Raw genomic sequence first — 67550 nt, forward strand, 5'->3', positions numbered from 1 at the left:
AGGTTATAACCTAGGGCCCTTATAGCGATTAAGTGGCCGCGGGCAGAACATGCAGGTAGCGTTGCTGTCGTGGCGTCGGTCTACTGGGTTGGATCAGAGACCGCGGTTTGAAGAGGTCCCCGGTAACCCTTCTTATTTCTCAGTGAATATTGTCAATGACAAAAAAATGAATGAATAGGTGAACAAATTTATTCACCAAAATGAATTTTATTTTGATCCCTCAGTTGAGAATTTTCAAAATTCATGTTGAATTTCATTCATTGAAAATCAAAATTTTAAACTCTGTTTCACGGTGTGGTTTCGGAGTCAGTTTGGCTTTCTCTTCCTCAGAATCATTACCTGTTCTATGGCTTAGTTAGTTGAAGCGCCGGCCTAGCCAAGATGTTCTGATTCCAGCTGCCCAGGATAAAATCGCACCGTCGCAATATTCTAAAAGTTTAAACCATTTTTATGATTTCAACTAAACTGATACTTGCAAACAAGCTGTATTGAGTACCATCTAGAAATATTATGAATAAACCAATGTTCAATTGTATTTCTTTCAGTTCTTGTTGGAAAAACGCGTTCCGCTCAACTTAAAGACTCACTGTATATGCTCCTGGGAACAATGCGTCATAGATAAGCAACTGTCGAGAGGAAACGAACCCTCTTGCTGGAACTTGAAAATGCGCAAAAGCCGATCGCATGGGGAAGTACCACGCTGCAATCCGGAGTGTTAAAATTATGCATACGAAATCAATCTACATGTTGTTATTAGCTATTATTCCTACGAGAGATTGATTCGCCAAAACCTGCTATCACTGAACGGATGAATTTCAATCAGACAGAATAGACGGGGATTAACCTGATTGCAATGAACGCGTGAGTTCCATTTTCATTAAGTTCTAAACGTCATTAATTTATCGTTTAACTGAAGATTCACCTAGCAGCGCGCCAGCGTGTGACTAATATACTGAATGCGTTCCAACCGGTATGTATGAAACATGTTGGGAATTACCACGCCGTGTGGTTTAATGACTTAATAGTTCTTGACGAACCGAACCGGAAATCATGAAATGTGTGAAAGTAACTGCGGGTTGGAAATAAGCCGACCGATAGGAGAACGAACCACTTATGAAGTGCTTGGTCTTGACCATTCGAACCATGTTTTGATTCTGTGATTTTATCTTTATGGCATGTATGAGCTTTCAAATACTCTTCGTAATTAAAGATTCATCATATGACGTACGCCATGGTTCCCAAATCATAAATTAACGATTTTCATAAGTCCAACGAAGACTTCCTATTGGCTTCCCTTAGCTTAGTAGAGCTTGCGCAAGCCTAGCGTTGGTTGCATTGTTGGACCTAATAAATCCATCATACTGACAATCAATCACGCTACAGCATACTGTTCGAATTAATTAACTTTACCATTACTGTGCTGTGTAGTAAAGGCTTCAATCACAAGGCTCATTGCATTCATTGGGGGCTCTTACTGGTAGCATCTGCGTGCTCGATTAGCGTTAACCACCAAGTCATACCGTTGTAAATTGTAATTAATTTGACACCTCTTCGGAATCGTTAACACTGGTAAATTAGCGAAACCATCAACCATAAACGCATATTTTTATTGGTCCCAAATGTTTATGACGTTGTTGTGCAATTAGTTTCATTTTTGTACATTGGTAATATTCGATAACCAGGTGACCTGAAAGGCAACACATCCCATAAGTGTTGGGTGACATCCACTGATTGATCATCATCAATGGGAAATTTATCACTTTGAGGGAGGTCCTAATGGTATTGTGAAGTATACAATAACTGTCCTAGACCATTGTATAAGGTTCGTGATATAACGATTGCGTAATTTTGATTAGAATTATGCTTCGATCCATCGAAAGATATCTCAATATTCAAATGTCCAAAACTCCCGAGAAGCCAGCAGGGATTCCGGTACGTATACCTGAAAGAATTCCACCAGGATTCTCTGAATATATTTCGACAGAACTGTTTGAAAGTATGCTATGATGAATCTGTGAAGTAATTCCAGCAGAAATCCATGAAGGAAGGATGGCTAGAATTTCTGAAAGAATCTTTTCAGGATTTTCTTAAGTAATCCCGGCAGAAATCTCTGAAGTTCCGCCACAATTACCTAATCTCGGTAGATTTTTTTTTCATATTTTTTGCGGGAGGAATCTCTTAAGCAATTACAGCAGGAATCGCGGAAGGAATCTTTGAAGGAATTCCAGCACGAATCCCTGAAGGTATGCAGAAAATAATAACTAAAAGAATCCCTTCAGGATTTTCCGAAGCAATCCGAGCAACAATTCCTGAAGAGAACCCAAGAGAAGTCCCTAAAGTAATTCCGGAAGCAATATCTGAAGGAATTCCGGGAGGATTCCTGGGAAGATTCTCAAGAGTAATGCCTGAAGAAATCCCCGAAAGAGTTCCTGAAGGTTTTCTCGAGAAAACCTCATCTCATCTAATCTCATCTCACTTCTTCACCCTACTCTGTACCCTCTAACTTATTGTCTTCTCTGCCCTCTATTCTACGCTTTATAATAACCCTCCACCCTACCATCTGCCCTACCTTTTTCCCCATCCTCTGTCGTCATAACCTCTGGCTTATCCTTTACCCTACCTTCTATCGTACCCTCTACTCCATCCCTACCTAAACAATACTCTCAATACTGTGCTTAATCGTACCGCCTACCCTATTCTCTACCCTAACACTTCCCCTACCCTCAACCCTACTCATCAACCTACCCTTTTCCCTACCCTTTTCCCTACCCTCTTCCCTACTCTCTTCCCTACTCTCTTTCCTCCCCTTTTCCCTACCCTCAACCCTACTCACCATCCTAGCCTTTTCCCTACCGTCTACCCGACCCTCTACCCTAACCTCCTACCGCACCCCCTCTACCGTATCCTTCACCCAAACCCTCTACCCGACCGTCTATACCTCCATTTAGCCTACCATCTACCCTAGCCCGCTACCTCATACTTCACTCTTTTACTCATCATGCCCGATCGATAGATACCCATATTGCTTGGTATTATAGCTCAAACTACCATTCCGTGACCGCCATTTCAGATATTGGCCGCCACCTTGGATTTCATAATGGCGTCAAATATCGATTTTATCTTATACTCATCGAACCCGATCAATAGATACCCATAATGCATGGTATAATAGCTCAAACTACCATTCCATGGCCGCCATCATGGATATGGTCCATGGTGTCGTTATTGAGTACTCATGAAGTCTGATCGATAGATACCCATATTACATAGTATCCTTGCAGCATTGCCGTTAAATAGCATACATTCTGGAGTTTTGGCCGCCATCTTGGAACCTAAGTCGCCATCTTGAATTAAAATACCTTTTCAACCACCTATACATCCTAAGGAATGTGTATGACAAACTTGATTGAAATGTCTTGACGCATTCCAGAGCTATGCCGGAACACACAGGGGATAGACAAAATGATCGGGACAGGAAAAATTTTCACTTTTCCAAAAATGTTCAACTAGCTGTAACTTTTCGAAAAGTGCATCAAATATTCTCAAATTATCAAGATTCTAAAAATAGGTATAATTATCCGATAGCCAACTTTGAGCTGTTATATCTCCGGATTCAATGAACCGAATGCAATGAAATTTTGACCATTTAAGACTTATATAATGAGCTCTGAAAAACGTTCGACACAACTTCAAATTATTAACAAGAGAAAAAGTTATAGCGATTTTATTTATTTTATGATTTTTAGTAAATTGGTCTATTTTTAATATTCATCCCAATTCTTTTTCTATTAATTGAAGGCTATGTTGTTACTTTCCTTCAAAACATATTTATATTAAAGACAATTAGAGGGAATTTAAATTAACTATAATTAGCATCTTGAATTTTGATACGATGTTGAAGTTTTGGAAAATTTGGTGTTTTATTAGGAAAATAAACTAATCGTAATAGTTTTCATCCGTTTAAAGAATTTTGAGTTGTGTCAAAAGTTTTTCAAAGTTCATTATATAAGTCTTAAATAGTTGAAATTTCATTGCATTTGGTTCATTGAATCCGGAGATATAAGAGCTCAAAGTTGGCTATCGGATAATTATACCTATTTTAGGAATCTTTATAACTTCGTGCAGAATAGCCCGATGTTTTCCAAATTTTGTCCACTGATACATATCTAGTTGATCAACTTACAGTAAAAAATTGAGAATATTTGAGACACGTTTCGAGATGTTACAGCTAGTTGAACATTTTTTAAAAAGTAAAAATTTTGCCTGTCCCGATCATTTTGTCCATCCCCTGTACATACATATATACATACAGCTGTGTTCATAAAAATAGCAGTGAAAGCCGCTTTCCATACAAAATGGCCACTTTTGACATGCTGTAAATTTGTTCTCCTATGAGCAATTGAGCTGAAAATTTGACAGCGAACTACAAATATGGTGAATATTGTTATAGCAAAATCCAGGAATTTTCGAAGCTCGTGGAAAAAAGTTAAACACTATGTGAAATTGATCAAAATAATAGCAGTGCAAGTTTTATTTTTTTAGGCAAACATTTTGAGAATTTTTAAAATTATACGTCAACTTATAGTAAAGGCGGAAAATATTCGAATAGCGTACGAACATATTTCTTGCTTCTTCAAGGTAAAGCTACATTACAATTTTTTACACTGCTATTATTCTGAACAATTTCACATAGTGTTTAACTTTTTTCCACAAGCTTCGAAAATTCCTCAATCAACTCAATAGCTCAATAGCTCATAGGAGAACAAAGTTACAGCATGTCAAAGTTGGCTATTTTGTATGGAAAACGTCTTTCACTGCTATTTTTATGAACACAGTTGTACATACATACATACATACATATAAATATACACATAGACAATCATACAAACATATAATCATACAATCATGCATACATTTACTTTTGTATGTATTGATTAACAACTCTGCCGAAGACATGAACTATAAATTATTAACCATTGTCAAAATCCCAAAGATATAAATTTCTTTCGTTCTGGAAATGAAGCTCATAAATCGTGATAATATGTAACCTTCGCAGCATCGTTTGCGCCACATAGTGAACCAGTCACAAACTATATTGTCCCTTATGAACACGGTATGGATGTGGAGAACATCTTCTCTGAAGAAAGTATTATAAAATTTTTCCTGATTCTGGAGATATTCACGTCAAAGGGACTGTCCTATTTATAGGACGCTTGGCGTTCGGGGAACCTGTCCTATAAATAGAACGCTGGGCGGATATGGGTTAAGAGTGTACGTTGGTTATGAACAGGCCCGAAACGTCTTTATGCGATATTATACAGTCCCGTAAAAATGAATTGAAGAAAATAAATTTCCTGAATTCCTTATGGCGCAATTCTTTCTCAGCTGATTTATTATAACGTAATAAGTTATCAACTGAGAGCTTTTTCTGACCATTTTATATTTCTATATTGCGTACCAGGCATAAAGATACTCTATGCCAAGCTCTACGCACAATCCAGAAGTTGAACCATCAGTATGATCTTGCTGAACACACAAGCGTTTACCGCTTTGCTCTCGAAATCCCTCCATGATTGATCCTGCATTCCAGGATTTTGAAGGAATCCTAGCAGTAATTACTGAATATATTCCAAAAGAAATTCCTAAATGAAATCCTTGAAGAAATCTTCTGAGGAATCATAGCAGGAATTCCTAAAAGAACAACAAAAGGACTCCCTTGAGGAATCCCAGGAGGAAATCTTGGAGTAGTTTTCGGGGGAATCCCACAGGAATTGCTGGAACAAAGTTTTCAGAAATACTCTTGTAATTCCTCTAGGAATGCCTGCCGGAACTTTTCTAGAATATCTGATGTTTTCAAGGATTCCTCCAGAAATTGCTCCGTTGCTTCCTTTAGGGATTCCTTCAAGGATTCTTTTAGGAATTGTTCTCGGAATACCTCCAGGAATTCTTGCTGGGATTCTTTCAGGAACTTCTACCACGATTTCTCCATGCATTTTTGCTGAAATTTCACACGCAATTCCAGATTGTATTCCTGCAGTTATTGCCCTTAGGAGTCTTCCAGAAGTTGCTTAAATAATTCCAGCAATACTTTTTTAGAGAATTCCCAGCACGAATTCTTGAAGAAATTCCACTTAGTGCGTTATACCAGTAAGGAAAAAGAAGCAAAAGGTGGTAGAGCAAAAGTACTAGACTTCGCCACTGCTCTAGTCTTCGCCCCCTCCATGCAAATTCCATTTTTAGGGGGGTAAATTTTAGTGTATTTACCCTATATTTCATCACAAAGAGCATCTTTGTAGGAGACACGAAAACCCCTGGAAAAAGTTGGGGTCGGCCACAAAAAAAAAATTGGAGGGTAGGTAGTACCTGGTACTCCTTGAGGTGAATCACACATCTCAGAGCCCAGCAGGGATTACAGTCCCGGGGCCTGACGAACCCCGCCGCTTAGCCGCGTAGTCGCCGGAGAATAGCCCCAATTCAAGGTGTCAAGCGACCCTTGCTTAAGAATGAGTGATCGAGGGGGTGAAAATGATGCTCGATCATTAACGGAGCCTGTGGGGTACCTGGGCACCCCGCCACAGTATTTCGTCCCTTACCATGTTAATGCAGGGCTATGGCGTGGTGGACCTCCTTTCCCGAGCTACTTGTGGCACAAGTTGTGGGATTGAACATCAAAAATTCTAATAATAAAAATCAAAACCAAGGAGGAAGTGGTAGTGGCGAGGCTAACCCCTTCGCAAGGAGTGGGTTGGGGAGGTCACCGTTAAGGAGAAGCGAAGAGGTAGGTGCGGGGAGCTGCGCACGCAGCTCCAGCGTGGGAGCTCCTATCCCGGGTAGAGGAAAAGAGCTCAATAATAGCATATTTTGATATTGAGATCAAAATGTGATTTTGGTTTGATTGATATAAGAGATAAAAGATCTAAAAATAATATCTAAAATTTACTCCTGGAACATCATTATCAGATCATATTTAGATTTTGTAAGATCTAACCAATAACAGCAAGCTATTCATTTGATCTTGAAATATCAAATTTTGATATTGTTCAGATGTTCCAGGAACATTTTCCAGATATTATTATCAGATCTTTTATCTCTTATATCAATCAAAGCAATATCACGTTTTGATCATCAGTACTTCACCTCTACCCGGGATCCATTACCCAGCAAGCCAGCCGGTGGAGATACCAGACGGAGCGTGGTTGATGAGTGCCATCAACCAATCGAGGTGGCTGAGCAGCAGCTTGGCAAGATCATCAACTTTGCCTCCACGAAGTCCAACATAAGAAAGGACCTGAAAGTGGCCCTGGGGCAACTACGTGAGTCGATGGACGGTCCCAAGCAGGATCAAGCGAGACTCGTGAAGACTGCAGCAGCGGCGGAACCGGGAAAAGTAAAGGTTACGAAGTCTACCCAGACGGAGGCCTTCGCTTTCGCAGGAAGTCCAAAAGGTGTGGCGAATGCGACTGCTCGTGATAAGCTCTCGCAGAAGCGGATGAGGCAGCCATCAGGAGCTGTCTGGCGGTGCCCGTATAGCTAAGCGAATACTTACCACGAAGGTCGGCAGTAATGCCGGCAAGTCGAACCCCATCCAGGTGTTTCGGAAAGCTGGGAAGGGTGGGCCTGAAAAGGCTGACCCGTCCCGGTAGGATGGAAACAAGGGGTTGCGACCGTTGGTAGGCCCTCAGCAACCACAGAGTAGGGTGAACCAAAGGGCGAAGCTCGAGCGGAAGAAGAAGAAGAAGAAGGAGACAAAGCCGCAAGTCGAGGAAAACAAGGACGTCTAAGGCTGTGACCATAGTGGGTAAGGTGAGATGCGATCGGATGCGATAAGTTATGAGATGAGAAGAGGGATGTTTGATAGGCCATAGTGCATGAGGTTTTCAATGAGGGTGCGCATTAGTATGGGACAAACATCAAATTCTCGCTCCAGTCGACTTTTTTGATTCCATTTAGGCCCCATATGAACTGTACAAAATTTCAGCGCAATCGGTGAAACTATAATTTAGCGCAAGCGGTTCAAAGTTTTCATAGGATTTACTATGGGAAAAGTTACACTTTCAGATAAAAAATCCCAGAGGTCGCCCCTTGTCCCCTTAATTCAAATCGATCAATGCTTCTTGTAGAAAAACCATTTATGAAACTTTCCTTCGAAGACCGCAAAACGATTGGATGCTTGTGGAAAAAGTTATAGATTTATTACCGATTAGTGATCGAACGAACGGCTTTTTGTTTTGTTTTATTAGCAGCACTGTAGCTGCTGCCTTGGCTGCTGCTGTTTCTGGGGGTGGTGATGCCTCCCGCCACCCCATGCAACAACGGCAGCAGCAGTGCTGCTGATAAAACAAAACAAAAAGCCGTTCGTTGGATTACTAATCGGTAATAAATCAATAGCTTTTTCCACAAGCATCCAATCGTTTTGCGGTCTTCGAAGGAAAGTTTCATAAATGATTTTTCTACAAGAAGCATTGATCGATTTGAATTAAGGGGACAAGGGGCGACCTCTGGGATTTTTTATCTGAAAGTGTAACTTTTCCCATAGTAAATCCTATGAAAACTTTGAACCGCTTGCGCTAAATTATAGTTTCACCGATTGCGCTGAAATTTTGTACAGTTCATTTGGGGCCTATATGGGATCTAAAAAGTCGACTGGAGCGAGGATTTATTTTTTTTCCATACAAGCGTGTCCCACACTAGTGCGCATGTTGTTTTCACATCCTTTTTCGCCTATTTCGGGCGCATCAACGACTCGCGTGATTTGATCAGTCGCTTGTATGTTGAAGCGCTTCTTTGGATGTGGGTAGTGAAATGATCGTTTCATCTATAAGAACGGAAAGATAAAATGCACCCTCTTTTTGTTTTGCGCGGGCCGTTTTTTTTTGCTATAACTTAGTCAGTTTTGATCCTGTTGCAATAGCAAAACCGACCAGTTAAAAAAAAATCTGGTGTAACTGTACAAGATTGAGATTATTGAATTAATTATTTGAGAAAAGAATGTATAAAATGTAATTACATCCGCGTGAGCAATATCTTTATGTATACACATATTTTTACTTTCCAGACTGGGCTATCTAAGTGTTGATTTCAATTTAAATCAATGTGAGACTGTTATACTTATTTTCGGCATTAAAACAATACTTGATTGTGCTGACCTCGGAAAAAAGAAACAAAAAATCGGTAAGTATGCATTATTTAAGGGTATAGGTTTTTTATATTACAAAATTTCGGCGATATCTACGAGAAAAGATGTCTCTAATAAGTACACTATTTTCATCCTATATTAGGTAAAAGAGTATCAATCGAAACCGATCTTTTCGTTAAGGGAGCTAGTTTTGCCTGACAAAGAAAAAACAGAACCTTTCTATCAGAATCCTTTTTGCAATTAAGTTGAATACCATAAAACCTTAAACTTTCTAACTTGCACATGAATAACATGCACTGAACAAACGACCATATGAAACATTGATCACTTGATTTAAATCCCGAACAGAGAAAATAAAATGTTTTCTTATACACATAAAATAACATAAGTATGCTGTAAAAACTTGAACGATTTGATGGAATACTATTTTATATGCAATTAAATATGTTATTTTACATGGCGATCGATAGACAGTATGATACATTTTTATTACGTCTGGTCCATCAAAATGCTAGCCATGTGAAAAAGCATTGAGTTATGTTTAAAAACAACAACATATTAACGCATTTTATATTACCTACTAGCATTCCCAACACATTAAATCCGCATTGGTTTACATACACAACGGGCTCAATCATAAAATCCATACCCGACAAGCGTTCTCTTGCGTTCACATGCGTCGAAGCAGCTCCATTGCATCTCCGCACTCATCGCAACTCATCTACTATGTACGGTTCATGCGTTCTGCATATAGTTTCCACAGAGTGTGCTTCTACGCTTATCCGATCTCTTATCTCTTTGCATCGCATCTCACCCACTATGTGCTCAACGTAACCAAGAAGGCGTAGAAGAACAGGTGCCAAACGCGCGAAAGGCGATGTGCTCGTCATCAAGACCGAACATTCTTAATAAATACTCAGACGTCATGAGGATGATGCGAAGCGACGCCCAACTCGTGGATCTGGGAGCCGTCGTGCGCAGTATTAGACGTACTCGTACGGGTGAAAAGATCCTAGAGCTCAAAAGCGATAAGCAACGCAAGAGCGCCGCCTACAATAGTTTGGCGGAAGAGGTCCTTGACGAAGGGGCCGAGATGAGGGCTCTTACAGCAGAGGCGACTCTAAAGGTGACGAATCTGGATGAGGTCACTGAAGCGGAAGAGCTCGTCACGGCACCGAGGCAGCAGTGCGAGGTACTGGTGGCCATCGCAGCCGTTCGGCTACGGAAGGGCCCGGCAGGGACACAGTTAGCCTTAGTACAGCTACCTGTGGCGGATGCTAACAAGTCCGTTGAAATAGAGAAGCTCAAGTGGGCTGGTCAATGTGCAAACTGACCTCGCACGAGCCTCCAGAGGTTTGCTTCAGGGGTCTGGAACTGGGACACAAGTCGTGGGACTGCAATGGCCCTGACAGGAGTGACCTGTGTAGGTAGGTGATGCAGTGGCGAAGGCCACAAGGCTGCACGAGTCCACCCACGTGTTTCATTTGTTCCGGGAAATCCGCGAACAGCAAGCACTCAACGGGAGGTCCAAGATGCCCGACCTTCAGACGAGCCGTAGCTGACAAATCAAAGTGCAGGTAACGCAGGTGAATCTGAACCACTGTGACGCAGCTCTGTAAACCTGCTCACGTGCGTCTAGTAGGCGACGGATGCAGTGAGCACGTACTGATGAAGAGCGATGGGTGGCGTTCGCGGCTGCCAAAATCATGCTTAATGGCAAGCGAAACACCGCCACCCGTAAACTAGTCGATAAAGATAGACCAATAGGCATGCTCGACGGGGCGGGGAACAGACTGTATAGGCATACCCAGGGTGTAAATGGTCTTTCGAGTAACCAGTTTGGCTTTCGGAAACGGAGAAACCGCAGATGCTATCTTGTCGGTTACAAAGATCGCCGAGATAACGCTCCAGCGTAAGAGGAGACACAGAGGTGGATCGGAAGTGCTTTCACTAACCTCAGGAGTCCCACAAGGATCCATCCTGGGTCAGGTGTTATGGAGTGTCATGTACGACGAGGTGTTGAGGTCTTCCCTCCTTCGTTGGCTGTTGGAGGTAGTCCCCAGCCCCACACCACCTGGACTTCCCACTCTGGTGTCTGTTGAGCAAATCATTCTCCTAATACTCAAGATCCCAGTACAAAGGATCAAGTATTTGTCCAAAAAGAAACCAATGCTCAAGCCTCTTGTTTAACTCGATCGAATTTTCATTAGTTTCAAGCAGATGTTGTTCATTGAGTTCTTTCCTTGACAAATATTAGACCCTGTATACTTATAACCTTAGAGAAGAAACAAAAGTACATCTCGGTGACGATCCCTGGTCGTCAATTCTTCGATCTACAATGTATTCATTAGGTTACTCCAGTTTGCCTTCATATTACGCTTAAAGGCGGTGCTTTTAAAATAGTTATCCATTTAAGTTAATTGTTTTTACTATTTTCAAATCAATTAACCTAACCTACAAATCGAACATTCGATTAGTTTGATCGCAATTTCTGAAACACATCAATCATTCAAGAAGGTTTCGTTTTTTATTATTATTTTATTTAACTCCCCCAAAGCAATCTAACCCCTTGACCGGCTGCCGCTAGCACTACTGATGTACCCCAGAACCGGCTCCAAAACTCCCTAGTTCCGGTTTTACTCGCGTACGCGCACCCACGCTTCACGCACCATGTTCGCAGTTTGTCCAGCTGAGCTGACCGGGTCAGCTAGCAGCAGCTAGCTCCCCGTTTAAACCCATTGATGGATTTCCTTTATCCTATTTTCCCTTTTGCATGCGCTAAAGCTGTCGGCGCCGAATCGACCGGCAGCGGGCGAACGATGCCTTCGGAAACGCGATCGCGATCCTCGCCGGGGGCTGGTCCGCGCGTTCGTGTTCTGCGCGGGCCGGGCCGAACCAAAGCGCGCGCGCTCGGCAACGTTCGCGTCCATGGTCACGGAAGCTATCAATAAAGCTCGCCCATCGGCGGTAGCGATCAGTCAGTCGATGCACCGAAGGCGTACCGATCGGACGGTTTGCTTGAAGTTCTTTAGCGATTTGAGTGGCGCGAAGTACCTCAGTACGGCAACAACAAGTGTGACGACGATCGCGGTCCGGTGTGTGATCTTTGCGCGTCTGGGAAGAAAATTGAAAAATTGGCATTTGCCTTTTAAATCGTGTTTGAATAGGTGAGAAATGAATCTCTCGAGTGACGACGATGGCTTTTTGATGGTTAGGTTTGGGGCATGTAGAAAAAAAATGATCGATGACGGATCGACGCGGATCGATGGGGCGTGATCGCGATCGATACACGTTGTTCGTGTTCTTTCTTCGATTGCGGTTGCATGGCATGTTCAAACAAAAAAAAAACGGTGAAACAAAAATGTTGTTTGGAGAAAAACTGTGTCCAGCCAGTCAGTGTGGTGTTTGGAAAATGTTTCTTGGGGCGTATGCCGTGCCGTGGCCGGTTTGTGCTATTCGATTCAGGCAGACGAGGCGGGGACGTTTGTGCGGATTTCAAGAACAACGATCGTTTTCAAAGTCTTTTTCTGTGGCGTGGAGAAACGTGGCTCAGAAATTCCAACGGAAATCGCGTTTCGTTATGGGCGGTGTGAGAGTGATCAAAGTGTTCGATTTGATGGCAAGGACTCGATTGTAGAGGAAATGATTCCTACTGATCGAGAAACCCAAAACAGTTCTTCGAATGGGATGTGTTTACTGAATGGATCCGCTTTTAATCTGTGGAAATATCACTTAAAGTTCAAGTTAGTACTATCAACGCTAATTACATGTTTTCGAAAGCCGTTTGCCGGTATTGCTTTGTTTTCGCTGTAATCACAGGATCATCATCAATATTATTTATTAGTAAATCATCAGATAAGATCAAAGGCTGATCGATCCTCCCCTGCCATTTGAATGTTTTTTATTACCTTTCACAGCGTTTGAAGCTACAGTCTTTCCGTAGAAATAGCATGTTCCATGAAAACGTAGATGCAAATATGTAGATAGACAGTAAGAAGATTCAGAAGAATTTTAATGCATTCACCGAATTCAGAAGAGAAAGTTGAGCGATGATGCGTCGACGACTTTGGTGGTGAGATTGTTAATGGAGATAATGAATTGCTACGTTTCAACCGCAGGAATGTGTGCATGTCATTAATATGTGTGGAGAACTATGAAAGTTGTTTTTTAAGAACGGCGGCGGTGCGGTAGGTTCGTCTGAAATATTATGTAGACATGGGCACAACTTTTACCTAATTGGTGAACTGGTTTTTTGAAGGATTACCGATCAGTCGACAGATGTGGTTCGAGCTTCGAAATAAATGACACCTGAATGAAAGGTCCTTGTTTTGAATTTCTGCGTAATTTTTAACCAGTTTTTTGTTGCCACATTAAAAATCCTTTAATGACACGGTCCAACCACTTTTTTGCTCAGCTCTAAATTTGACCTTTTTTATTGCTTCCGAATAGAAACTCATAAATCGGTAGTTTTGACCCTCCCCTTCGTTCGCCTTTACTTGGATTTACCAAAAGACCCTATTGGCGTCAATAGCGTATCTGCTACAAGATTCCACAAAAGCGGTGACAAGACCCCCCTTGGGGGCATCGGGGCAACCACAAACACTCAATTTTTTAATCGCTGCACGATGCAATGCCGAGAAGATATGCTGATTTTTGGGCATTTGGTAAATCCAATTGGAAATTATTGGAGATAAACCTTGCAGGCACGATGTCAAAAGCACCCTCGATATCTACGAAAACACCCAACCAAGATGGTTTCTGAGTGAATGCTTACTCGATATAATAAATAACTTTGCGTAAAAGGGTCACAGTGGATTTATCAAAGGTTAGGCATGTTGGCTCACATGAAGAGGCACGTTGACCAGATGAACATCGTGGATGTGATGACCGACAATGCGTTCTAAGCATTTTAAAAGAAAAGAGGTCTGTTGAAGACAAAGCAATCGAGGTCAAGAAGCGCACCATCGCAATAGTCGGTAGCGGTAGTCGATACCCTCCATTTTCATAAATTGTTCATTCCTATTCCAGTTGTCATTAAAGCAAGTTCATTTTATTCGTTTCACTCCTGAGTTTCATTGGCTGTTCGTTTGGCTACCAGACTGCAACTCTACAGATTATGGGCGATACACGAAGAGAAGCTGCATCCCACGGGATTCCACAATTCAATGGACAAGGATTCGATATCTGGGAGTTCAGAGTTCAAACGTATCTGGTGGCGTCGAATATCTGGGATGCAATTGCTGTGGAAGCTCCAGCGGATCCGGCTCAAGCAGTGAAATATGCGGAATTAGATCGCAAAGCCAAGGCTCTGTTGGGAGTTTGCGGACGAATACATTGGATGCGTGAGAGGAAAGGAATCGGCAAGGGCGATGTGGAAAAGCCTAGAAGACGCTTTCATGAAGAAGTCGGCGGGAAGGCAAACGCTCATCCGGAAGCAGATTGCAAGACTTCAGTTGAGAGACGGCGAATCGGTTCGAAGTCATCTGTTGCGGTTTGAAGATTTGGTGCGTCAACTCCGTATGGCTGGATCGAAACTCGAAGAAAGTGATGTGTGTTCGGCACTCATGCTCACGTTGCCGGAATCATATGACCCTCTGGTTACGGCATTGGAAAACCTAGCTGGAACTGACCTGACATACGAGATGATGAAAACCCGACTGTTGAGTGAAGAATCGAAGCGTATGGAAAGATACCAGGTGAACGAGGAGAAACCGGCGGCGTTTGTTGGAAACCAGAACGAAATGAAGTTCAGGGGTAAGTATTACCTATGCGGGAAGAAAGGCCATCTTCAAAAGGATTGCTGGAAGCAGGATGGTCGGCAAGATAGGAGTACGAATGCGGCAAGTGATTCCAGTTCCAAAGCGGTCGTGTTTATGGCTAACAGCGGCGTTGCCAAGGAAAAGCGAACAGAGAGAATCGAATTCAAGCTGGACACCGGCTCAAGCGAACACCTGGTGAGCTCGAAGAGGCATTTGACGGCACTGAGAAGCTTGGTGAAGCCTGTTGATATCAACGTTGCCAAGAAAGGCGTATCAAGCTGGAGTCATCGACGGGATTAGTAACCAGTCTACGGCAAAACCTCATATTGGTAAGCAAGCTAACCAAGGCAGGCATAGAAGTATCGTTCGGCAAACAGGTAGCAACGTTGAAGAAGAACGGACAGGTAATCGCAACGGCCTACCGCCCTGTGTGACTTGTACGAGCTGGAGATCGAGAAACTCCCGTTGCTTCTGGTTGCTAAAGCGTCTGCGAGCCTACGGAGACAAGAAAGACTAGTAATTCCTATTTTCTTCAATCAAGAGTGGGAGAAGCTCGAGCTTGATAAACCTGAGGACGGAGAAGAGGATGTTTATGTCGGAGAACTCGTTGAACCATACCCTAGGGACTTTGAAGAAGGTGATGATTCTGCGAAAATACCAGTAAGTCGTCAGCAGAAGAAGGCCGTCCCTACTGATGATGATGATGATGATGCAGTAGAAGCTCCTATTAAAGTGTATGGAGTAAAGGAGGTCAGTGAAACTGGAAATTGTAAGCCCTGGGCCGGTACGCATTTTGAACCGAGCAAGAAAGCTGCGGATGCTGGAAACGAATCTTTTGCGAAAAGCCATAATTGTGTCTGGTTGAAACGGAAAGGAAAATGGATGTATTTGAATGCCGAGAGCGAGATAAGCCCTACTCCAAGAAAAGAAAATGAAGGCAAGGATCGATGGATTCCACGATTGAGAGGGGGTGTTGAAGACAAAGCAATCGAGATCAAGAAGCGCACCATCGATTGTAGTCGGTGATACCCTCCATTTTAATAAATTGTTCATTCCTATAATTCCAGTTGTCATTAAAGCAAGTTCATTTTATTCGTTTCACTCCTGAGTTTCATTGGCTGTTCGTTGGGCTACCAGACTGCAACTCTACAAGGTCAAACTGATTGGTTTGAAACTCTTTGCTTCTTCCTACGACGCACGACACACTTTCGGAATAAACTTCATAGCAATATCCCGCCCATATAGCCGAGGCGGTAAACGCTCGGGTATTCAGCATGACCATGCTGAGGGTGACGGGTTCGATTCCCGGTCGGTCCAGGATCTTTTCTTAAAGGAAATTTCCTTGACTTCCTTGGGCATAGAGTATCTTCGTGCCTGCCACACGATATACGCATGCAAAATGGTCATTGGCAGAGGAAGCTCTCAGTTAATAACTGTGTAAGTGCTCATAGAACACTAAGCTGAGAAGCAGGCTTTGTCCCAATGAGGACGTTACGCCAAGAAGAGAGAGAGAGAGTAATATCCCGCCAAGATTTCGAAATATCTCCTGTAGCAAAACTGCAAACAAGTAGTTTTTTTTTCAAAACATGTTTGAAATGCACAAATCCCTTCTGAAGCAAAATAGGATATATTCCATCTGTCCCAAGAGATTTGAAAGGAGCAAAGCTTTTTAGTGCCCCTCAATATATAAGCATAATTACAATACTCCGAGCTGAAGCCTGAGAATCATAACTACAAGAAAAGACATCAGTTTCATCCGAAGATGTAATATCTACACAAGTATTCCAGTACTTCCTCATCAGAGGAAGTGAAATCGCCATTTGGCAAACGAAGTTCGCTCACCCGGAAAACTTAAGATTTCACAAGGATTTTGTTCTACCGACTGACTTTACTCAAACTGGAAGCAGGCGAAATATAGTACTAATGGTTACTTAGGGCTGTAGCGATGTTTAGATTAAGATTCTCCATATGACACATGCCAATTGTTCAACTCGTGACCAACTCTGCTAGAGCAAAGCGTTATGTCTAACACTTCCTCTCTGGCAGATACCATGAAGGTTAGGCGTTCATCTATGATAAGTGATCCATGATCTGTACTACTTAAGCACTCCATCAAACTGGAGCCTCTCAAGTTAATGTCTGAGCTGCCTCTGATGATATGGTGAGCGACAATAAGACAATAAGCGAAAGACCTTTTGGGGTGCAGCATGCGATGACTTGTTTAAAATCATCCGTAGACGTATTTCCTTTTGAGATTCCCAACAGATACGTCAATTGTAACAGTACATATCGACAATGATTTTTCATAAGGGCCTAACTGACTTGATCAATTTCTCTTCATCGACTCTCTCTTTCGCTAATAACTTGATCAAAACAAACAAAACCATCATTCTTTTTGGTTATATGGCAACATGTAGTCGTTTTCTTCGCATTTCAACCATAAAATCTTTGGAAAACTCAATACACATTCTGTGATAACACAAAGAGAGGATCGATGAAGAGAACTCGAAAATGTCAGTTAGGCCCAAATGAAAAATCAGTGTCGATATATCTGGCAGTTAATTTAGACATGAATGTAGCGACAATTGCGTTGTTGACAAGCACACATGTTCAAGGTATGGCACGCAACTTGTCCATCTCATTTTTACTGAAAGTAGCAAACACTGGATTCACAAGGTTTCCTAGGTAGAAATTTCCCTTGCGAAAGTAAAGTTCTTGGATTAAAGCCACTTGGACTGTACCGTTTTGCATAAGTCTGCAAAGATTGATCGCAACAAATATCAGCAGCAATAAAACCAGATCGGTATTATTTGGAAAACGCCAAAGGCGAGGATACACAGAATACACTGTGTGAATCGTATAATGCGAAGGCAAATAGAAGAAAATATAAACTAATCAACAACATCTTTATAATCCCGCTCTTTATTTAGCCTCACGTTTGAGACTAAAGAAGAGCAGCTGGTTGTCCCGGAGAAACACAAGGTCCACTGCACCACTGCTCCGGTTAGCGCAATAAGGGCAAAATACTGTGGAGGACACTCTGGTACTCCACAAGCGTTAGTACTCCGTTAGCGGTTAGGTTTTTATTAGACTCCCCTAGCAATTCATTCCTAGGCACGGTAAGCATAAAGTCGCATCACACCATGAATTAGGGATTACCTGTTTAGTTGTTTGTTTGTTTATTTATTAACGACCCTTTAATCAGAAATGATCATTCGGGTCGGAATCTTAATCTAAATACAAAAAAAAAAAATACAAATTTCATTGCTGTTTTCTCCGTTTCTCTCTATCAATACTCCTGCGTAACCATTTAATCCATGCGTCCATGTTATCATCGCGGTCGGGCTCGGGATCATCTTCGTCGTCTTCATTCAATTCAATACTCATATCAAAATCTGGGCTGCGTTCTCTCTGCGACTGTTCAACCTTGCGAAAGAATTTTTCGTTGCTATCCGGCTTCTTTCTCGGTGGCGATGGCGATTCCGTTGTTGGTTTGTTCGTAACCACCACACGCTCGGGCGGCTGTACACTGTGTTGCTGTTGTTTGTTTCTCCTTCTTTTCCCGCCGGTAGTAGCGACGTCTACCGATAGCTTGTTGGTCGGTTTATTTTCCACCACGCTGGAGTAGCTCGAACGGACGTTCGGCTTGTTCGCTTCGTTCGCTTGTTTGAGTGTCGAGCTACTATCGCCCGCGGGTTTGTTGGCTGTCGATTGATTGTCAGGCTTGATTTTGTCTGCTTTTTTATTTTGTACACATGTACTGCCAGGATGCAGTGGCTGGGTACAGTGCTTGCATGAAGCAGGTTGATTACGGTAGGTAATCAAGGTTTCTTGTCCTTGGATCGTAACGAACGATCTGATATGACAGCGAAGTGTCATAACCGCTACACGTACCCCAGATGAAACATTTTGGTAGGGGAATGATGGACCCCAACTCAACTCCTTCACTTCGTGTACATCACCGAAGTGACGTAGATAAACAGCTATATCTTCGTTGCTTACACACTCGGAGAGGTCATGAACTTTGACCTCCGTACAACCGCGGTCAATCGTCAATCGCACTGGATATTTGCAGCCTTCCACTTCGAGCTCGTGTCGTCCGTTGTGTTCTCGCACTATTTTTTCGGCCATCGCAAGATCGGCACATTTAACATGCGCGCATTTCAAAGAATGATTAATCTGCAAGCGTTTCACTTGGCTGGGCAGTAGACCAAGGGTTTGATTAACGAACCCGTGGATTTGCTCAAAACTTGGCCGTCGCGGAAAGTTCGCTAGGTCTACTTTGAACGTGTTCTCTCGTGAATTGAGAGCCATCACAGCGAACTGATGGAACAGCTTCTCGCAATCAAAACACGTCCAACCGATACGAAGACGGATCGCAAACTGAACCTGTTTAGTGGACTTTTAACCGGAACAGGCGGCCCGTAGTGTTATTCTCAGCCTATTGATCTCTACCGACGACACTACACAGCTATCTTGGCTGATCGAGAAAAGAAGTTAATATTGATGATCAATTTCATACGGACTCGAATAGCCGAAGAAGTTCTCCAGGCTTCGAGAATTACTCCAGGAGACCCACCAGGAATACCTCGGTAACTCTCGCAGCAGTTTACTGGAAATTCGTGCAGGAGTTTCACAAGAATACCTGCATGAGTTCCTCGGGAATTTCTTCAGGAGTTCATCGGGAATACCTCGAGGAGTACATCAGCAATTCCTCATGTAGTTCCTCGTGGATTCCACCAAGAGTTTCTGGGAAGTTCTCCAAATGTTCTTAGGGGATTCCTCCAGAATTGCTGGATAAATTTCCATGAAACTCCTGAAGGAACTCCCGAGGAATTCATTTAAATGAATTCCCAAGCAACTACTAGAGGAATTCCCGAGACACTCCTGAAGAAATTCCCGGAAAGCTCTTGTAGGAACTTCCGTAAAACTTTTTGAGGAAATTGATATAAACTCTTTCTGAAATTTCGAGCAACTCTTGCATGTTTTCCCGGAGAACTCGGAGAGATTTCCAAGAAATCCCTGGAGGTATTCATGAAGAACAATAATTCCTGAGATTTTTTTGTGAAATTTTCAAGGAACCCCTGATTGCACTCCCGAGAAACTCCTGAAGGTATTCCAGTGGATCTACTGGAGAATTCTCAAGAAGCTCCTGAAACAATTCCGGAGGACTCCTGGAGCAATTCGCGGAGAAATCAAAAGGAGCTCCCAAGGAAATATTGTTTGAATTTCAGAGGAACTCCTGGAGGGGCTCCCGAGAAACTTTCGGAGGAATTCAAAAAAAAAAACTCTTAAAGGGACTCCTGAAAGCATTCCACCGGAGCCCCTGGGGGAATTTACGAGGAACGCTCAGGGAAGTTCTCGAGAAACTCCAGGTCGAATTCCCGTGCAACTCCTTCAAAAAATCAGAGTATTCCTGGAAAAATTCACAAGAAGCTTCTGGGGGATTCCAGCCAAAATAACATTTTATTGACTAAATAGTCTTGTTGAGGTATTTAGATCCGTCATTAAACCTACTACCTATTTTTGTTGAGTCTATTTGACTAGAAAATGTAGCTCCCGAGGAACTCCTAGACGAATGCCCAAGACACGTCTGGTTAAAATCTCGAGAAACTCCTGAAAGAATTCCCGAGGAACTTCTGGAAGTATTCTCAAGCAACTTCTGGAGGAATTCCCGAGAAACTTCTGGTGAATTTCTCAGGGAGCTCTTGGGGAAGTTTTTGAGGGTTTGCTGTAAAAGTTCCCGAGGGAGGAACTCTTGGAGAACTCCGGGAGGAATTTCTGAGGAAATCCTAGATAAATTTCTAAGAGTCTCTTAGAGAATTTCTTCAGGACTCCTCGACGAATTCCCGAGGCGCTACCAGCGGCGTCATGGTCGCGATTTTTTCCGCAGTCAAGTTCGCAGATTGTGAACAATCTTCGGTACCTAATTACGTAATTTATGTTAAGTCCTTCACTGTTAGATCGATGTAAAACGCTCAATATAATTTACACAAAAGGTAATTGACACGAAAAAAAAATACATGGTAATGAATTGGGTACCGGACTAAACACATAAAATTTAATGGGTTTCTTTGGTAATCCAGGTCTTGAAATTAGTCTATGACACTACTACTACTAGGTAAACTCTCGAGGAACTCCTGAAAGAATTCCTGAGGATCTTCTGGAAGAGTTTTCAAGGAACTTCTGGAGAAATTCTCAAGGAACTCCCGGAGGAACACCAAGAGAATAAGGATCTCTTGGAGATTTTTTTAAATAATTTTTTAAAGAAATTCCCAAGAAACGCTTGGTGAAATTTCACCTGGAAGAATTTCCGGGGAACTCCTACAGGAATTCCCGACGAACATCTGGAGGCACTCCTGGAAGAACTGGGTAGATGGCGGAACTACTACTGGGTAGATTCACTAGAAACTCCTGAAGGAACTTTCGAGGATCTTCTGAAGGAATTCTCAAAGAACTACTGGAGGTATTCGTGAGGAACTATTGGCGAAACTTTCGAGGAACAATTTGGAAAATTCCTGGCGGAATTCCTGAGTAACTTCAGAAGGAATTTCCGAGGAACTCTTGGTGGAACTCCCGAGCTACTCATAATAATACGCCAGAAACTCATAGAAGAATACGCCAGGAACTCCTGAAAAAAAATCCCGAGAAACTCCTGGATGGATTCTCGTGCAACTCCTGGGGAAAATCGCGAGGAATTTTTGGAAGAATTTCCGAGGAACTCATGGACGAAATACCGAGAGACTCCTGAGTAGGGATGCCAGATGAGTTTTTGAAAAATATGTATCGCTATTTCCAAAAATCTGTATCCCATACAAAATTTGGATGATAAATCTGTATCCCATACAAACATAAAATAGCTCCTCTAGCTCAAAAATCTGTATTTCATATAAAACGAAATCTGTTCTTCTTCTTCTTCTTCTTCTTCTTCTTCTTCTTCTTCTTCTATATGGCTCTACGTTCGCATTGGAACTTGGCCTGCCTCTCTTCAACTTAGTGTTCTTAGGGTCGATTTCTTCACCTCGGCTTAACCGGTAAGCCAGGCTTACCCATATAGTTAAACCAGGTTTAACTCTTAAGTCAGGGTGAAGAAATCGGCCCTTAGAGCACTTCCACAGTTATTAATTGAAGGGCTTTCTTTGCCTGCCATTGCATGAATTTGTATATTGTGTGGCAAGCAGTGAATCAAATATCCATCACGCAACAATAACGACAATGTCGCAACCTGAATTTGTTGCGACATTCTACCCAATACGACATACGTTTGTCCCAACTTGAACGGAATAGGACAAAGATCGTGCACCACGAGTTTAGAGATTTTTAAGCCTTGCATTGTGATTTTCGAGCGGTCACTTCGAGTCGGTAAACACTGCAACGCTGCTGAAGATGTATTATCAAAAAGTTTCGATTTTGGGTTAGTAATAATTGATTATTCACGAATTGAAAAGTACGCAACAAATTCAGCTTCCGTTTTGTCTGCAACAAAAAATTTCGAGATCATGTCATTATCTGTTGCTAGTTGGGATAAAGAGTAATCGCCGCGTCTTCTTTGTTGCTTGTTTTGCGCCTCTTTTGTCAGACAATTCTCTTCACTGGTGGCAAGTACAATGATACACTATGCCCAGGGAGTCGAGAAAATTTTCCCGACCGGAACGGGAATCGTACCCGCCGTCTCCGGATTGGCGATCCATAGCCTTAACCACTAGGCTAACTGGAGACCCGAAATCTGTACGGATGCTCAAAAATCTGTTTATATGGCATCCCTGCTCCTGAGAAAATTCCCGAGGAACACCCTGAAGAATTTCCAAGAAACTCCTTCTGGAGATCACGAGATGTTTCTGGGATAATTTTCGAGGATCTCCTAGAGGAATTCCCTAAGCTTTTGTGAAGGAATTCTCGAGGAACTCTGGAAGTCCCGAGGCATTACTGGGTAAGTTCTCGGGGAACTCTTGAAAGAATTCCCGAGGATCTTCCGGAGGAATTTTCAAGGAACTGTTGGAGGTATTGTGCGGCTCCGTGGTCGTGTGGCTAGGGTCACCAAGCTCTTAGTCGCATCGTGCTGAGGAGCGCGGGTTCGATTCCCGCCGCAGCTGTCAGGAAAAGTTTTCGGCTGTGCCACTGGGCGTTGCATGCTAGTCCGTTGTCTAGTGTCGTGCTTCCTTCAAAGAGCGAAAAGCTCACTGGAAGCATTGAACGTGTCCGTGTCTTTATTCCTGAGGAACTCTTGTGGACATTTTCGAAGAATTACTGAAGGAATTCCTGAGGAATTTCTGGAAGAATTCCCGAATATCTTCAGGAGGAATCTCTTGGAGAAATACTTGAGAAACTCCTGAAAGATTTCACGGAGAACTTCTGGAGGAATTTCCGATGAAATCCTGGTGGAACTCCCGAGCAACTCTTGGACGAATACCCTAAGAACAGTTGGAGAAATTCTCCAGGAACTTCTGGAGAAATTCGCGAGGAACTCGTGGATAAAATATCGAAAAACTCCTGAAGATATTTGTGAGGAACTCCCTGAAGAATTCCCTGCTGGAATCGTTAAGGAGATTTCGGAGGACTTTCCGAGAAACTTTCAAAAACTTCCTTGAAAAAAATCCCTAGGAAGTCCTGAAGGTATAGGAATTTCCGAGACACTGGTGAAATTCTAGAGCAACTTCTGAAAAAAATTTCAAAAAACTTCTGCAGAAATTCTCAAGGAACTTCTGGAGGAATTCCCGAGGAACTTCTAGAAGAATTGCCTGAAAAACTCCCTAGCAACCTTCTGGAGGAATTTCAGACAAACTCCTAGAGGAATTGCCGGGGTACACCTGGAGGAATTCACATGGACCTCCTGGAGGGAATTCCGAAAAAATCCTACAAAAATTCCCAAGGTACTCAAGGGGAAATTCCTGAGAAACTTCTGGATGAATTTTCAAGGAACTCTTGGAGAAATTCCTGGGGAATTCTAAGAGAAATTTTTGAGGAACTACTGGAAGAATTCTTTAGGAATTACCGAGGATCTCTTGGAGGAATTTCCGGGAATCTTTTGAGGATCTCTTGAAGTAATTCTTGAGGAACTCCTGCAGAAATTTCCGAAGAACTCCAGCAGCTATTGCTGGGGAACGCCTGACGGAACTTCGGGTAAACTCCTGGAGAAATTCACGGGGAACTCCTAGAGGAATTTTTGAGAAAATTTTGGTGGAATTCTCGAGGAACTCCTGGAACGATTGTCGAGAAATTTCCGGAGAAATTCTCGAGGAATTTCTGGAGCCATTCCCGAGGAACTTTAGGAGGAATTTCCGGGGAACTCCTTGAAAATTTCGGCAAACTCCTGGAAAAATTCTCGAGGATTCCTGGAGGATTTTTTTAGTAACTTCAGGAGGAATTTCCGAGGAACTCCTGGATAACTTCTTAAGGATCTCTTAGAAAAATTCTTGAGGAACTTCTGGAGGATTTCGCGGTGAACTCTATGAAGAATTTCAGAGGAAATCCTGGATGGATTCCCGCGGAATTCATGGGGAAATTCTTGATTAATTTTTAAAAGAATAATAGAACAGCAGCAATTCCCGAGGAACTCCTGGAACAATTCTCGAGAAATTTCCGGATAAATTCTCGAGGAACTTCTGAAGCCATTCCCGAGGAACCTTAGGAGGAACTTCTAGGGAACTTCTAGGGAACTTCTAGGGAAATTTTCAAAAAGCTCCTGGAAGAATTTCCGAGAAACTCCTGGAAGAATTCCCGAGGAACTCCTTTAAAATCTCGATAAATTCCTGGAAAAGTTCTCGAGGATTCCTAGAGGAATTCCGTAGTAACTTCAGAAGGAATTCCCGAGGAACTACTGGATAACTTCTTAAGGATCTTTCAGAGAAATTCTTGTGGAACTTCTGGAGGATTTGACGGTGAACTTCTTGAAGAATTTCAAAGGAAATCCTGGATGGATTCCCGCGGAATTCATGGGGAAATTCTTGATTAATTCCTAAAAGAATAAAAGAACTCCTGCAGCAATTTCCGAGAAACTCCTGGTGGAATTCCCGAGGCACTCCTGGGAAAATCTCGAGGAACTGTAGGAGGAATCTCCGAAGAACTTTTAGGGAAATTCTGAAGGAATTCCTGGAAGAATTCCCGAGAAACTCCTGCAGGAATTCCCGAGGGACTCCTTAGGAAATTCTCGGCGAATTCCTGGAAAAATTTCCGAGGTATCTCCAATTAGTGAGACGAGGTGCTGGGAAGTTGGCTACAGGAACCCAGGCTGAATTGAGGACCCTTCTAGCCTATCGAAGGTGAGTTTCGGAGTCGACAGTTTCCGAGAAACTCCTGGATGGATTCCCGGGGAGAAATTCTTGAGTAATTTCTGAAAGAATATCAGAACTCTTGGAGGAATTCCCGAGGAACTCCTGAAGGAATTCTCCGAGGAACTTTTTGAGGAAGTAGCAAAGAACTCCTAGAAGAATTCTCGAGGTGTCGCTGAAGGTGGTCGCAGACGCGACTGCTCGAGGGTTTATTATCAATGGAAACATGTGATAGTAATAAACAGTAATAGAGATAGTTTTCAATTATGGTATTTGCGGTATGAATGTAATAGCATAAAACGCGCTCACCAGATTAATATAACACTACATGTAGATGTAATCCATTATGGGAAGAGGCTGTGTGTTTATCACGACACAAAATGGTATTCCCTTCAAATAACTTGTCAATAATCACACAATTATCGGATAAGGAGAGTTCGACTGTTACGATCTATAGAGCTACTTCGGCACTGCAGTCTTGGGGAATTAAAACGATCGTTTTAATTCCCCAAGACTGCAGTGCCGAAGTAGCTCTACACACAATTATCGCAATTAATCTACATAAAGAGTGTCACGATTAGTATTTATCCACATGACTTTCCGACTGGTTATATCACCCGAGACGCATGACATATTAAACTATTTTTCGTATTTTCACTAAATCAACCTCCACCGTTGTTGCGTTGACTGGTTGGCTCCAAACCAGTTCTGCTCGAGAAAGGGAAAAGTGACGACTAAGGCGGAATACTTAAGTACAATTTACAATACAACAAAGTGATAATGGGCTGATTGTTCTTTTGAATAATCGTCTCAAAACGCTGCAAACTGCAAGCGAACGATCCATTTTCTTGAACTAATTGTTCCACGACGAATAACTTCCGCCCTCTTGGCGGGCACTGATTAGGCACCGATGTGTAGTAAAGTCGTGCAGGTTTGGATTTACCAACACGGCGGATATGCACAAGTCACCCAGTGACCGACAGACAACAATAAGGGGCTGTCCATAAACCACGTGGTCATTTTTTTGGGACTTTTCAACCCACACACCCCCCCCCCCGCGTGGTCATTAGTCCATACAAAAGTTTTTATTTGGTAATACAAAATGGTCATTGGCCGAAACCCCCCCCCCTCATGACCACGTGGTTTATGGACAGCCCCTAATGTTCAGCAGGAAACGTGTTCTTCGAGTTACATATGTGTCACTCTTACTTCATTGCGGACAGACGGTTAGCGCCGCAAGGTCATTTCTGAATACTGAAAGGAAAGCCGCTCACTATCCGTACGTAGGTAACACGAACAAGTAGAAAATCTGCAAACCCGTTCCAACAAAGACCGTTGGCAACTCTCTGACTTGCTACAAAGAATGATAAAGCCGTTATCGAAATATGTAGGTGAGAAAAGTGGCCAGACAGACGTTTTAAGTTTGACACACAAAGAACTCTGAATTTGCTCCAACTCACGATCGGTAATTACTTTTGTTCGGAAATATTACATCAATCATAGAAACATTAACTAGTCGAATCCATTTGTATGCCTACCGATAAACAACAATCGGTCGGTTAAGTGGGCGCGCGGGTGATTGGTAAAACATCTGTATCTGGATACCGATCAATTAACCATTGCGCGTTCGTGTAAGTTGTAAGTTACTGGGCCATGCGAGGAGTCACGTCGAACGCAAAAACAGAAACATCTTCATTTTTCACGCGGCGGCGGCAGCGGTCCGGCTTTAACACGTGTCGAATCTTCTTCCACGTTGAACCGCAAAAGCTTTTTTTCTTGAGAAAAAAAACAATCGATCGGTTGTTGTGGTAGCACAGTACCTGGGCACAACAAGTGGTCACGCCTAAGGCTCCGGTAATGGTAATAATTACATACTTTGAACTTCACACTCGTACGATTCGTATAGGTATCGTACCACCATGCGGATTAAAAATAGACCGCCAAAATATCGCCTGGAGGCGTCACGTTTCGGAGACCATCGCGAATTGATTAACCATCTACTGTAGTATACCTTCCAAAAGGTAGCAGTTTCACTCCGAAGCTAACCTAGTAAAATCACATAGAAACGGATATAAAACATAATTCGGTGTTGGTCGGTGGTTCTCAACCTGTTCAATATATGCCAAAGATTCGTTTACTCCCATGCTTTGAAACGTGGCTAGATTGGCCAGGTTCTACTTTTTAGATCGTTAATACTGATACGTTAGTTAATACGTTAAAACGTTAAACGTTAGTACTGAATGTTTTGAAATTCATGTAGAAAATCCTTTTTTTATTTATTCTACTTCTAGCAAGGTACATCCCTAGTAACAATTCAAAAGCTGGTTGGTTTTGTTTGATTTTTATTACGGTTTTGTTACACAGCAATAGCCAAAACTCATAATTTTATGACTCATAATTTATTTTTTTGGGTCTCCAGTTAGCCTAGTGGTTAAGGCTATGGATCGCCAATCCGGAGACGGCGGGTTCGATTCCCGTTCCGGTCGGGAAAATTTTCTCGACTCCCTGGGCATAGTGTATCATTGTACTTGCCACACAATGTACAAATTCATGCAATGGCAGGCAAAAAAAGCCCTTCAATTAATAACTGTGGAAGTGCTCAAAGAACACTACGTTGAAGTGAGGCAGGCCAAGTCCCATTGGGGACGTCGATCCATAAAGAAGAAGGAGAATTTTATGACATTTTTTATCCGAACCATTGATGAAACGTTTTATAGAACTCTTGGAGCTATTTATAAAACCAACACTCAAGGGTACACAAAACTCTTCAATATACACTGAAAGACGGCTTGCGGTAATGACTAACATGAAAATGTTTTTAAATTAACCATGGCAAAACGTGATCATCGATCAACAAACGCTTCTTGTGTGCGTTTTGTTTCCTCCCATATCAACCGGTTCAATAGCCTAGTGGTAGCGTGCGAGCCTGGTGATCTCAAGGTTCTGGGTTCGAGTCCGGTTGCCATCAGAAATTAATTGTAAATCGGGTCCATGGTAGAATTGAAAACATTAATCTGTTGAATTGAAACGAAACTCAGTCTGCACAAATTTAGTGGCGTTGTGTATTTAAATTTGGCCCCCGAATAGTAATTTCAAATGTAAGTCGTCTTTCAGTATAGGATTTTTTTACCGTTTTAAACCAGCAATAAAACCACAGAGAACAGACATCCAGTCTAGAACAAATTTCATTCAGAATGTTGTGTAAGGATTTGAATCTTCACTTGAGTAAGGTTGCAAACCAATACACGATGACAACACGAACGCCGCCAAGCACCATATTGCCACAGTCAGTGGTGAATTAAAAAAATTCAAGTGGTGAATAAAATTAGTATGAGAAATTTACCGATTGCAGCACCACGATGTTGCCACTTGTATTGCCGATTTCAAATTGCCGTTAAATTCCTTACACAGTTTCGTAACTGGACTTGGATGTCTGTTCTCTGTGATAAAACTGCCAGAACTCTCAACAAATAGCGTTGTATTCGATTAGTCACGACATCTGTTGGTAACTAGGTAGAAGTTATGATAAAACCGGCTATTTTGATTTCGTTCGATTTTCGCTAGCTATGGATGTCGCCATATTGAATACTAGTACTAACGTACTAGTGCCATAAGTTATCTCACTCTTCCAAATTCATCCTAATCGAAAACAAGCGATTACAGCAACGATTGATTCCGCCCATATAGCCGAGGCGGTAAACGCACGGGTATTCAGCATGACCATGCTGAGGGTGACGGGTTCGATTCCCGGTCGGTCCAGGATCTTTTTCGTAAAGGAAATTTCCTTGACTTCCTTGGGCATAGAGTATCTTCGTGCCTGCCACACGATGATATACACATGCAAAATGGTCATTGGCAGAGGAAGCTCTCAGTTAAAAACTGTGGAAGTGCTCATAGAACACTAAGCTGAGAAGCAGGCTTTGTCCCAGTGAGGACGTTACGCCAAGAAGAGAGAGAGAGAGTGATTCCGTTCTTGTTGATTTTATGCGTGCTTCTAACAAAAATATAAAAATGAGCAACAAAACAAACAGCGCTTCAATCCTTTGTTTTAAGTAGGATGAAAATGGGAGTCACATGCAGGGCTGAAAATCGTCACCGTACGACCAAGAAAGTCGACGACGAGAACGAAAACTAGATCGTCATCGTTGCTCGTTCCACATCGGATGACTCATTCAAGCCAGCGAATCGTCGTGAAGGGCTTGCGTCGTGACGAAAACAAAATCTTCATTCGTTTTGTTTCGCTCTTCGTCCAAGTGCGTCTAGCCAACGGAGTCAATGTAGCCACCAGCAACACACAAAAAAAAGATTTTAATAAAAAAATAATTGCACCTGGAATCAAACAACGAACCTCTAGATTGCCAATCCAGCACTCTTACCAACTGAGCTAGTGAGGTTTCACACCAGCGTAAGTGCCGAAACGCCAATAAAAGCTATTCCTAGTTGGCGTTCGCTTGGCACGTCGTCGCTCATTTCCAGGGAACAAAGAGGACGACGAAAAAGTTGATGGGTGACTATTTATGATTGAGCTTCGTCGTGATGCCCGCAGTCGGCGACGAAAAGGCTAATCGTCACCGTTGTTCTTTCGGACGAAGATTGTTTTATTGTTATCTTCCCGCAGTGGTGACGAGAAGGACGATTGTCAACCACATGGTTAATAAGGGACCCAATACCCTAATTAGAGAACACGAATGGAAAATTATTATTTCTTGATGATGATATTCACCGTTTTCGAGGCGCATTAATTTTATGCATCTACAATATTCACTGTCAAATCGAATGCGCATAAGCCTTGTAGCATAATAACTTCTCAAATATTACTTTGAAATTATCACTGCCTACTTGCGAATGATATTTCCTCCTGAACTTTTTATGTCGTTGAAGAAACTGTTATGTACCTTTTGGTTCGATGAAAAAATAATAATGATTAGCTGTCAAAAATATTGTTATAAAATACACATGGTCATCATCATAACCGCTGAGGATGGAAAATTTTTCAACTAAGTTTTACAGCAGTTTTATTGCTACTCTTGATACGGTTTGCAAAACCTCTCTGAGGGCAGTCTCAGAGTACATATGTTTCAGTAGTACATATGTTTTAGAAAAGTCAATAAGTGGACTTACTAAACAGTTTAAATGGCTGCGTAAGCCATGATTTTTTGTTATTTCGTAGTTCGAAGGTTGCAACGCAAAGGAGTGTAGGAATATAGATTGCATCCCAGACAACCAGTGATTGTATAAGATGTTGAAGTGTAGGCGATATACGTGCATTCTAAATGCGCCTAAATGGAGGCATGCCCGCATATGGCTTCCACGTTATCATGTTATGCAACATCTTACACGATTACTGGTTGTCTGGAATGGAATCATGAAACGCTCAGGTACCCGAGTAGGTGGAAAAATTTGATGAACAGCATATTCAGTTGTGATTGATTGAATTACTGAAGAGCAAAAACTGATATTGGTTTGATTGATATAAGAGGTAAAAGAACATAAATAATAGCAAAATCTTATATGGTGAACTACTCAATAATAGCTCGTTAAGATATTACAAGATCAAAATAATAGCAGACAAAATTTGTCACTTTTTTCGAGAAAAAAAAAAAAATAAAAATATGTCAACATCCAGCATCGAACCTACGACCTTAGGATTCACAGTCGGTGATGCTTACCACTCAACTGTGGCCCTTTGTTGTACATAAAACGGGAATAAGAGCATGCGATTCTTCGTTTCCACAGCTCAGAAAGGGGCACATGGCATTTCACTAACATTGAGCTATCTCTATGGGTGTATGTGTTCCATTACGTTATATCTTCAACTTAACCTTCCTTTTGCATCACTTTGGGAACAGCTCGCCGACGTAGTGTACGAAAATGACCCTAGTGCCAAAGGAGGGTTAAGCAGCAGTGAAGATGGACAAACCGTAGAACCTCCGACGGTACACCGTACGATTCAGGGAAAAGAGTATAAAAAATCTCTTTTCAGACAGAGTCTGCACAGACTGAACATTGCACTAACACTAAACAATGAACAACACACATAACACAAAGTGACTGCTATTCGCACGACCACGAAGCTGGAGTCATGGCTGATAATGGTAAACATGGTTTTCCGATGAAACTTGTTAGACTGATTTGGCCTGTATTGTCAGCTAACGTATAGACTGTATCGATAGGCTAACGTACTATCTATTCAACAAAGTGTCGAAGTGCTCTCTCTGCCTGGCAGCTACTTTTTATCTGTCAGAAAGTTACCTTATCGCCCAAGGAACCATGCTGCTCAAGCCGTAATGGATGTATATAAGAGTGGGTCAACGTTGTATGGGAAAATAAAAAAAATGATCGTATCAACCCGGACCAAAGCATTTTCGCATTTCGCCACAAACAGCCAAAAAGCTGTGCCGAAATTCGCAAAGCGATCTGACGCTTGTGGCAAAAGCAGTGTTGCGAATACTCACTTGCAAGCACTATACTCACTTTCTTCTATCTCAGTTCAGAAGCATGCTATCAAAAAACAGTGTATTAAGGACTTTCACATTGTAGTGTTATCTAAAGTTTTGCCGAATAAAGTTAAAGTTGCACACGCATACCAAAGTCGTGAGAGAGCTGTGAGCACTAGGTGAGTAAAGTTAGTATAATTTATACTCACCTCCCGCTCACAGCTCTCTAATAATTTCTGCTTGCATGTGCGACCTCTTCTTTATTCGGCAAACTTTTAGATACAACATCAATGTTAAAGTCTTTTGAATACCGATTTTTGATACCTTGCTTCTAAACTGAGATAGTAGCAAGTGAGTATAACTTTTTGGTAGTGAGTATTCCCAACACTGAGCAAAAGTTACAACGTTCACATCGTTTGGTGGTGCCTAACATTCAACAAGAAAGGAATAACATCAATAATAAAATCTCATGTTTTGTCTCGAATTACCAATCGCATTACTTTTTTCACAAGCGTTGGATCACTTTGCACTCTTCGACAAAGTATTTCATCATATTCTGAGGCTATACTTTAACGTCATTAGTTTCCATGGTTTCAGACGAAACTTGTCGACTTATTTATGCGGAAAATGCAAAAAAGTATGTTTTCCCATACAAACTTCAATCGCAATGCGGAATACGGGGACGCAACCAATGGCGCCCAAATTTACTGGACGCTAAAAGGAATCGAAAAGCGTTGTTAAAAAAATCGACCGTGTTGACCCAGTCTTATCAATATTTAAATACGGGGTATATAACTAAATTGACCACAATGCGACAATATTGTGGCCCTTTGCCATTTAAATTCTACTGTAATTGTACATATAGGATAATGCTTGCTTTATATACATTTATGCTTGTGATACGGCTAACCAGCGTGGTTACCTAGGGTGGTCGTTGCACATGATGGGAAACGACGCAATTTTTTTTTCGCAAGCCATTGATAGTTTCGTAAAATTTCCGCTTATCATTTTGTTCTAAGTATACGGTTTGTCGCCTCGGTAATCACATTCTCCTCATACTGTTTTTCTCCTCATTTCCCTTCTTTCGGAAATAAAACTAGTTGCCAAACCCGTTGAAAACCACTGGTGTTTGTGTACCGCTTCCGATCACCGAGCTAGTTAGTCACACTCGCCTTTCAAATGTTGCAACAGTTACTCATGTCATACCAGCTGGTACCACCATGTCTACCTCGAAGTCCATGAATCGCGTGTGTGAGAATTTCCCCGGCATCATGTTTTGATCGTTTTGGTGTTTTGTACTTGACACTGGACGACGACACTGCACGCACTTGAGCTTGAACGCTGATACGGCCACCAACGGTGGCCACATATTTTGAAGGTATTTTTCTATATCACCTTTCAATTTAGTATAGTAGCTACTATTTTGGCGCAGACCAAGACCTCCCGCGCAAAGTGGCGGGAAATTAATTCACTTTTCTGCACGGTTTGCTTCGGTTTTTCAATGTCACCATTATTGGTGGTTGATATGCGTTGTTGTCGCGTCTCGACGGGTTCGTTGTTTTCGGACATAGCACAGCATAGTAGTCTACGTGTTACGGTGCTCGAATTCCGCAGCGATAATTGTAACGAATCGTGCGGACGTTGGTTGATGATCGATGGGAGGATTGCATGCGTGGATGACTTCCGAAGAAAAACGGTATACCCAGTAGATGGGTCGTGTGAGACATTTCATGGTCTTCTTTGGATATTGGTAGGTGGGTGCATGGGAAACGAACGATATAGAACGGAGCACAGAAGGACATCGAACCGTGTGGCATGGCAGCGATGATCGTTGGTTGCGCAATGGAATGATCGGGTCTTCTGTGCCAGCAGCACCTACCTAAATATTTATCGATCGGAAAAGACGCATACCGAAGGCCGTTTGATGGAATGGAATAGCGTGCGTCACGTGGAATGCTAATACAGCTGTAAGCTACAAGTGAAATCGTTTGTTTTTTTGATAAAGTGATTCATTTGCAAGGTTGAACGGGGCAAAACGTTTTAATCACAGACTGTGATTTAATGTTCATTGAAATTGATGAAGCCATGTAAGTTGCTGTTACTCTGTATTAAGTAACATTCTATTGAACTTTTTGCCAAATTCAATTGATTTTTGTGGTTCGTCTTCTTTGTGGCTCTTGGGACTTGGTCTGCCTCGCTTCAACTTTGAGCACTTTCACAATTATTAATTGAAGAGCTTTCTTTGCCTTCCATTGCATGAATTTGTATATTGTGAAGCAAGTACAATGATACACTATGCCCAGGGAGTCGAGAAAATTTTCCCGACCGGAACGGGAATCGAACCCGCCGTCCCCGGATTGGCGATCCAAAGCCTTAACCACTAGGCTAACTGGAGACTGGTTAGTCAAAGCTTTAACTTTAACTTAACTGGCTTTGATTCAATGTATTTATTATTTTACTGAACTGGTTATTACCTTTAATCTGTTAAGTGAGCTTCCCGGAGAAGCCGTTCGTGTCCATAATTTTCCATAGCTCGGTGGTCGATACTGTCGTACGCCGCCTTGAAATCGATGCATAGGTGATGTTATGGGACCAGGTATTCGCGGCCTTTGTTGAGGGTTTGCAGCACGGTGAAGATTTGGTCCACTGTCCAGCGGCCTTCAAAGAAGCAGGTTTGAAAGCTTCCCAGAAACCCATTTACTTTCAGTCAAAAACGACGGAAGATGGTCTGGGATAGCACTTTGCAGGTGGCATTCAGAGTTGTGATCACTCGGACCGAAAGTACTCACACTCCAACTTGTCACTTTTCTTGTAGATAGGACAACTGACCCTTCCACTCCCCAGGTAGCTGTTCAGATCCGCCCTATTAGCTCTTGATGAGTTCAACTCTGATACCATCCTTACCAGCTAGTCAGTAGGTCGGCTCCATAGGCACGTTCTCCTCCATTTGAAAAATTTGTGCTATCGAATTTACCAGCTGACTTGTTGGTCTTGAGCTGCTGGATAGCATCCTTAACTTCCCTCAACTTGGGAGTCGGCTCGTTGATGCTCTCCGATGCACTAGCGTAGTAAATTCTCCTGCTGCCTTGATCTTCCATGCCTGCGCTCTCCGTGCCATTCAAGTGTTCGTTGTAGTGCCACGTCCACCTTTCGATCACGTAAGATTCGTCCGGCAAGCTGTTTCCGTCCTTGTCCCTGAACATTTCGGCACGTGACAGCCTTTGCGGGATGCGTTGAGCTTCCGCAAGAACTTCCGTGTTTCTTGGGAAACGACACAGAAGTTCAATCAAAATTGAGAGATTCCTGAACTCCGACCGATTTGACATGAATTTTCTCACAGGGATCTTGCAGGATTGCTTGAGGTGTACCTAGTTACTTTAAAAATTGATCTCGTATTTTTTCCAAAAAAAAATCACGGTATTTTTACCAGTGTGTATCCCAGCACTTTTATAGGAGTTTCTCCCAGGATATCAGGTGTTGTCGCGGGATTTTTCCTAGAATTTCTGCCGGTAGCCTTCTTGAATTATGTTCCGCAATTCTTTCTGGTGTTCTTCCCACGATTTTCTCTAGAATTTTTCCCGCGATTTATCCCAGAAATTTTCGAACGATTTGCCTTGAATTTCTACAAACAGATATAAATAATGAAATCTACACGTCATGTAAACTTATTTTTAGTCTTGTTCCCAAATTTTCGGGAGGTTAGAATTGCCCTTCACAAGGTCGATTTTCGTCGAAGCAAATCACAACGTTTTTGTTAGTTGTAATGTAGCTTTTGCTGCAATTTTATTTTTCGTTTTAGTTTTAGTGTAATTCATTAGTTATAAGATTTGTACTTACATAAATCGGTTTGCATGTGTAGATTTAAGGACAATTTCCCCGTACTTTTCGTGTTTCGTGTGTTCCTGCATGATACATTTTAATTTAGGTTAAGTTCTAACAATAGAAATAAGAAACTTACTTTTTTGCATGAACCACTAACACTTTTAAATTAAGAACAATCAGTTTTAAGTAATTTACAATCTTGGTTGTAGATTAGCTGTAGAAGATTAGGATCAATAATTAATTTTAACAATTTGCATGATAATTAACTTAGAAATTTCACCTTAGCGAGTTTAGCAACTTCAACGTGTTTAACTTTAACAATAGCTAATTCATTGCATGACATTTGATTGGTCCATCTGTCATTCCCTTTTCTTCCCATGTCACGCTGACAGGCTTGTCATCGGTCGGTTCAACCGTCACGGTATCGTGACCGACAGTGCTGCCAGAACCAACACTCTCTCCCCCGTAACACTGGCCACCAGGTCCAGTTTTACCAGCATCTACCTCTAATACCGCCAGCCTAGCCACAGGCCTGCGCACAAGCCCCTTTGCAGTTTGTATGATAGCTTGCCGAATCCTCCCATCTGTCCCCTTGATTGCTTGCACAACTCGACCTCTTGTCCACTCATTCCTTCGCCCCTCACCAACTACCAGCACTAACTGTCCTTCAGCTATGGGATCCACTTCACCACACCACTTCGGTCGCTTAGTCAGGGTGGGGAGGTACTCTCTTATCCATCTCCTCCAGAAAACGTCTAGTTGATGCTGCAGTTGATGCCACGACGATCTTAAGGCTTCGGCCGGATCTGTTGCTTCAGCTATCGGTTGCCGGACTCCGCTTGAGTTGCCGAGCAGGAAGTGATTCGGAGTTATTGCCTCGTTTTCTTCCGACGTCAACGGCAGATAGGTTAAAGGTCGGCTGTTTACTATGGATTCGGCCTCCACCATGAAAGTGACCAACGCTTCGTCATCCAGCTTGCGGCTGTTGTTGAACGCCGTCTCGACAGCAGTTTTAATGGAGCGAACCATACGCTCCCATGCCCCGCCCATGTGCGGAGTGCCTGGCGGGTTAAACACCCATTTGGTAGTAGTTCCCGTGAAAGTGACGGCTAGTTGCTCTACTTGCTCCTTCAACAATCTAGCGGCACCCAGGAAATTTGTGCCGTTGTCCGAGTAGATTTCGGCAGGCGCCCCTCTGCGGCAGACGAACCGTCGGATACATTTGATGCAAGAGTCCGTGGTCAAATTATGCGCCACTTCCACGTGCACCGCTCTTATTGTTAGGCACGTGAATACAGCAATCCAGCGTTTCGCGTTGCTCCTTCCGATCTTCACTGCCAGCGGTCCAAAGAAGTCCAGACCCGTGTACGTGAAGGGTTTTACAAATGAGGCCATCCGAGCCAGCGGTAACGGTGCCATGCGAGGAATCTTCGGTGAACACTTGTAAACTCGACACCACTGACAAGTCTTGGCCATACTGCTTACCGCCGTCCGGATTCGTGGAACGTAGTATCGTTGACGGACTTCGTTGACTACTGTTTCGGTATTCCCATGACGGTATTTACGATGGTAGTTATCTAGCAGTAGAGTAGTCAGCGCATGTTTTCTTGGAAGGATAACCGGGAACTTTGCTTCCCTATCGACGTTTGGAGCCGCTCCGATTCTACTGTCCACTCGAAGAATGCCCTGATCGTCCAAGATTGGACAGAGTTGAAAAATGGCGCTGCTTTTCTCTAACGGTGTTTGCTCGGTCGCCGGCTTCAAACTGTTTCGTTGTAGAACCATCAATTCATCCGGAAAGCATTGCCATTGGGCGTCGCGTATAAGCAGACTCTCTGCTTTTCGAAGTTCCTCGGAGGTCAAAGGACCTACGAACCGTTCGCGCCCAGCGATTTTCTGCTTCAGATTTTCAGCGAAACGATATACATAGGCGGCAGCGCGAACTGCTCTGGATAGCCGAGAAAAGCGGGTGATGTCTACCAGCTGTTCCGGGATCTGTATCGCTTTGTGCGCATAACATGGGCGAAGCTCATCTTCCGTGGGTGGCGTAGAAATAGTTTGCGTGGGCCACTCTGCTTCGGGCTTCCCAAGATATGCCGGACCCTTGAACCAGACACTGTTTGCGTTAAGATCCGGACCACTTCCCCACTTCGTCGCAATGTCTGCCGGATTCTGCTTGGAGGGAACCCAACGCCAAGTGTCCACATCGGTGATCGTCAGTAGTTCTCCAATTCTACACGCGACGAACTGTTTATACCTTCGATGATCAGCTCGTAACCATGAAAGGACCGTTGCTGAATCGCTCCAAAACACCTTCCTGGTGATCCGCAGGGTATGATTCTCCTCGATGAACTTCGATAATCGTGCGCCAAGTACAGCGGCCAGCAGTTCCAAGCGCGGAATCGATTGACTCTTCAGCGGGGCCACCTTTGTTTTGGCTGCCACGAGTGCACATTCGGGAATTCCTTCATTGTTGATCATCCGGAAATAGGCAACCGCACAGTACGCCGACTCGCTGGCGTCTACAAACAGGTGTAGTTGTAGATTTTGATACCGTTCTTTGGTTGCACCTGAGAAGTAACAGCGAGGTATTTTGAGTCGACTAACAGCTTCGAACAGTTGGGTCCAATTTTTCCACCGTAGGTAAAGATCATCGTTGACCTTTTCGTCCCACTGTGCTCCCGTTCTCCACACTTCTTGCAGGAGAATCTTCCCGTGTACTACAAACAGGCTCAGGAATCCCAGTGGATCGAAAAGTGACATCAGACATTTCAGCATCTGCCTTTTTGTAGGGCGTTCGCCAGTCGTAATCAGATTGGAAATATCTGGTTTCATCACGGTCGAGAAGCTGAAGGCATCTTCCAGCGTCGACCACAAGAGTCCGAGAACTCGCTCATAGTCGCCTTGTTTGTCCGCTGCAAATCTCTTATCTTCTCCTGATTTGGTTTCACCTAAAGCGGTCAGAACGTCGTTACTGTTTGACAGCCAGTTCCTCAACTCGAAACCGCCCTGTTCGTGGACATAACGCATTTCTTGGGACACCCTGATCGCCTCCTCCGTTGATTCGTAGCTTTCCAGGGAGTCGTCTACGTAATGGTTGTCCACTATGCCTTCGACTGCTCGGGGATACAGCTCTTGGAACTCCCTAGCGTTCTTGTTTTTAATGTGTTGAGCAGACGCAGGGGAACACGTTGAGCCGAATGTGGCGACATCCATGAGATACACGTCGGGATTGTCGGCGGGATTCATCCGCCACAGAAACCGCTGCGAGTGACGATCCTCCTTACGTATAAAGATTTGGTGGAACATCTCTCGTATGTCGGAGGAGACGCCCACCTTGAACTGACGGAAGCGCACGAGAACACCAGGAAGTGATGTCAGCTGGTCAGGACCCTTCAGCAGTACCGAATTCAGAGAAATCCCGTTTATGGCCGCTCTAGCATCCCAAATCATTCGGATCTTGCCTGGTTTTCGAGGATTTACTACCGCTCCTAGCGGCAAATACCATACTCGACGAATGTCGGCGCTAGCTAACTCCGCTTCTGTGGCACGATGCGCGTAGCCTTTCAGCTGATAGTCTTCCAGCTGACGTTGCAAAGCTTCTCGAAGATCCGGGTTCCGATCCATACGCTTTTCAAGACACTCTAAACGTCGAAGGGCCATGCTGTAGTTGTCTGGAAGCTCTACGTGGTCGAACTTCCATAATAGGCCGGTCTCGAAGTGATTGCCTACTCGGATCGTAGTTTCCTCCATTATTCGTTGAGCGCGCTTGTCTGCCTCGGATACTAGGGGAACGACGGGCTGCATGATGACTTCCTCCGTAGTAAAGAAGTCCTTGACGAGATCATGTATGGATTGATCCGACGTGCATCCGCAGGCATGGTAGTTGACTGATGATCTTTGGCCATCGCTTGCTGTCCCTCCATAGATGCACCACCCTAGCCTGGTTTTCGCAGCAACAGGTTCGCGCCGCAGTCCTTCACGCACTTTCCGCGGAACCATCAAGTCCAAGTTGTTAACTCCGATCAGCAGCTTCGGTACTGCCTTGGTGTAACTTCTAACTGGAAGACCCTTAAGGTGTTCAAATTGTTCGGACAGGCGATCATACGAGAGGGTTTGCATGGGCAACGACAACTCCTGAACAGTTTGAACTTCTTGTAGTGAGTACTTCTTTCCATCGGCGGACGAAATGGTCAGCGACATTTGCTGTGATCCTTGTTCGGTGCGTGTAACGTTCGCCGTCCACAGCAGACACAATGGCATTGCTACCCCTTCGACTCCAAGTTCCTTGACCAGACTGTCCTCGACCAGCGTTAGAGAGGATCCATCGTCGAGGAACGCGAAAGTATCCACTGTTCCCTTGGGCCCGTGTAACGTCACAGGAAGAATTCTAAAGAGCAGCGACTGCGTCACCTGACGATGAGTGTGATTTTCTGCCGTGTTCACCGACGACTGTATCGGCGTATCGGTGTTGCTACGATTCGAGTGTAGAAGCGGATGGTGACGAAATCCGCAACCGTTTGTCCCACAGTTACTGGTTTTCCTACAGCTTCTTTTTCCATGCGAACTCAAGCAGTTTCGGCACAGTCCATTTGACTGGACACACTTCCAGCGTCCGTCCACGGAAAGCGATTTGAAGGTGCGACAATCCTGGATACGATGACCGGCGTTCTTGCAGGCGGGACACGGCTTTGCTTCTTCGCGACTCGGCGGCGCATTGGTTCCGGAACTGGATGTTGGATCACTATGATGGCTGTTAACACTTCCTCTCGACTTCGAATTGTTCTTCACGTAGGCACCTGGTCTTCCACTGCTGCTAGCGTACACTGTCACTTTGCTCACTGCCTTCACTACACTGGACATGAAGAGGCCGAACGTCTTGAGATTGACCTCCGAAAATCCTTGGAGGTATGAACCCCATTCCATTTGGAGGTGTGGTGGGAGTTTGGCGACAAGTTCCGCGAGGAGGGAGGGGTTTGACAGGTGTGTGGCTTGTCCTGCAACCTCTAGGTGGTCGCAGAGGCTCTGAATGGACATTCCAAAATCAATAATGGTTTGGAATTTTTCAACTTTTGGTGACGGAGCAGAACGCACCTTGTCTAAGAGTGCTGAAATCAGCAACTCTGGTCGACCGTAAAGCATGTGGAGTGTTTCCATAATGTGTGGCACTGACTCCGGCAATAGCAATCGGCTTTGAACTGCCTCATAGGCCGCGCCTTTCAGGCTTCGCTGAAGGCGGCAAAGATTTTCGGCACTGGAGTACCCACAAGCTAGTGTAGTGTTCATAAAACTGCTTATGAATACCGGCCAATCGGCAGGATTGCCAGAAAAGGGGGGCAAGTCGCGCGGCATTACTTGTCTGGCCGCTAACTGCGATGGGGAGGGGGCAAAAGTGGCTATATTTGCATTTAGCAATGGTGCTTGCGAAGGCGATAGAGCAATGCTACCAAATTGCTTCATTAGATGCTGAAGGTTGCCGGCGTTACTAGGCGGCTGAACATTTACTGGTAGAGGATTATTATCTGGCTTACCTGGTGGCTGAGGGAAAGATACTTCTCTATTAGGAGATTCGGGTTGCGGTGGCGGGGGCGGCGATGATGGAGGCGTAGCGGCCGCGTATGAAGACGCGACTGCCGGCGGGGCTGCCGCCAGAGTTCCAACGGTTGGCGCAGGTCCCGACGGTGATGCATGTTGGTACATCGGCTGGAATACCGGATACGTTGGTATACGATATGGTACCGCAGCAGGCGGTAACGTCGACGTGGCGTGGAGCATCGGCGGCATGGGGGCGCCAACGTGATATGGGCCCAAATTCCCTTGTTGATGGTGTGAAACGATTGGACGTGGAATCTCTGGCATCCTCTGTTCCACCAAAGACTGCGGCGGGGCCTGTACAGACGCCGAAGGAGGTCTGGCAAACGGCTGCTCGGTTGAGGGGTTCTCCGGTATAAAGTTCAACTGGTGCTGCGGGGCAGCGAATAGCTGCGGGTTAGGCGGAAGCATCATAGCGGGAAACGAACTCGGATTCGACGTGAAGCATTTTGTTGAAACCGGTTCTGGTAGTGCGCACACTGGCGCCGTCGAAGGCACTGTCGTCGATTTGGACACCACGGCTGGGGCCGGCGGAGGTTGTTTATATGCCTGCTCAGTGCAAGACATTTGTGCTGGAGTAGACTGCGCTAGAGGTACGGTTCCTGTCACCTTGTTGAAGACGGCCTGCCTGATTGGGTCTCCGTCCTGGGTCGGACCGGATATGAGGGCTCCTGTCGCTGGAGCCACTCCGAACGATCGTTGATTTGGCAACGAAGGATGCTTCAGCGGACTCTGTTGATTCCCACTATCTGGCTGCTGGACTTGGGCTGTGGCGTAACTGCTAGCGGTAGCGGTAACTGGCTTCGGTTGGTTGGAAGGGGCTGGCGGCAACGACGGACGGCCTGTCTCCGTTGAAGTGGGAGGAATGATGGCGTCCTCCTTCTGCTCTGCGCAACTTTTCACCCAATTCGCAACCTTCGCGATGCTGGCTTGTTTGCTCACTTTGCTGCGTTTGCTTCGAACACTTTCGCTCTCTTCATCTAGCTCCAGTTGGGATTCGAGCAGTTTGTACTTCTGCTCGACAAACTTCTGCTGGATTGCTTGGAGCTCATTAAGCTTCTCAAGCTGCAGATTGATTTTCGCGGACCGTCCGGATTGGTTCGAGCATCGGGATCCACGAGATGTCCGTGCGATGCTGCCCAGGTCATCCACCTGACACTTTGGGCAAGACCAAGAACGATCCTTAATCGAATCGGTTACTCCGGCGCACGAAAAGTGCCACCAAGTTTGGCAACCATCGCACTGCACCATGTTTTCGTCGCCGTTCAGGCGATCGCACTGTACGCAGTCTGACCGATGTTCGTCGAGCGTGTGTGCGTGGTGCAGCGATTGGTCACCGGGCATCTCGGGAAGAGATTTAGATGGAATTGATTCCATATCTATCGACGCGTTAATCAACTGCTGTCGATTTATCAAAAGATTTGTTCCCAAATTTTCGGGAGGTTAGAATTGCCCTTCACAAGGTCGATTTTCGTCGAAGCAAATCACAACGTTTTTGTTAGTTGTAATGTAGCTTTTGCTGCAATTTTATTTTTCGTTTTAGTTTTAGTGTAATTCATTAGTTATAAGATTTGTACTTACATAAATCGGTTTGCATGTGTAGATTTAAGGACAATTTCCCCGTACTTTTCGTGTTTCGTGTGTTCCTGCATGATACATTTTAATTTAGGTTAAGTTCTAACAATAGAAATAAGAAACTTACTTTTTTGCATGAACCACTAACACTTTTAAATTAAGAACAATCAGTTTTAAGTAATTTACAATCTTGGTTGTAGATTAGCTGTAGAAGATTAGGATCAATAATTAATTTTAACAATTTGCATGATAATTAACTTAGAAATTTCACCTTAGCGAGTTTAGCAACTTCAACGTGTTTAACTTTAACAATAGCTAATTCATTGCATGACATTTGATTGGTCCATCTGTCATTCCCTTTTCTTCCCATGTCACGCTGACAGGCTTGTCATCGGTCGGTTCAACCGTCACGGTATCGTGACCGACAGTGCTGCCAGAACCAACAAGTCTAGTAAAGTTAGTGTTGATGGTTTACATGATATATCAAGTAAATTTGTTTTATATGTCATATAAACACCCAGAGTCAGGCTGAATTACATGGCAGTGCATCATATTTTACAGAAGTTTACACTCTTTTTTTTTATCTGTGTAGCGCTGCAATGCCGATTCCGTGGTCCTTCAGTATATCAGGAAATATGCGGGTTAAGATGGCCCACACTTATATGAAAAACAAAAATTTCGAAAAAAAATGGTAAGTCTTACCTCCTCAATCAGTTGTTTTGGACTCCCAGAAGCTACGTTCAAAATTTGAGCAAAATCGGTTGAGCCTAAGGGGGCGCTCAAAACGCTTGAAGTTTGTATGGGAAAACTTGGCCAAATGTATGCAGAAATTTTAAGTTTTCGAATTTTGCCGCTAGGTGGCGCTGTAAGTGTTCAATAATCAAACTCTTTGGTATTATTGTAGGTGACTATATGCCAAACAACTTTGTCGAAGACCGCAAAGTGATCCAACGTCTGTGAAAAAAGTTATACCCTAGGAAAAGTGAGGATAAACTTTATTGTTATTTTTCCAATACATGTAAAGGAATAATATCAATAATGAAATCTCAATACTTTGCCTCACTTTGCCTAGGGTATAACTTTTTTCACAGCCGTCGAATCACTTCGCGGTCTTCGACAAAGATCTCTGGCATATAGTCACCTACAATAATACCAAAGGGTTTGATTTATTCAACGCTTACAGCGCCACCTAGCGGCAAATTTCGAAAACTTAAAATTTCTGCATACATTTGGCCAAGTTTTCCCATACAAACTTCAAGCGTTTTGAGCGCCCCCTTAGGCTCAACTGATTTTGCTCAAATTTTGAACGTAGCTTCTGGGAGTCCAAAACAACTGATTGAGGAGGTAAGACTTGGTATTTTTCGAAATTTTTGTTTTTCATATAAGTGTGGGCCACCCTAATGCGGGTGCTTCCGATAAAATTGATAGATCTGCAGTTCCAAGCACCGAGCTTCCGAACTTTCCTCAGTAGGTTTCCACATGAAATTTCTCTCAGAAGTTCCTCCAGATTCCTACCGGTATTTTCACTAGATTACAGCAAAGCTTCCGTAAAAATCATCCAGGTTTCTTGAACTCCGACCGATTCCGCCTGAAGCTTCTCATAGGAATATCACAGGATATCTTTCATTGGTATACCTGGTTCCTCTCAAAATTTGGGTTTCTTTTCACGGGATTTTTCTCAGAGCTCATCCTTGGACCTCTACAGTTCTTTCCGGCATCCTCTCGGGATTTTCTCAGAGATTTTCGAACGATTTCCCCAGAATTTCTACAGACGTAATAGCTGCACACCAAAAATCGATTGAAGGTTTCAGCAAAATTTTGCTGAATTTTGCCGAGCTGAAGGTTTCAGCAATAAATTCAGCAAAATTTGCTGATTTGTTAAGTAAACTCTGCTGATTACTGGTAACGTTTTGCTGAAATTCAGCAAACTTTGCTGGAAGGTCAGCAAAAAAAAATTGCTGGACCCTTCAGCTCGGCAAAATTAAGCAAAATATTGCTGAAAGCGATTGGTGTGTGGGATTTCTACTAAAGTTCCTCCAGGATTTTTCAGGAGTTTCATGGATTTTCTGCAGAATCTCATCCCGGAACCTCTTCCGAGGGTTTTCGTGGTATCGCGTCAAGGATTCATTATGGGATTTCTTTCGGAGTTTCCCCTGCGATTGTTTTCAAGATAATATTCCTCATCGTAGACTTTGGTCAGATCCTCCCCATCCAAACTCAGAGTCTACGTAGTCTATGGACTGGCCCTCTAGCATCTCGCAGGATTTCTCCCTTTTAGCTTGGAAGATTTCTTCCAATGTTGCTTCCGGGATGTCTATTAGTTTTTTAGAACTCTTCTTGGAGATTCTCCCAAGATTTCTTCCGGACTTTATTCAGATTTTCTTTTTTTTTTTAATTTAAGGAGTAATTGTAATTAAGGAGTGTCAATATTTCTCATGGAGCTTGCTTTGTTACATGGGGGATAAAGTTTTTAGAGATGCGTTTCAAGTGTTAAGGGCGTTTTAGCGGGGTTCAGAGACTGAAAGTACCTGAAACACCCTAAAACCGCTAAAACACCTCTGCAACCCTCTTACATCCTTTTAAAGTCCTCATGCGATCTTCTGGAATTATCCCGAATCCTGAGAAACGCCCCTGAATCCACCTGCATGTTCCGGAAACGCTCCTGAGACCCCATGAAATCCCCTGAAATCCCCAGAGACTACCTGTAATGCTCCTGAAATACCCCGAAATCCCTTGGAAACCCCCTTAAATCCCACAGAGCCCCCTAGAACGTCCTTGGGACTGTACGAAATTTCTCCGACACCCTTTGAGCCCCGTGAGACCACCTGAAACGCCTCCAAAGCCTCCCTGAATCTTCCTGAGAACCCCGATTCTCCTGAGAGCCTTGAAACTCCCATGAGACGCCCACGAGTCGCTCTGAAAACATCTTAATTCTCCTGAAACCAAATATATTATATATGATTCACTTCCGCGTTTCCCATATATGAATTGGCGAACAGATTACAGCACCATATAGCGTCAAACGTGGCAATCAACCTTTGCTAAATATATTTGACCGTGTCTCCAAGACATTTCCTTTTGTTATGGTCGTCAACCATATTGAGGGATGTACAATAGGGTGTCCCAAAATAGAAAAAGTGTCAAAAAGTTAACTTGCTCACCCTTAGAATGATAGATTAGGGTCCTAGCAACAATAGTTCCATACATGAAAACTCAATAAAAAATATTTAGAGGTTGCACGCATCGATTTTATGAAAATTAGACGATTTTTGGTATTTTTACAAAAAAATGCTAATATGAGTTGAAAAATAAAAGAAATAAAAGTCATCAATCAAAGTAAATCATAGTTCTGGATCCCGCAAACAAAGTTTGGAGGGAGTTTAGGTCATCAAAGCTGATTTTATATATTTAGCAAAGGTTAAAATATCAAAAAATCGCGATTTTTTTCACCAAATTTTTCAAAAATGCTCAATTTATAAGGATTTTAAAAATTTTCCTGCGATTCACAATTCCCTTATTTTATAGCAAATTTTGTGTAGATTATTTCGGCTGAAGACAGTTTTGAGCTATCTCCTTTATGAGTTGAGATATCGGCATAATAATGATAACACAATCAAAGAAATAAATCGGATTTTCTTATGTTATTTGTTTTTGTTCATTGGTTTCTATGACTACCATGCAAAAAAAAGCAAATAACAAGTTTTTGACATGTTATGTTATGCAAGTATACATTTTTGAAGATTTTCAGAAATAATTGGGTTACTTTGATGATTTTACATTGATTGTGGTTCGGTTTAAAGAAAGACTTAAAAAGTGGCTCGCTGCGATATTTCAATAATATAAGTGATCGCAAGTCAGACAATCAAATTCCATGTGTGATGTTCTATGATATATTTTGAGTGATGTGTAGATCGCTCAACAATGTTTACCTTTTTCAAGTAGATTGTGGTGCTCTTGTTAAGCAAACACATAGGTTCTTTCTAGTTATACCAGAACTAATGCTCTAACATTGAAAACAGCTAAAATGAAAATAAAATAGCTAATTAAAACTGTAAGAAGAAAAAATATAGTATTATAGTTTCAGCCAATCGACATAAAAAATTAAATATGTGCATGGAAATGCAGGTATTTTCACGAATATAAGGATATTTTTTCTTCTTTTTATTTGCGAATTTTAACTAAAGCACAATATTGGTTTCCATTATATAATTTCATTTTAAAACCAAACCATTAGCGCTCATATTTGCAGCTAGAGTTGGATTTCAGAAAGCATCAGGATGATTATATTCTACTATTATTTAAAAAAAAATAAAACTTAGTGACTGGCCCAATATGTTACAAGAGGTGTTAACCTAAGAAATGTCAATGTTGAAATCTTTCTGCTGCGCTGCTTACTTGTTAAAACATAATTTTCAATCAAAATTACAAGTTTTGAATCGGTGGCTTGCTACTGTTATCTAATCAACAGATGAAATCTAAGAAAAAAAATCTTTTCGTATTCACAAAGCGGGTGTAAATAGTAGTTTACGCAACAAGGTGCAGAATGACGATGTGCTGCTTCGGTACGGCTCACACAGCCACTGTCGGCGCTGTTTGTGGTGCTGGATTTGCTGAACATGCGTTGGATGAATGACTTCGCTGTGGTGAATTGTTTGCGTGCTTTTCGAAGAGCAGTTCGTAACCGAACAACCCTTAAGGATAGTTTTCAACAAAACTTTTTCATCAAACTGCACACTGATGTTCATAGCCTATGCTTAAGAAAATCTGATCATAATAGGTTGAACTGTGCAGTTGTCACAATTTTTCAAAACTGCGTCCAGAAAGCATCAAAAAGTTGACCAAAACTGAAAATAGTGCTGTAATGGTTCATTACGCAACGCAAATCAGTGCTGTAATGAACCATTACAGCACTGTTAATTTGGTGTGGGGAAAAATGCCTTTTTCTGTCAGATTTGCGTGAGGTAAAACAGCCTATTACGATGAGAAATTGCAAAAAAGTTATGTTCAGCATATATAGATGAAACGATGATTAACTCTCAAAGCATTTACATATTGTTACTGTCATGCAGTATGAGTCAGTAATGATCATAGCAACCCAATATTCCTGAAATTCTTCAAAAATGTACATTTGCACGTACTGTAATGTCTAAAATTTGTCGTGTGTTGTTTTAATTGCATGGTAGTCATGGAAACTAGTGAACAAAATCGACTAACGTAAGAAATCATGATTTTTTCATTGATTGTGTTATCATTATCATACCGATATCTCAGCTCATGAAGGAGATAGCTCAAAACTGTCTTCAGCCGAAATAATCTACACAAAATTTGCTATAAAATAAGGGAATTGTGAATCGCAGGAAAAATTTTAAAATCCTTATAAATTGAGCATTTTTGAAAAATTTGGTGAAAAAAATCGCGATTTTGATATTTTAACCTTTGCCAAATATATAAAATCAGCTTTGATGACCTAAACTCCCCCCAAACTTTGTTTGCGGGACCCAGAACTATGATTTACTTTGATTGATGACTTCTATTTCTTTTATTTTTCAACTCATATTAGCATTTTTTTGTAAAAATACCAAAAATCGTCAATTTTTCATAAAACCGATGCGTGCAACCTCTAAATATTTTTTGATTGAGTTTTCATGTATGGAACTATTGTTGCTAGGACCCTATTCTATCATTCTAAGGGTGAGCAAGTTAACTTTTTGACACTTTTTCTATTTTGGGACACCCTAATGTACAAGATTCAATTTGCGAAAACAAAATCATCTGAAAGTATCTACATGATATCAGATCCGTAATAACTTAGATCTCGAGCGATTTTTTTAGTTTTGATATAATTCACATATTCTATTTACGGGAAAAGTGGAGATAACGCTTATCAGAACATGTTCTATTAGGATCAGTCTGTTTTTGCGATACCGAAGGCAAAGCAAATATTGAGTTAAATTTTTTTAGCTGTCGTATATCAGTGATGGAACATACACAATTTGACGTTTCGCAATTATCAGCTATTTTTAGAGGCATATTTATTAGAGTGGGTCATCGGAACCGTTTTCTCAGATCAAAGCTTTTTTGGTTTCGTTTCGGGTCCTGAGTATCTGAGCAAAATTTGAGCACGATCGGTTGCATCTACACTTTGCGCATTGCAATTGAAATTTGTATGGAATTTTGTATGGGAAAACATACTTTTTTGCATTTTTGTCATAAGTTGAAAAATTTTGTCAGAAACTTTTTAACCGATACTGTAAAATGATAGCCTAGGATGTTTTGAAAAATTTTGTTGAAGACCGCAAAGCGATCCGATGCTTGTGAAAATAGTTATCACCAACGAACCGCATGCATGTGTTTATGTTTTAACATGTAAAGGAATAACAATAGCAACAAAATCATGCTGTTTCGCCAAGCAATGCCAACGCTATAACTTTTTTCATAAGCATTAGGTCACTTCGCGGTCTTCGACAAAGTTTTTCAGGACACCCTAGGCTATGTTTTCACTTTATCGGTTACATGGTTTTAGACAAATTCGAGCTTGTTATGAGAGAAAAGCAAAAAAATGTGTTTTCTCATGTAAAACCCCATACAAACTTCAAACACGATGCGCAAAACGTAGACATAACCGATCGTGCCCAAATTTTGCACACTTATTTGGGTCCTGAAATGGGATCAAAAAAGCTTTGATCTGATGGGATACCATTGAATTTTTTTATTTTTCCATATAAACGATGACCCACGCTAATACTTATTTTGGAAGTACCGAGAAGTGAAATATTTTGGTCAATTTGCTATAGCTAAAGAAGGTTCATTTTGACTGAAAATATGTTGTGTACAAAAACTATTGCACAAAGAAGATGATTTGTTTATTTAAACCAAAGAATAAAAATAGAAAGAATGCCCTCTCTTGTCTTTTTCTATATAAACGTTAAGCGACAAGCCAAGCGGCGCTCTCTAAGCGTTTCAATGTGGAATCTCTATGTAACAGTGTTTGTGATTTGTCATAAGAGAAGGTGGTGTGCGTATGTTTTGGTATCCGCATACAATCAGTAACGCACACTACCGCATGAAGGTTGAACTTTCATCCGCAGATAGCGCTGCGGTAGTGTCCCCCCGAGCATCAGAGGAGTGGGTTTTCTTGATATTCTTATTCTTTGTTTTAACCCTAAATATTTTGGTATTATTGATTGACAACTGAAGAGTTTATTGACATCCCCAGCTCATTAATGTTGACAGCGTGTGCAACTCTCAAGGGCATACGTTTTTAGAGTGTATGTGTATATGTCATTAAAGTACTTGTCACTACTTGAAATCGAACTCCCGATCTTCGTATCCACTGGTCCCGATGATGATAAATAACATAGAAAATAGCCCGTTTTGTTTTACTCCAGATAAGCCTTTATAATTGGCTTCTTTAGCGGTGTTGAGACAATTCCATATTCTGAATCTGCATGTTAAACTGAGCCGAAATCCAAATTTTCATCAATTTTGGTGCCCGGGAACCTATTTAAAAATCAATTTGAAGTTTGTATGGGAGCGATTTGTCGAATCACCCCTTGTCGCATTTTGTACTCGGCGGAGCCGTCAAGCAGTTGCCCAGCTGTCAAAAGGTGATTTCAAAAAATCTCTTTGAAAATGATTTTAGGTATCAAAATAAAGTTCTAAAAATCTGAAAAAAATCAGAGTGATTTAGAAAAAGGTGCTCTTTCGTATAAAATCAAAAAATCATTACATTTTTCAAAATTTAAAAACCCAATTGTGCCACAAGAAACCTTACCCAACTTCATCTTGCTGCAAAAGCTTGTGAAACATCAAACTCATTAATGTTTACATTGAACAAGCTGGATGATTGCGCCAACAGGTTCTTCATCGCAGCTTCTAGCTGAAAGGATGTTCTTTAAACATCTTCGAAGCGCTGCTGTTTTGTGTATTTGGCAACATTACAAAACGTACTGTATAAAAGCAGCTAGGTTATTGGTTGGGACTCTTATTCAATTTGCACATCCTCCGGTAAATCTTCCGCAGTTGGAATAAAGTGCAATAAAAGCAACCCTGATAGTTTCACAGCACAGAGATGCATAGCTGTAAAGTATTTGTGTAGTAGCTATAATATCCGGCTCAAAGTTTGTTTTGACAATAATGTTTACATCCGACAAGCCGTGTTGGTATACCAACAGTTTCTTTATTACAGCTTCTAGCTGTAATGATATCGCAAAACGGCCTTCAAAGCGCTGTTGGTTTGTGGATTTGTCAGTATTACGAATTGTACTATATAGTAGCAACTGTTTTGTTACGATTTGTTCAAGTTTTCACATCTTCCAGGAAATCTCCCGGAGTTGGAATAGAGTGCAGTAAAGGCAAACCTAGTGACAAGTGATTGATTACTGAAAATAGAGTTTCGTAGCTGTATGGTGCTTATTTTGCAGCAGTGTATTAGCTTATGGTTTACATTTGACAAGCTTCCCTTTTATTCAGCGTTGACTGTTTCAACTCGATTGTTACACAACTGAAAGCAAATAACTGGAACTTATGTTAGTTGAGTAGTTGCCACGTTCGTCACAAGCGGCGCCACAAGCACAAGATAAAGGGGTCGCCGAGAAATAGCCGTGTCTCCAGGTCAAATATATTCAGCAAACTCAGAAAGTGAATCATATTATTTATATAAAATATTTGGTATTACTGATGTAACATTTTGGTGACCAATGAGTCTTGTAGAGGTTTTGAGACCCTTCGTAAAACCTAACAGCTTTTATTTTAGTTTCATGATAGTTATAGGAACCAGGAATTTCTTTTAGTCTATACTACTATTTCTACTTGCAAGATACCATTATTAAGCATGTGGCTCCCATTTTCACACTACCAATAATTAAATTAGAAGTGCTGTTTGTTTTGTATCTTATTTTTGTATATTTTTATTAGAAGTAATCACTTGTTTTCGAATATGATGGATTTGGCAGCGCGAGGAAGACACAATGCTGAAATAAGACTAAAGCTAAGTTGCTTTTTTGCGTCAATCACCGAATGCATCCTAAATCAATGTTCGTAACTGATAACAACCATTTCGTTTGTTTGAAATAGCCAAGAGTAAATGCATGACTGCCTCAGAATCATACATGACCATCTATACCTAACACAGCGCAACATTTTTTTGTCTCAAGAGCAAACTTATGTGTCTCCGAAGGATTTTGGGCCGCTGAATCCGAATCCGGGCTCAGATTTGCTCTAACACGTCACAATTTTGAGCTATACCTCAATTTATAGGGCAAAATATGTGATTTTGGGCTTTTTTGACTGCAAGCCATTAAGCAAGGAAATATTTTTTTTTAAGCAATCAAAAGGTTAATTGGTTAATTAACATCTAAATTAACGACTCATGCAAAATATTTCGTTTTACCTAATCAAATTTGATAGATTTAAGCATTTTATGTTAGCATGAAAACTTGCATGCAACTTTTTAAGGGTGACTTATATGGGAAATATCGTACCTAACATAAATCGCTTAAAACTATCAAATTCGATTTGGTAAAACGAAATATTTTGCATGAGTCGTTAATTTAGATGTTATTTGACCTTTTAACCTTTCGATTGCTTAAAAAAAATATTTCGTTGCTTAATGGCTTCCAGTCAAAAAAGCCCAAAATCACATATTTTGCCCTATAAATTGAGGTATAGCTCAAAATTGTGACGTGTTAGAGCAAATCTGAGCCCGGATTCGGATTCAGCGGCCCAAAATCCTTCGGAGACACATAAGTTTGCTCTTGAGACAGACAAAAAGTTAATTTTTGTTACGCTGTGTAATTGACCACTTCAAGTCAGAACGGGGCTGCTCTTTGCTAGAATAGGTATTTGGCAAACAGCGAACACCGTTATGCAATACAATCAAAACATTCATTCATCACGGCGATAATGGACCAGAATGGTAACCGTCTATGAGAGTAGACAGCCTTCCACTTTACCAGTTATGCAATCGAAAGATAATCTTGCAAGTAATCCTTGCGGGCTGAGCCCATTTCCGTCGATAAAGGTTATATGCCAATTTCATCAATGTTCTGCTGATTGAGTTATGCGAATCGAGATCCAGCATCTAGCAAAACAAACAATCTTGCCAAGTCATTGCATTTTATCTCTCTCTCTCTCGCACCTGTTGCATAGATTAGGACCTCGCAAATCACGAGTCGCGATCACCTACAGAAACTGTGAATTCTATATTTATGGAAGAGGGTCAATGTTCTGGATTTTTAATCACCGTGTCTCATCTTTGTTTTGACCAAAACGAATATCCTCATAATTATAAATGCTAATCTAACGATCCCCACATCCTGTTGGGTTGGGAGCATCATCAGATCCGCGGTTTCAAACGATCTTCAACGCGATAAGCCCCTTCACGCTCAGATCGCTCAGGCTCAAGAGCTTGAACATGCTTAAGGAGGCCAATCAACGCGAACCCGCAACACAGAAGTTGTTGTTGCGGTTGCCCCTTCTGACTCGTGCGTGCGGTCACGGTTCGCGAAATTGCTAATGTCTCAATTTCGTGTGTGTCGTCTGAATACGTCAGCCCGGTATACGATCGCCGCCGCGCCCCGCGCCGTCTTAACGTGGATCGCGAAACATTTCAATTTGACTAATTGCTTCGCATATTACCTACACTATACCGCATTTTCGTTTTGTTTGGCTGTCCGTCTACTTCGCAGTTCCACCATAAGCGTTCGAAGATGATCGTACGGACAACGGCTTTGGTTGGGTTGTTGGTTATGCTCGGCAGTATCGACGCCCAGCAGTCGACCTACGGCAAACAACTGCGAGGGGTCACGCAATGGAAGTCGCTGGACTTTGTGTTCTCCTCACCCAGGGAACGGGAGGAAGCGCTGGCTTCCAGACGGTTTATCCCCGAGAACTGCATCCCCCTTGATATGGACGTCGATTACCATAGCAGTAAGACTTACCATCTCTCGTCTTGGTTGATCTTCGGATGATCTTCAACTAACCTCTGTTTTTTTTACGTTTCCGTAGACCCTCTGCGATCGCGAGTTTTCGTTACCGTTCCCCGTTTCATCGAAGGCATCCCCGCTACGCTGGGAATCATTTCGCAGCAGCAAGGTGCCTCGGGACCGCTGATTGAACCTTACCCAAATGCAGCCATTCAGGCCACTCCGGAGGATGGGCGGTGCCAAGGGATCGTGTCGGTGTTCAGGACCATGGTGAGTGCTGCTAGAGATTATCAATTTTCTTCAGGGATTCCTTCAACCATGGAATGGTTTTCAAAGCAATAAAATATGTCCACATTTCTAGATTGACGAGTGCAACCGCCTGTGGGTCGTAGACACCGGCAAGATCGGTGATCGCAGAATCTGCCTGCCGAAGATCGTTGCCTTTGATCTCCGTACCGATCAGATCATCCACCAGTACCAGATCCCTGCGAATCAGTTGACGTGTGATGTCTCGCTTCTTGTCAGCATTGTAAGTACCCTTGAATTACCCCCGTACACTTCGGTTGTCCACATCTAACAACCACCTTCCCCCAAACAGCTCGTAGACGTTCGCGATCCACCGCCGACGGGATCCTGCTCCAACACCATGATCTACGCGGCGGACGTCACCGGTTCCGGGCTGATCGTGTACGATATGGCCCGCGGTAAGTCCTGGCGAGTCACCAATAAGCTGATGAACCCCAACCCGGACCACGGAACGTTTAACATTGCCAGCGATAGTTTCGACCTGATGGACGGCATGATCAGTATGGCCCTCAGCCCGAAGGCTCCGTCGGACTTCACGTTCAACTCCGCCTACGGTGTGTCCAGCAATCGACCGGCCGTCCTGAACGACCGGTTGCTCTTCTTCCACGCCCTGGCTTCCATTTCGGAGAGTGCCGTGCGAACGTCCGTCCTGCACAACGACACCATGTGGGCGGAAGACGCCGGTGCGATGCCCCGGGCTTTCCGGGTGATCGGTCGCCGCACGTCGCAATCAGCCGCCGAAGCGATGGACGGCAACGGTAACCTGTTCTTCGGCCTGCTCAACCAGATGGCGATCGCCTGTTGGGACTCCACCACCAACTACAATCCGAACAACTTCCGGATCGTGTCGCAGAACCAGGAGACGCTCCAGTTCCCCAGTGGGGTGAAGATCGTTCGCAACCGGAAGGGAGTGGAGGAGTTGTGGGTAATGAGCTGTCGGTTCCAGAAGATCATGGCCGGGACGTTCAACCGGAACGAAACGAACTTCCGGGTGCAGGCGATCCAGATTCCGGATCTGCTGGACGGATCCCGGACCTGTCGGCCCGGTAGACTCTGAGGTGTGCAGGAGGCGGTCGTAGTTTGTAAGTTCGAGGTAAGGTAAGATATATGTTTCATTATTTATGCGATTTGCAGTCCGAGGCAGGCTCATCCCATCGAGTGTTATTTGGAATTGTGCATGTGTGTTTCGAGTCGATATTGATTATAAGTGTATAAAAATGTCATATGCTGGAGATGATCATTTCATCCGAAATCCTTTGTTTAGTGCCGACTTCCGTTTGATCAACGACATTCTCTACGAATCTTGGAGGCGGAACTTAACAAATTTCAGTCGGGATTCTTCACAAATTCCAGGCGAGCTGTTCCATGAACTCTGAGTTTATGGAAGTGCTTTCACGAACTCTAGGAAGGACGTTAATTAAGACGGGATTCTCCATTACCCTCAGCAAGAATTCTTCACCAATTGAACACTTCTCCTTAAGAATGTCAGGCATAGCATTCTCAATGTATTCCAGGCAGAATTATGTATGAACCCAAGATGGAACTCCTCATGAATAATAGGCGAGCCTCGTCACGAATCCTACAAGTCATTTTGCACGATTCCCTCAAAGAATTCTTTACGAGCACGTGGACGGAATTCTTCAAGTTTTCTCAAACAATCTTCTAGGGTTTGTTGATTCTTTACAAATTATAGAAGATAGTTTTTACGAAGCCAAAGTGAGAAATTTTTGAACTTTCTATCGTATTGTTTGTGATTGATTCGAATCACCAGAAGAAAGTTGAAAGAATCCCAGAGATAATGCCGGGAGGAATCTCCGAAGACATTCCGGAAAGTATCCCAGAAAGATTGCTGTGAAATATCTCTGTAGGAATACTGGAAGGAATCTCAGAAGGAATCCAGGGAAGATTTGTCAATAAAATCTGTAAGAATCCATGGAGAAATCCCTGGAATAATCCTGAAGAAATGCCTTGTGGAATCCTAGAAGAAATTCTTGAGGATATCTCTAGGAACCCTGGTAGAAATCAATGAATGACCCTCTGGATGAATCACTGCAGGGATTCTAGGAGGTATCCCTAAGAAGAATTGCGCCAGGAATCTCAGGAGGAATCCCGGGAGAATACTCTGAAGGATTCCTGGATTAAACACTTGAGGAAACCTGAAGGAATTTCGAGGAGAGCTCCTAAAAATCCCGGAATAAATCCCAGGATAAAACATTGAAACAATCCAGGACGGAAGCTCAGACAAATCACGGGAGATATCTTCGAAAGAATTTCGGGAGAAATAAATTAAGGAATTCCGGCAACAACTTTTGATGAAATTCTTGGAAGATTCTCTGACGAAAACACAGGAGAAATGTCTGAAGAAATCACGACAAATCTCTTAAGAAATCAATGAATAAATTCTCGAAGAAATCCTTAAAGGAATCGTGGGAGAAATCTTTCGTGGAGCCTTAGGGGGAATTAATGAAGGAATTCCGGATAAAGTGTATAAAAGAATCTCTTAGGAATCTTTGAATGAACATTTTGAGACACCTTCTGGATGGAATGCTAGAAGAAATAAACATAAACATGGGGATAATTACAGGAATGATGAAAAAAATAATAGCCCTGGGAGGAATAAATGCAGGAATCCCGGGAAGAATCTACCATTCATAGAAATTCCGAGGGAAAGAATCCCGAAAGAAATCAAATCCGTAAAGTAAGTATTAAGGAATTCGTGAGGGAGTTCCGGTTGGAATCCCGGGAGAAATCCCCGAATTAATCTACAAAGAAATTCCGTAGCCACTATGTGTCTCGCGGTAGTCCACAGCTGTTTTATCTAGTTCAATGACTGTCTAAGAGAACTCAGAGAACTCCCTGGAGAATAGGACATCGGATCTACAAGCGTAATCAGTCAGTAATGTCTAGAAGCCCTTCTGAAACCCCCTGAAACGCATCAAAACGCCTTTGAAACGCCTCAGAAACCTTCAGAAATCCTGCTGAAGCCTTGAAGCCCCTCGAACCCCCCCCCCCCCCCCCATTAAACTCCTCTGAAACGCTCTGATACGCGTCTGATGCCTTCTGAGGCTCCCCTGTTGCTCACACGAGAGCCTGCGAAGCCCCCTGAAGTCTCTCTGAAGCGCCTTGAAAGGCTTCTGAAACCTCTCGAAATGCACCTGAGATGAAGCTCACTTGGAAGCCAGTGTAACCCCCTAAAACGCCTCTGAAGCCTTGCGAAGCGCCCTTCACTGTGAAACACAGTTTAGTGGGGTTTCGGAGGCATTTCATGAAGTTTCCCAGGATTTTCAGCAGGTGTCAGAGGCGTTATTGGTGCGTTACAGGGGTTTTCAAAGGGTCTTAAATCTGTTTCAGAGGGTCCAAGGGGGTTTCAGGAAGTTTTAGATGATTTTAAGCGGGTATTAGAGCCGTCATAGGGGGCTCCTGATGGTCGCAGATTTCAGAGAATTTCGCAGGTTCTCAGGTGTGCTGCAGGGGTCCAGTTTCAGGGGGTATCCGAAGGCATTTCAACGAGTTTATGAAGATTTTCAGAGGATATCAGAAGCGTTACAGGGGCTCAAGGTGCACTTTCGATGGGCCTCAGAAGCGGTACATGGGGTCCGAGGGAATTTCAGGTGGTTTACGGAGGCATTTCAGGATATTTCAGAGTATTTTCAGTAGATTTCAGAGGCGTAACGGGTGCGTTACAGGGGCTTTCGAGGTTATCAGGTGCGTTACGTGGGGATATCCGAGATTTTTGGAGGCATACCTACCAGGAAGTTCCAGAGGATTTTCAGCGGGTTTCAGATGCGTCACAGGGGGCATCAGATGCATTTTAGTGGTTTCGGCCAGTCTCATGTGCGTTACAGGGATCCGTAAGGGGCTTCAGGGGGCCTTTGGAAACAGAGAGTTCCGGACGAGAAACTGGTACCAAAAGCGTTACAGGCGGTCTAATGTGTGTTTTCGGAGGTTGCGGAGGGTCCGGACCTCAGGTGCGTTACAAGGGGTTCGAGGGGATCTCGGGTGTTAAGCAGTGGTGGGCACGCTTTCTCACCCCTTCGAGTAGGTGAGAATGGGTCAAGGGAACCGAATTTATTCAGCATTGACAACAAAGCAAGTTAATAAACTTCTGGTCAAGGTTGATACTACTTATTATACTTATTATACGATGGATATGAGTTTAATAATCTAAAACGTACCAATCCACTTAAAAATGTGATGTTTCATCTAGCCTTAAAATTTGCATTTTAAGAAGGTCTTATTTTCAAGCATTTTTCGATGATTTATCAAAAATTAACTACAGTAGACGTTCGATAAGTGGTGAGGAGTGCGGGTTCGATTTCCGCCGTAGCTGTCAGGAAAAGTTTTCGGCTGTGCCACTGGGCGTTGCATGCTTGTCCGTTGTCTAGTGTCGTGCTTCCTTAAAAGAGCGAATAGCTCACTGGAAGCATTGAACGTGTCCGTGTCTTTTTTTTTTAAACATGTTTACGTTTCACAGACGTCAAACGGTTGTCAATTGTAGTTGGACGCAGCCGAAATACACTCAAAAACATCGAAATGCAGCTACAGTGCATCCGAAACTCATCGCAGCTCTGTTGACGTTTTGATTTTGACAGACAGCGGTGCGATAACTGCAAAATTGTTACACTTAGCGGACGTGCAGTTAAAAAGCATTGCAGTTAACGCGTTTGCACTGAGCGAACGTCTACTGTAATGGATCATTGAAGCCGACTTTTCCGCTACTCACCACATCAAAACAAAAACGCCAACGTATATGAACGATAACACAGTGACAGCAGTCGAGTTACGTCAAACACACAAGGCTACGGTGGCGCTATCTGTTCATTCCATAGCGGCCATTTTAGTTATTTTAGTGATCCATTGCTCTAGAACCTATTTTTTACAGGAACTGTTCACAATTAGGGGCTGTCCATAAACCACGTGGTCATTTTTTTGGGACTTTTCAACCCCCCCCTCCCCCCCCCGCGTGGTCATTAGTCCATACAAAAATTTTTATTTGTCCCTACAAAATGATCATTGGCCGAAACCCCCCCCCCCCCTTCAAGACCACGTGGTTTATGGACAGCCCCTTACGAGGATGACACCATCCAATTTTTGATTCGATATTCGTAATATATGATGAGACATTTCAGATTCATTCAACAAAATTTAAATTTAAATATTCTTTAGGAGAAATTTTAACCACAGAGAACAGACATTTAAGCTCGAACAAAAATACGTCGAAATCGTGTGTAAAGGATTAAAGTGTACCTCAACGCCACCAACGGAGACTGCCCCACATATAAAGTCGATTTGACCCCACGATGGCAGTGTTCATCGTTAAAATACACTAGCCCACAAAACGACACGAGCGCCAAACGGCCAAAAACGGCGAGCACTGGAAACAAATTTGACAACACAACAATGTAAGTGATGGGACGCTAGCGCCGCGCAACGGGAGCATAACCACATACTCTGATATGACCGTTACAAAGTTTTACACAAGGCAGAAAGCGATGATAGACGTCTGTTCTCTGTGTTTTAACTGTAACTGTAAAACGCATTTGGCGCCAATTTCGGCTGCCACAAAATCTATTTTTTCATCTGATCCATAATATTACATCCAGTGCTGCCATCTTTACATCACTGCACGCAACCATGCCGCATCTGGTGGCCATTATGAGAAACTCACTGCCCGCGTTTGACAGCCACCACGTCAACAGCGGTACCGTGTAATCAAAACAAGTTGTACACTTCTGTGGTCGTTGTCATCACTGCTCGGTGTACAAACAAATTGAATTACTTGCACTGCAGCAGAACCGGCTTATTTCATTCCATTTTTGATTTTCTAGAAGTTAGTTCAAATCTCAGCTCAGCAAAGATGACGAAACTGATGGAATGGTTGGCTGTGGCAGCGGCGTTCTTCGCGGTGTACTTCTCCATCGTGTGTCGCCAGGTGCAGCATCCGGTTTTCGACCAGTACATGTTCGCGATTCAACTGTCGCCGCTGATTCTGCTGGTGCTATTTGGGGTAAGCAAACAGAAATCTAATGTCGGGGATCATTCATCCATTGATTGGCTGATGCTGAATGGTGGGATGTTTCCTTTCCCTATAACTTTACTTGATTGATTTTAGCTCTATTCTGCTACCGTTGTACTATACCGGACGTTTACCTTCAATAATTGTGAGGATGCTGCCAAGGAGCTGCTGGAGCAAATCAAGGAAGCTAAGAAGGATCTGCGAAGTAAGGGAATGGTACTGAGCGATTAGTTTTTAAGGCAATTATAGTGGTAATGTTGTAATATAATTTGTTCAATGTAAAATAAACGGATTGATATTATGACTTTTTGAAATTATTGCCGTAATCCGGGGACAAATTGATCACTTTAGAGCAACTTTTGCGGATAACATTAGTAGCAATTCAAATAGGGGACGAAGTCTAGTATTTTTTCCCTATACAGTTGAACATCGATAAGGATATAAAATTGTCTTCTCCACGAATGAGTGTAATCAGTTTTGTACCTTTCGATTCCGCCCTATTTTGCTTATTCTTTGACAGATACGCGTATTTCGACTACCACTTGTAATCTTCCTCAGTGTCAGTTATCCACTGAAGAAGTCATCGCATTCACCCCGCTTATATTATATACTAAAAATCCTCTCGCTACTTTTGTTACAGTTAATTTATCCGGGTTTTTCACTGAGGATTTTGGAAATTAAGTCAGAAATTCCTTCCGGAACTTATCATGGATTTCCTCTAAAATTTCTTCAGTATTTTCTGTTGGAATTTCCTTTTTGAGTTCAGAGCTGCAGAGCAACTTCTCCAGAGATTGCTAAAGAAATCCACTAGAAATTATCTTTGGAGTTTGCAAAAACGTAGACACTCTGACTTTTATAAGACAAAATTAAATACCATGAGTTTTCCAGGGGAGAATTCTGAATGTTTATAATTCAAAAATTATTCTAAATTTTATAAATTGTATATCTTTTTCAAAAATTATACACACCTGTATATTCTCAAAAGTCAAGGAATAATATTAAGGGAAAATGCGCCAGATGTACCTATTATCCAAGAAATTTAAACACATCGCTGAATTTTTTTAGGAATTTGTGAAATAAATTATTTTTTATTTTTTTTCGCGGTTTCTCATACAATCCTTTCCACGAGTTTTTCCTTAATTTAATTTATCTATGTTATTAGCTGAAGGTTTGCCAGAGTTTATTTTTATTTTACTTCCTTCAGTTCAGTTCCTCAGTTCCAAAAATAATTCGTTCCAAGTTTTATTTTTTTATCTCGGTGTTCTTTCAGGATTTCTGAGAGTTGTTCCTATGATTTTTACCAAAGTCCGTCGCATTATTTCTGCAGAAGCTTTCTGTTGGAGTACCTTCCGGAATTTCTTCCGTAGATTTTTCCGGTATGCTTCCCGATTTTCTCGTTGGATTCTTCTCGGAGATTTCTCCAGAATTTTATCCAAAGTTCCTTCTGAAATTTTTATTAGTGGTTTTCCGGGATAGCTTTCCAACAGTTCCTCGCGTAGCTCCTCCCGGGATTTCGTTCACGAGACTTTCAGAGTTCCTTCTTGAATTTCGTATATATTTCTTCCCCATTTTTTCTCAGGATTTCTTCCGAAGTTCCTCTAGAGATTTCTCCTACAAGTTTTTGCAGAGTCTCTCGCAAGATTCCGCCTGAATTCCTTCAGACATTACTTCCGAAATTTCCAGGACATATTCCGAGAAAAAAACTCCTGGAAAAAATCCCGCAAGAACTTAGGGAGCAACTATTAAAGAAATCCTGTAAAAGTCGTACAAAATCTTGGGATAATTTCTGATAGAGGTTCCGGAAAGAGCTCTGAGAATAAAACCGAGAAATCTGTATAAGAATAATTTTAGATGGATCACTGCTTGTAATACTGTAAACAACTACGAGTGGAATATCGTACAAAATGGTCTGAAAAAAAAGAGGAACTCATGAGAATTACCAGCAATTGCCTCTGCAGAAATCTCAGAAGGTAGCATAGCATAGCATAGCATAGCCGACCGTACACATCCTGGGGTGGCTGTCGATAGAGACGTTGAATGCGCCAGAAAAGTTGCCTGGGACTTGACAAACCTTTCATTTAACGAACTCTCGACACCTGGCCAGGTCCTTACGATCAGCGGGGATGGGGAGGAAATGTTGATTAGATATCTACTCAGAATATGTCCAAGAACTTGGCCCACTTCATAGATATCTGGATTAGACTGCTTCGAATTAGTTATCTGCCCAATTCGTCCTGGTTTCCTCGTCATCTTAATGGAATTTATTTGAGTTAATTGATTTTTCGGTTGAGAGTCTGAAATATTAGATAATATTAACCTTGACGTCGAATAAGCTACATATTAGTGATACGTTCGCTACAGTTATATATTTTTTACAATATTTTGTATTATACAACAAATTTACCTGAATCCTGCTGAAATAAAACGTTGATTAGCAGCAAAAATGAAACAAAAATATTACATATACATTAAAAAAGTGCATCAAACTTTGATCTTGGAGTATTTGTAAACTACTGCCTGATTACTTTAGGCAGGAAAATTTCAAGATCAAATTTTGATTTGGTAGATCTTACGCCGCAACGCACCATTCTAAGGTGATCTACTCACGTTACGGGTCCCTCTGCAGAAATCTCAGAAGGTACTCCAAAAAAAATCCAGAACTAACCCCAGAGAGAAAACTCTGAAAAACTTAAGAAAAACTCTGAGAGTCATCCCCGGACTAACACCGGAGGCAATCTTCTGAGAAAAAATTCAGGAGAAACTCCGATAAAAATCTCACGTTAAACTTCAAAAACAAATTCCGCAAGAACATTTAGGAAATATCCCAGCTGAAACTCTTGTTGAAAACCAGGGAGACACTCTAGAAGAAAGCTTACTGAAATTTCTTGAATAACTTATAGCATAAACTTCGACAGAAATTCCGACGAGAACTCCTGTGGAAAATTCGTGAATATATTTTTCTACAATCATTGGAGGAGTTCTAGCGAAAACAACAGAAATAACTCTGTGAATATTGCGTAACTCACTGGATCAATCCGTTCACCGCCATCTTAGCAAACTACAGTAGAACTGCTTGGCATAATCCGGAACCACACGATGAAGGCGACTTGCTCCGCCAAAGTTCCTCTCCTCAATGAGGCAGCTTCACACTGACAACGTCGTCATGGTGATGGGTGTCACTGATGCTTGCTAGGGGACGGAAACACAAGGGGAATAACAGTAAACTATATTCACACCCCACAAACTCCTGCAGCAACTCAGAGTGAAATACCGAGCAGGACTTCAGGGAAAGTCCCACCAAAGAGGAACACCTGAAGGAATCGTGAAAAAAAAAATCTAGAGGAATCTTGAGACAAACTCTAGGAGAAATTCAGCGACAACATCTGCGATATATTCTAAGGAAAACTCTTATGGAGATGTCGCGAAAAATCCTGATAGAAATCCCATGAAAATGTCTTTGGGCAACGCAGGAAGAACTCCGAGAAATATCCCACGAGGAACTATGGGTGCAATACCGGAAATACCTGCTAAAGAAATTCTCCGGGATTCCCGTGACAAACTCAAGGAGTAATCGGTTGCATTTCGGGAATCCTGGAAGATACTTCAATCCCAGAAAATACAGTTCGAATCTTGGAAAATGCTGATAGGAATCTGATAGAATCTTCTGGTGAAATTAAATTAAAATATAGTAGACGTTCGATAACTGCAACATGTTTACGTTTCACTTACCGAATGAAATCCAAAAACTGCAACAACTGACAGGCGTCAAGGAACTGTCACTTGTTGCAGAATACAACTAATGTGCATTCGGAAAACATCGCATTGCATCAAAAGTGCACGCGAAAAACACCGCACTGCTGTTGACATTTCAGTTTGACGGGTATGAAAAGGGAGATGAAAAGAACTCAAAATTGAGTTTAAAAGTACCTAATTTTGAGTTTTTCAGTTTCTCCGTGTACAAGGATTTTCCTAAAAATTCCGTCAGTATATCGCTAGTACAGTACTCAAATTTGAGTAAATACAACCTAGTCGAAATTTCGGTTGGGTGAACAAATAAATAAAATTAGGTATTTTTTTTTACATGGAAGTAAGCGGGAACAACCCAACATAAACATCAATTCCATCAACTCAGAATTGGCTTGACGTACGCAATCCCGAAGTTGGGTGTAAAGAACTCACTTTTGGACAGTTTTGTCTCTCCGTGTATTTAGAGGAATTCACTGATGGATTTTAACTTTCAGATTTATTCGCATGGAATATGCAACATCTTATCGGATCCGTCGGTTTTCAGGAATTATCTGTTAGATCTAGGAGCCCTCTTGCTCCTCTAGCACGGTTATCCAAACTGACTCTTATTTTAACTTGCTTGAAAGATTTCCCTGAATATTCAAAATATCCCTGCATATTCCATGTTTTTCCCTGTTAAAAAATCCCTCAGGGCACCGCCGATTGTACTACATATTTTATTAGAAATTTCATGTAAATTTTAGCTGTTAATTCTTCTTGCTGTTTCCTTAAGACTTACCTTACCGGTCAGACGTGAGGCCTGATTGTCCTCTGCTGTACGTAGGAGTCATTTTCACTCTACTCGGTCCATGGCTATGCGTCGCAAGTTCCGCACTCTGCGAAGGGTCTGCAAATCGTCCTACACTTGATCGACCCACCTAGCTCCTCACCTAGCTCTCTATGCACTACGTCTTTTTGTACCGGTCGGATGGCTCTCGAGAACCATTTTAATCGGGTTGCTATCTGCCTCCTGATTTTTGCGGTGTGGATGATGGTTGGTTCTCTCAGTAGCTGATGCAGTTCGTGATTCATTCGGCTTCTCCAAGTCCCATCTGCACTCCGCCGTAGATGGTACGCAACACCTTCCGTTACCTGTATTTCTCGACTGGTGTCATTGTCGGCGGTCACCGATGAGCCCAAGTACACGAATTCTTCAACCGCTTCGATGTCATCACCGTTGATAGAAATTCGACGTGGCGGACGCGGTAATTCCTCCCTAGAGCCTTTTGCCATCATCTACTTTGTCTTCGACACATTAGCCGATGAACAAGTGATGTGTGGGCCTGGGCACGTTGTATTCGCGGTAATTTTGCAACACCTGGCGGATGGCGAACATCTGGTCCGTTGTAGCGCGTTCAGATCGTGCTCACTGCATCCGCCGCCTAGCCCGTAGGTAGGCGCGGCGCAGGTCTGCAGTCGCTTGAGTCCATCAGTAAGCTGGTGGTCTCCCATTTCTAGTGTGGACTCGCCTAGGCATGGTCGAATCACACGCACGCGAGAGCACCGCTACTAGCTCGCCGCCGTCTACACCAAGTAGATTTCGCTCCAGCGGAGTGCTTGCCTAAATACCCCTTCATCGAAGTATGATGTCTCCAACCGGCGAGGGCTTGGCCTTGGCCTAGTCTATACTGTAGTAAACCGCCAGGTGATCGCTGTGAGTGTAGCTATCGTCTACTGGCCGCTGGCCAGTGTCTCTAGCAGGATCTGACCCCGCTAGTTCGAGCAGGGGCTGCCCCATTCCACGGCCCAGGCATTAAAGCCAACCGCTATTACCACCGGCCTTCGCCCTGTCAGCACGGTTGTTATACAGTCCAGCATTTGCGTGAACTGCTCGATTGGCCAACGCGGAGGCACATAACAGCTACAGAAGAAGACCCCGTTTACTTTGGCGACCCCAAACCCCTCATTGATAGTAGACACCAACTCCTGGACGGAGTCATCAATATTGTTACCTTTTTCCGGACCCATCCGCGACCCAATAGCCGTTGCGGCGGGTACTCGGTATGGGTTCGCAATGATGACGATATCAGTCATCCACTCAGAAACCACCTGACAAAGCAGTTGCTGAACCGCGTCACAGTGGTTCAGGTTCAGCTGCGTTACCTGCACCGTGATTTGTTCGCTGCGGCTTTCATGAAGGCCGGGCACCTTGGACCACCCGCTGGATGTCTGTTGCTCACGGATTTCCCGGTACAGTTCAGACAAATGGGTGAACTCGTGCAGCCTTGTGCCTTATGGCCTTCGGCGCCGCATCTCCTGCACAGTTTGCTCCTGTCAGGAGCCTTTGCAGTCCCATGACTTGTGTCCTGGTTCCAGACACCTGAAACAAACCTCCGGTGGCTCGTGAACCGTCAGATGATATACACACCAGCCTACCTTTATCCTCCCTACTTTAACGGACTTTCTGACGTCCGGCACAGGTGGCTAAACCAAAGCTACCTGTGTCGCTGTCAGCCCCTTCCGTAGCCTAACGGCTGTGGCGGCCACCTGCACCTCGCACTGTTGCCACAGTGGCATAACGAGCTCTTCCACTTCAGTGACCTCGTCCAAGTCTTCAACCTTCAGAGTTGCCTCTTGTGTGAGAGCCCTCACCTCTACTACATCGCCAATGACCTCTTCCGCTAAACTTTAGGAAGGCGGCGCTCTTGCGCTCCTTATCACGCATCAGCTCCAGGATCATCTCGCCTGTATGAGTACGTCTGATACTGCGCATGTCGGCTCCCATATCCACGAGCTTGGCGTCGCTTCGCATCGCCTTCAAAACGTCCGAGTACTTCGATTGTTCGGTCTTGATGACGAGAGCGCCGGCTTTCTCGCGTTTTGCACCTACTATTTTATGCCTTGGTTTGGCGTCCCTTACTACTTGTACCGGCGTCTTTGATTTCTTCTTCGAACATCGTCCAAGGGGGGTACTACCCTTGGTTTGCCCTACTTTGTGGTAGCTGAGGGCCCACAAACGGTAGCAATCCCTTGTTCCCATCCTTCCGGGATGGGCCAGCCTTTTCAAGCTTACGCTTCCCAGCTTCCCGATCAGAAAGGCATAACAAAATTATAACCGACGGAGTTATTTATTTCAGAGATAATTTCATAACAGAATGAGTTATAAAATTAGCCGGTTAGGTGTTAAAATAACAAAAATTAAAACAAAAATTGGTCTACCTATATCATAATTATAACAGGTCTTGATACAATTATAACAAACTTATAACAACGTGAGATATAATAAATCCAGAAATTATATCACACGTTGTTATAAAGTAGATATAAATAGGTTGGGTAAAAGTTGAGTAGGGTTAAAATTAATCCATTTTTGGGTAATTGGATAAAAACAACTGACCTTGTTATAATTCTGGTATAATAAAAAGAGGGTTTCATACCAACTCTGCCAAATATATCTAAATATAACGAACGTTGATATATCTATCAACCGTTAATATAATTTTGTTACATTTTTGTTATGCCTTTCTGATCGGGTTTCCGGGATACCTGGCTGGAGTCCGACTTGTCGGCATTGCTGCCGACCTTCGGGATAAGTATTTGCCTGGCCTTGCGGGCACCGCCAGACAGCTCTTCACCTGACGGCTGCCTCGCCCGCTTCTGCGCGTGCTTATCACGAACAGTTGCATCCACCACACCTTTTGGTCTACCTGCGAAAGCGAAGGCTTCCATCTGGGTACACTTTGTATCCTTTTCTTTCACAGGTTCCGCCGCTGCTTCACGAGTATGGCGTGTTCCTGCTTGGCATCGTCCATCGACTTACGCAGCTTCCCGCACATATGTCCTAAATCCCACGAATCACACGGGAAAAGAGGTCCACCACGCCAGAGCCCTGCATTAATGCGGTAAGGGTCGAAATATTGTGGGGGATGTCCAGGTTCTCCACAGGCTCCGTTAAAGATCGAGCATCTTTTGACGTAGGACTACGTCT

General features: G+C 42.9%; 3 protein-coding genes across 3 annotated transcripts; 2 read left to right on the forward strand and 1 right to left on the reverse strand.

The window, feature by feature from the left end:
* Positions 1-12112: 12112 nt before the first annotated feature.
* Positions 12113-55043, forward strand: LOC109405429 (protein yellow). The gene is made up of 5 exons (XM_019678494.3): positions 12113-12303; positions 53278-53518; positions 53597-53784; positions 53876-54043; positions 54113-55043. Exons 2-5 carry the CDS (start codon positions 53299-53301, stop codon positions 54875-54877), a joined length of 1341 nt encoding a protein of 446 aa, XP_019534039.3. The 5' UTR covers positions 12113-12303; positions 53278-53298; the 3' UTR covers positions 54878-55043.
* On the reverse strand, positions 35747-42358 carry LOC134292066 (uncharacterized). Its single transcript, XM_062860784.1, has one exon. It carries the CDS (start codon positions 42356-42358, stop codon positions 35747-35749), a length of 6612 nt encoding a protein of 2203 aa, XP_062716768.1.
* A 4508-nt stretch (positions 55044-59551) lies between the features above and the next one.
* LOC109408289 (dolichol-phosphate mannosyltransferase subunit 3) lies at positions 59552-60137 on the forward strand. Its single transcript, XM_019681555.3, has 2 exons — positions 59552-59827; positions 59933-60137. The coding sequence occupies exons 1-2, from the start codon at positions 59678-59680 to the stop codon at positions 60065-60067; spliced, it is 285 nt and encodes a 94-aa protein (XP_019537100.2). The 5' UTR covers positions 59552-59677; the 3' UTR covers positions 60068-60137.
* Positions 60138-67550: the final 7413 nt, after the last annotated feature.

The sequence above is a fragment of the Aedes albopictus genome, chromosome 1 (genome assembly GCF_035046485.1).
Source record: "Aedes albopictus strain Foshan chromosome 1, AalbF5, whole genome shotgun sequence".
Classification (NCBI taxonomy): Eukaryota; Metazoa; Arthropoda; class Insecta; order Diptera; family Culicidae; genus Aedes; species Aedes albopictus.

Bases quoted from the DNA above. Each gene is read 5' to 3' on its own strand.
- LOC134292066 (XM_062860784.1), bottom strand. From the start codon at position 42,358: ATGCCCGGTGACCAATCGCTGCACCACGCACACACGCTCGACGAACAT.
- LOC109405429 (XM_019678494.3), top strand. From the start codon at position 53,299: ATGATCGTACGGACAACGGCTTTGGTTGGGTTGTTGGTTATGCTCGGC. The intron at 53,785-53,875 runs GTGAGTGCTGCT...CCACATTTCTAG, and splicing joins TGTCGGTGTTCAGGACCATG to ATTGACGAGTGCAACCGCCT. The intron at 54,044-54,112 runs GTAAGTACCCTT...TCCCCCAAACAG, and splicing joins TCTCGCTTCTTGTCAGCATT to CTCGTAGACGTTCGCGATCC.
- LOC109408289 (XM_019681555.3), top strand. From the start codon at position 59,678: ATGACGAAACTGATGGAATGGTTGGCTGTGGCAGCGGCGTTCTTCGCG. The intron at 59,828-59,932 runs GTAAGCAAACAG...GATTGATTTTAG, and splicing joins TTCTGCTGGTGCTATTTGGG to CTCTATTCTGCTACCGTTGT.